Raw genomic sequence first — 71766 nt, 5'->3', positions numbered from 1 at the left:
AAGACTTCCTTTCATTCTCTGGCACTGCAGGAGTTTGCTGTTTCCACCCATATTAATCTCACGTTTATATTTTGCTATTTTGTGTGCCTCCTAACGCCATTATCTTGAAGGTCGGATCGAGTGACTTCCGGTGTGTGTTTGTGTCGCTGCGGCTGTCTTGACGCAGCCCTGCTCTCTCTCAGCACACCAGTCTGTCGCTCTCACCCCGCCCGTCTGTCAGCGCTGATAGACGGCGACCAGCCCCGCTGCCGGCCTGCCCCCTCCCGGCTCAACACCTCAGTGCTCGGTGGTTCCCAAGCTGAGGCCTGGGGACACTTTGCGGTCCTGAAAGGGTTTCCAGGGGGTTCCCAGCAAAATGAGGCATAGGTGTAATTTCCCAAGAGTTTAATTCAGCAAAAAATGGTCCTTCCAGACAGTTTATAAGATCAACTCTATTTCTACTGAGACCATATTATCCACATTATTATGTTCATACTTATGCAACTAACTCATTAGTGGCAAACATCTCTTTATATATGGGAGGTTTTGGGTAAAACTTTCTTTAAGGGGTTCCTTGTTTGTGTCTTCTGGGGCTCTATTACATGAAAACATTTATAATGAATGCCATTTTCTTTTCAAACTATTTTATTTTCTTTTAATCATAATAATTATTATTATGATGATGCAGCTCATCACCACTTTTATTTTCATTTTCACACTCTGGAAGCAAGCCTGAATATGATCAAATGTTCTGGGATAAAAATGTAAAGCTGTTTTTCCCCATCATTATAGCACAGCTCTGTGTGACTCTCACAGCAGGGGGCTTTACTGTGTGAGCTGGATCATGAATGATTTAGTGATCAGATGATCCAGGAAGACTGTAAAGACTGGCATGAAATTTAGTTTAATTAAAGACTAGATTTGCTTCAGCCAATAAAATGAAATGTTTCAACTGACAGACAATATTTTTAGCACATCAGTCCTCTTCATGTGAATTGATTCATTTAAAGGCACACCCTGCTGGTTTAAGGATGTGGATGGATCGTGGCTATATTAAAAATATACACAAGCAAAAATATGCTCCCAAAATCTGCTCAGGGGTTAACTCAGGGGTCTCAGTCTCACCTTGCACTCATGATCTTGCTAAGTCAAGTAATCAGTCATTTTAAAACTGTTGCTTTATCATCACAATCTCCATCACAGGGTTTTCCTTCAAGATGTGAAATGTAGATGCGAGGACAGGTTGAGATAGTTTAGGCATGTTGATATATTAACACATATGTGTGCTATATATTAATAATTTAAAAAATACTTTCAAGGGCACCCATTACTTTAAAAAATACTGCATAATTTTAGGATTCTCATATTCACAAACCTAAGTATTTTCCTAACTAGTGTATGGCATGCATTGATATTTCAATTCCAAAAAAAACAAACAAACAAACAAAAAACAGCTTTTCAACTATATTCTTATGGTGGGTAATGAAAGCCTTACAACAACGTTTCACCTTGAGACTTTATTGGAATCATCTCTAAGGTAAAAACTTGAGGACCAAGGCTGCAGAAAGCACTAACGGCCTCCCTGTGGAGGTTTAGTCATATACATGTTCATAGACAATCATTTCAAGTGAGTTCTCAAGCTTAATTTAAACACAAAAATAATTCCAGTGATAACACTCATTTTCTGTGGCATAATCAGTATTTGAGAGGCTTTAAGCAACAGACTTGCTTCAGAAATACATTTCAAAAGTGCTTTAGGTGAACGTTCAATGAAGATTTACTAAAGTGTGAAAAAGAAACCATGAGATCTATTTTGTAGGCAATTTTTCATTTTAGTAAAGATTAGCTGTTTTAAAAGTAGGTCCCACCTGTGGACTTGAGCTATTTAGCTAATGTTCACTATAATGGGTCAATACTGCCCTCGCTCAGTGTCGGTCAGGAGAATTGAGGCCACTGCAGCAGAACTGACCGAGTTGTAACATGGGCAAAAACTGTGCAACTGAACCATCCATTTTCTTATGGTAAATAAAAGCATGTCTGTTAACCCAAAATAGTATGCTTAAAAAGTTTAGAAAGAAAAAAAATAAAAGATGTGAACTACAGCTCTTGCCTGCAGTAAGCCAGCAAAGCAAACTAACTAACTAACTAACAAACAAACAAAACATTTGTCTCTACCTACTGTAGTGCAGAATAATGGCACTCTAATAGACAATGTGACTGCTTGGGGAGGGGGGAATACTTTTGGAAATAGTTGGAAACAAAGGAAATACTTTGCTAATAAAGGCACAGTGAGAATACAGCCTATGCAAGCACAAGAAACAGAATGTGCATATGCTGAAAGACTGAAAAAATCATTCTTGTTTACAGTTGTTGTGGAGTGAGATGTTCACGAAATGATCCTTTATATCTCTCAGTTCGTCCTCACTCAGCACTGAACTGTGGTAAACACTCCTGTGACAAACTGTGAGGGCGGTGAAAACATTTCTGAATGCTCTGACAGGCTGCACACACTTCACTGGTACATGACACAGTGGGTGCATTATGATGCAGTTCAGCCATTATTGTTTCTATAACACAGTGCACTGACAGAATATTTAGGTCATCATGATGTGACATAAAGTGGCAACACTTGCCAGTGTTTCATTAAAAAAACTTGCTTAGTTTTTTGTTGTTGTTTCTTTTTAACATCTGCAACTCACTTCACATTTTTTCCCAAATGTTGAAAATCCTCCCAAGACATTTTTGAATATAAAGCTAAGAGAAACAAGGTCAGTGCTGAGTCTTAGCTGTACACTAGACAGTGGCATAACATTACACACAGGGGTTTCCTTCTGCAGTTAGTGTCTTTAGGCAGACACACAGATTGATGACTTTATAAATCCCCAGAGGGAAATTAAAAAGTCATAGCAGCCAGATTCATTAAATTACAATGACTAAAGAAAGATAAATGGGGATATTGTGTGATAGTCCAGTTATGAAGAAGGTACAAGATGACAGCATAAAGTGCTGAATGATTATAATGATGACGACGATGATGATTGTCATCGTCATCGTCATCGTCATCATCATCATAAACTCTGACTCAAACATTCACCTTGGCATAGTGCAGATTAATATCTTAGGAACCTACTGACAACTGTGCATGTTAAGAAACTAAAAGAAAGATGAAGAAATTCATAACTTTATGTGCTACATTAATATGTTAATTTTAACTGACAGGCAGCAAATCTTTGTACTTGGAAAACCAAAAGCCTGAAAGAAAAACAAACAAAACCCATGATTTGGATAAATAAATACATTTCATAAACTGTATGTACACTCTCACACACAGACACACAATCTCACACGCACACACACACACGGACACACACACATAAATTCTTTGGTATTTGTAAGAAAGATTCCGGGTGAAAGTTCATTGTGGAATGCAAACTTCTCTGGGCGATGTTTACTTCTTGTTCCAGTGAATGTTTTCCACCTTCAGCAGCTGTAAAGGAATACAGATAGGGAAAGGGTGAAACTGAAGCCCCATTTACATTAAAACATAATCTCTGTCTCCATATATATTGTCTGGATAATAAGATCTGATGTCAGGACTTGCATTTACACCTTGCATGAGCATGTCCTTTTCCTTATTCAGATCGCATTTTAATACCAGGTGTAAATGGGTTCTACAAGTCCCTTTATTGTTACATTCTGATATGCAACTCTTGGATGTTTGCTAGAATACAATGACAAAACATACAGCAAGACACTTATACTTAATCAAACATTGTGCTTATATGTGCTTATATGGTGTGGTGATGAGGCCACAGCTTGAAAACTGCCTTGATAACAATCCTATATTCAGAAATAACCCACCACAGAAAGCCTTAACTGACCAATCAGAATAGAGCATTCAACATAGCTGGGTAATAAGTAAAGGATAATGTACAGAGAGCCGGTCATTATCATAAAATAAGCCCCGGTTTACCCAGTGTTTTCTTGGTTGTTGATGTTGCCACCTCCCTTGATGCTGACAGGCTGGTTGTTCTGGATGAGGTTGGCCCTGTTGACGCTGGGGTTCGCAGGAGTGGTGACGGGCTGCTGACCCGGTCGGATGGGCTTGGCTGGGGTTTAACACACAGACAGACAACAGGTGCTACATTCAGTGAAATGGCTGGGATGTCATAAAGGCAAATGAAAACACTCAGGGCCCATGGCACTACTATGTTTTCCAAAATTTTGTCATTGGTCATCGCTCAGAGAAGTTAAGTGATGGTCTCGTTGCCCAGCTCCTATAAGCAACCCCATGTCATTCTGCACATGAGGATTAGTCTTCATAATACCGCTATTGTCATGTGGAAACTGGAACTCCAGTTTTGGGGATTTTCATCATTGCTGTTGGTTAACTGTGCATCTTTACAGGGGAATGATATGTTACACCCCTGTGTGGGTGTGTGTGTCTCCACTGACCTATCTGAGCTGAGTTTCCCCTCCTGGCCATGTTTTTAGCTTTGACGGCCTCCTTGATGCGGTCCACCTCCTGCTGATAGCGCTTACGGTCCCGAGCTGCATTCTCTTTGGCCTCCTTCAGAGCCCCCTCGAGGGATATGACCCGCTCAGCCGTGGCCCTCAGGCGCTTCTCCAGTTTAGGAATCTCACAGCGAAGGTCGGCGTTGTCCCGCACCAGCTGAAGGAAGACACATACAGGTTAGGACAGCCCTAACTTTTTTTGTTTACATATGCATGCTTTTGTTATGCAAGCTCATGCGTGTCCTAATTTAATTCTCCTAGATTCAACTATAGCCATTTTAGCTGTGTTTACACATATTGTCACCTGTTTGTGGACTTTGGTGAGCTGCTCAAGGTTGTTCTCCAGGAAGGAGATCTTCTGTTTCTGGGCAGTGCTGTCTCCGGTTTCTACTGAGTCCATATCACCACTCTGCTCAGACACAACACAAAGCTTTATCACCAGGTAACACCTAACAACTGATATCAATCCATGTTTTACTTCTCTATTCATTTATCAGTTCTCCTACATCTCATTTGTTGCTTTTTTATCTATGAGAAGACACACCCTTGTGTCTATATTTAAAGAGAAGATTAAAGTGATGATTTAATGGATGTCTGGATCCAAAACCCCCACAAGCCATAGTATACCATTTGTGACTAAACAAGGCGATAAGCTGCAGAATTTGGATGGATATGGCACCAAGAGACATTATCTCTCCAATCCAGGAAAGCCTGGTTTGTCATAGCTTATCTCATCAAGCCTCAGCCTGAGGGCTGGAGAGGAGCATAACACCCAGGGTGTGAATCCCTTATTTACAGCTGCTACCTTTGAAGAATCAGATGGCCTACTTATTGCAGATATTTTTTGTCTTCCCCTGGATTCATTAAAATTTTAGCATTGTGCAAATTAAATGGGTTGCAGCTGGTGGATGAAACACATGCAGACATGCGTCTCATTCCAGGTAATGACTGTGGTTTTCTGCAAGAGGGGCTCATGAGATACTACACCACAGACGCACAAAAAAAAAAAAACAGTGACAATGACAAGATGAAGCAGCTGAGTGATGATGTCAATAATAATGTCCCATTAGCAAATAATAGCTAACAGTGGGATATGAAGGTAAAGACACAGCTTGATGTTAAACTACAACCTACCACTACGATGTGCGAGACGCTGCTGTGTCTTGAATTACTGAAACTCTATCTAATCAGCATGTTTTACCTTTTTGACTCGAGCAGCCAAGTCTTGGACAAACAGCCTCCTCAGGTTGTGGAGGGTCTGCAGCTCTTTGGCCTGCGTGACAGCACAGAAACAAACTCAGAAATATAGTGACACTAAGTGAACAGAGAAGTAAATGCACTTGTCAATAACTCACCACAGTCTCCTCTAGTCCCTTCAAGTCCTGTTTGGCCTGCTCCCTCCTGTCCTGTATCAGTCTGAAGGCACAGAAATTGATGTTACTTAGTAAAGAGCACATTCAGCAGGGAACAACTTGTAGTTTGCCGTACATATTTCCCATTGCTGACAGGATGAAGCCTTAATTTAAGTGAGGATGATGAAATATGAATCAGCTGTAGTTAATCATCATTCTGAAAAGCCTGTGCTGACACTCCCAAGTTGATTTAGCATCGACACTTACGTGAGCTCCTGCAGCTTGCGGCTCTTCTCCTGGTCGACAGTCTTGAGTTTCTCATGCTCCACCCTCAGCCTCTCCTGCTCCAGCATGATCTTCTGGTTCAGACTGGATACACAAAGCAGACAGTAAGGGTACTTTCACGCCTGGCTCGTATGGAGCAGTTATTTCGAATCCAGGAGTGTTTCCTCCCAAAGATCGGTTTGTTTGTGCGCATGTGAGCACAGCAATCACACTCAGATGCAGGACAAAACAAGCCGGCTGAGCTTGCCACTTCCTCATTGTTTCCCTCTGAATGTAACTGAGTTGTATCGGGCCAAGATATGTTGATAAGAAACATATTTATGATACATCAGAAATAAATGTAATCAGTGACAAAATCTGTTTCAATCTAATTGTAATTGAGAATTCACTTTAGCTGTATGTACGCACACACACAAACCAGATCACCAAATGTCAGGGCAGAGCTAAAGTATGTTGATGTATCATTTTATCTCTTTAATTGGAACAAAGGAAATGAATGTTACATGCGTGAAAGCACCCTAAGTGTTTGTGCTGATTTATAAGTGAAATCCATTTGAGGAGAGAAACTCAAAGTGAAAGATTGGTGGTGTGGTGTCTTACTCCTGCAGCTCAGTGATGAGTTTCTCCTTGTTGTCCAGATCGTCTCTCAGGCTGGTGATCTGCTTCTGATGGGTCTCCCTGTGAGACTGGATCTGCTTCTGCACAGCTTCCTGAAGAAAGGAAAGCACTGTTTTATTTGTGGCTCACCACAAACAAACAGTCTGTGATGTCACAGTTACATCCAGCTGGCACCAAGGAGAGATTAAACTCACTTAAAAACTAGCCCCTTGTTTTGCCACATGTTCAAAAGTAAAGGGACAGAGCAGTTGTTGGATGTACCTTGACTTCATTAGCAGACTGTATCTCATTCTCCTGCTCCATGGCATGGACTTTCCCTGGACGCAGAAACAAAATGAGTGTCAGTTCATTTCATCACTAGGTGGTGCTGGCATCCTAAGAATCCTGTTAGAGCTTTAAGAAATACACATAACAAATCATTTCTAACAGTCCTACTTTTCAGCTTGCATTAGCATTCCAAATTTTGGATTTGTAAAAGATTTATTGACATATAATCATGTCTGTCTTAGTGCTCTAGGCATGTGTTCTCAGAAAACCACTGGCAGCAGAGTAATGGTGAGTTGTGCTCACCTTGTGCGCTGATCTTGACCAGCTCGTCATGAAGAGAGTCCACATTTTCCTCCAGCTGTCTCTTCTTCTGCTCCACATTCTGAAGACACTCTGTCAGGGACTTGATCTTTGCTTCATGCTGAAGACCACGAGATGGCAAAAAAAGAAAAGGGTTGTGTTTGTATGTGTGTGTGTGTGGTGGCAGAGGTGGGGGGGTAACATGACACAAATGCACCTACAGCAATAACACTGTCACTTGTGATTAAAGCGCCCACAGTTCATAGCACATACTCCACAGCTTTCCTACACCCAGAGCAGGCAGTGCTAGACATGCCAACATGAATTCTCCATGGTGCAACATGGACTAATTTTTGAATGAGTGGTTGGTACTACACTGTAAAAATCAACTTTTAAAACTTTTAAAATCAAATTTTAATTAAGCACCACTGTCACTATAGTGAGATTAATCATGATGGCAAAGGCAACAGTGGGAAAAAAGCACAGTTACCTGGGAGATAAGCAACTGTCTGGCAGCCAGCTCCTTCTCGTTCTCATCTATTTTCTGGTCGCTCTCAGTCTGGGCGCTCTCCAGCTGCTTGCTGCGCTTCACCATGCTCTTCACCTCCGACTTCATCTTACTAATGTAGAGGCGGGCTACGGTGAACTCCTCGTCAATCAGACCACTGCTCTCTTGTTGCTGAATGGGAAGATTACAGAGGGGTAGTTCTGAAAGCTAGTTAGGTGCAAAAAGAACTATGTTTTCTGTGTCATTTTGCTCTGTATAGCCTTTGAGTAATAATTTGTACCATTCTCATATAAATGTCTGTTTTGCTAATCACTAACTTATATAACAGAGTTATTCAACCTATACCCAGTAAGCTTGTGAAAGCTTTGCTATTAAACACCCAGCCTCTGGTAGGTCTGTTCAGGCACAAAATCCCCTAGTGCACATGAAATGCATGTTTTTACATTCCAAGAAGCAGCAACAGCTTGCTTCAAACTAACAGAGTAAGAGCTGGGTAGTTAGCCATCACACAAAGAAAAGACTCAAAAACTTCTTCAACAGGAAATTGGAGGAAAAAGAGGTCACTGAACTGGATTAACGACTGACTAATTTCTTGGAAATGGTGTGCAAAAGGTATTACCAAAAATTAAAATAACAATAGAATAATGATAATAAAAAATGGAAAAAGGATGACCATAAATGGGAATCCTTTGGGGTTTGATTCCCAGTTGAGCCCCTGTGCATGCAACTGTGGGACTATAAGGCAGTTTGAACAAAAACAGCCACAAAATGGCATCTTACATGCATTACCTACTTTTCACAAGAGATAACTGAGCCTTCCATTTTGGTGTAAGATGAAGGGTAAAGTACACTGAACATGGATACCACTGACTTGAAACCTAAAACTCATATCAAAAAAAGAATTATTATAAGTAGGGCGAGGCTGAGATGGGTGACCTTGATGTCGTTGCTGCCCACAGCGATGCCAATCTCAGCCAGGTCTTTGAGCAGTGATGACATCATCTCAGTGACCCTCTTCTTCTGGTGGTTGGTCATCTCCTTTAGCTTCTGGAGTTCAGAGTCGATGGAGGCTAAGGAGCTCTGGCAGGGGCAGAAGATAAGATGAAGATAATATGACAGAGATGAGACAGCTGACAGACAATGCAGTAAATCTGTGTAGTGTATTGGCACTGGCATCATGATTTTCCAATGGATACAGACGACTAAAGCTGTAACCTGCTCACCGATTTCTGGTTAAGCTCCTCGCTGAGGGCTTCAAACTCTTTTGTCTTGTCCTCCACCTCCTGGCTCTTCTGGTCATAGTTAACAGCAAGCTCCTCCAGAGCCTGCAGCACCTCCTTCACCTCTTCCTTAGAGGCTTCGTTCTCTGCCAGCAGACGGTTTAGCTCCGTTTGCAGGTTGTCGTGGTCCCGGCGTGAGGAGGCGAGGAGCTACAGCAGAGGATGAGGAGCAGAGAAGATAGGAAGGTGATGTTCAGTGTAATGAGAACAAAAGGCGACATGCAGTGATGCTTTCAACCTGTAATAGGGAAAAATCTTGCTATGTGTGTGTTCTCTAACGATAGTGAACCAAATCATATTTCTGCAAAAAGAGCAAAAAATAACTGACAAGATATCCACAAAGTACATTTCTGTGTTACTACGGCCCTCGGGTGTTTAATGCATTTCCCTGAGCTTGCTGTGGGTGAGCTAACAGCCTGACCTCTCCTGCAGGGGCGCCTGTTGGTCTGCTAACTGCCATCAAACTGAGCCTGTGCTAACAGGAAGTGCTGGAGGGCTGAGGGACAGCAGGGGGGGCTCACCTCCTCTTGGTCCAACATCTGCTGCTTGAGCTTCTCCACTAGCTGAGACTGCTGGTTGATCTCATCATCCTGGAGAAGGGGTAGAGTAGTAAGAAAGAGCAAGAGAGAAATTGGCATTGATGAATGCAGTGAATGTTTCCTTGATTTGTGCTATGGCAGGGTGCCTTAAAAAAACCCATAGCACCCAAGTCTTGATTTGGAAATGCTAAAATAAATCAATAAAATACATTTGTAAAACGCAGGGTAAAATACAGTGTTTCCACAGAAACCAGTGCAATGTTGAACACAGCATCGACCATGACCTCTGCTGGCCAATAAGTGGCACTGCAAAAAATTAGAAAATCATTTTGGGAGCATCATATTCAGTGTGCTTCAGCCATATACAGCAGTTACAAGTTAAGTTAATTCTAATACCGTATGAGACGGGTAACTTGTGCAAATGCTGGTAGTAAGGTGAGTTTTAAACATCAGATAAACAACTTGTTTTTTTCATGCCACTGCAATCCATGCTTTCTTTCCTCTACATTTACTGGTTGCCCTTATTAGCCTCAAACCAAGTTGAAAGTTCAAAGGCTCTTATTTACCTTGCATTTTGAACAAAAATGTCAGACACAAAACAGCCATGGTATTTTTGGTATCAGAGCCAAACTGAGGTCCTGCAACCACTGACACTGTTTCCCACCTCTGACTTCCACCTCATGGCTCCAAGACTCAACTGAGGACAAATATGTACAGATCTGTTTGTATTGTGATTGTCTGCTGTGAATTAAAAGGGGACATAGACAAAAAATGCCGTGCACCTTTTTCAAGTTGTATCTAAGCTGCTTATATAAGCATTCTGTGAATGAGATGAAGAGAGGACGGCATGCTATTAAGTATGTGATCAGCTAATCCTAACCCTAACCCTTCGGTGTGAACCACAGTGATTTCACACTGTCCAATCACAAGCAAACTAGGTCTTGTAAACAAGCCAAAAGCATGGGTTCACAAGAGGTTCCTTTAGTGGACACACTTAAGACATTGTTGCATGATAAACGTTTCAATGCTTTTTGTTGTAATTCATCTTCACCAGTTTTCATACTGGTTACAAATTCATGAAGAAATACCTAATATGAGCATCCGTCATTTTGGGGTTGCATCCTGTAGTTAATATGTTTTCACAGAGGCTTGTGATTGTGGGCGTCTTGTGGGCAGTTATTTGTTAACACCTGAGAACAAATGACATTGTTCTCACCTTCTCAAATGAGCCAAAGTAAAGGAGCAAACACTCTAAAGTTCAAATATATACATTACAACAAAAAAATTCAGACTTTTTGGAGGATGTCAAAGGTTGACAATATAACAGTGACTAAACCACAGTGTGAACAGTTAATGTCTCTTCACCTTGTCATCCAACTCTTTGTAGAGCTTGGCTATCTCTGCCTCACACTTCTCTTTCTCAGCGTCAGTGAGTTTGACCCCAGGGAGGGTGCTGTGGGTAGGAGTGGGCGCTGCCTTGTCATTGTTGGGCGTACTGTCAAGGGCCTGGACCTCTGCTTTGGCCTTCTCCTTGTCGAACTGTTCCTCTACTGGTACATTCTCTCCTGCAGGGGGCAACAGAGATAGAGACCGGCTCAGAGACACCCACACAACCTGGAACTGAATTTTCTGAAACCCCTCCCTTTAGATAAATCAGCAAGACATTCTCTACAGATATAGATGATGTCATTCTGCCAAAATTAACATGACCGAGTGAATTTCTCCTACAAATGGTACTGTCTTGAAGGAAGGGGCAACTCCTGACCTCATATTGGCTTATCTGTATCAACCTGGGAACATTACAATACAGGCTAAATAATAGACATGCTGGAAAACTAATCACAAACCCTGAAATCTAAAATTATATCTTGATCATGCAAAACCTCTGAACTGGAGAACCATGGCAACATTCTTCATCTCATGGCCAGTATGGATCTTTAAAACAAGGGATTCTTTCTTTATTTTCCTTGCAACAAGCCAACCATATCCTGTTAAAGCCCAAAATAGGACCAGTGTGATTCAGCCCTAATGAAACATGACAAAACTTGCCAGATGCAACTTTTCAAGCGTGACAGACCAAGCAAGTTGTCTTTCCAAAGACATTTCCAAACCTGCACAGGAACCTTTCAGGGCATCAGGGTATGTTCGGCTGACAGAGATAAAATCATTGAAATGGCAAATTCAAGTGTGAGATGTTTCATCGGTGTTGCTAGTATGTGCGTTTCTCACCATTCCTCCAGCGGTTGAGCTCGTTCTCAAGCCAGGTGATTGTGTTCTTCAAAGTCTTGTTCTTCTCCTTCTCCTTCTCACATTTCTTCTTCCACTGCTCTGCTGTCAGCTCCACATTCATACTCACTTGGTTCTTGATGGTCTTTGCTCTAGTGGAAGAGCAAGGTGACAAAAACAGAGAAATATGTCTATTATGGCCATACTGACAGCAGCTGTTTTTCAAAGACAGTTAACGGAGCTTACGCTAATATTTTTCCCCCCACCACTTTCACTAAGAGGCAAGGTTAAGTCATTTAGTCTGTTCTGAGACACTTTACCCCTCACCAGTTTACAGTACTTGAAAAAAATATCTACAAATCATTATCCACAATCCATCTACTATATCTACTTAATTAAAAGGCTGTAAAGCAATTTTTCAGTTCTCAAACAATGTCTCCATGTACTTGATCTTTGTATGGATGGAAATACCAACCAAAAATTTTCACTTTCACTTTCACAGTGTTTTCTCTGATTTATATTTTTTTATTGTAGCTGGTTAGCTGTAGTTTTGCAAAAGTGCTGCTGGATTTCTAGAGAATCCAATTGTTTTTCTAAAACTCAAACTGCTGTAGTACTAGATATGTGGATACGTTTGAGTGTGTGTGTACTGCATGTGTGTCTACCTTTGTCCAAACAGGAGAGTGGACCTGGTCTCGGCTTCGTTGAACTCTGAGGGTGAGCAGCAGATGACCATGGTGGTCCGGCAGTTCCCTCCCAGGGAGTCCTGCAGGATCCTAGTCATCTTACTGTCTCGGTACGGCACGTAGGCCTGACACAGGGAGGGTGGTACAGTTAGTCCAGAATCTTATGGTATGGATTGTGTGTCTGCTGTAAAACCCGATTCAGGGTCTTTAATATTTCCAGGTTTCATTTTTACGGCTGCAGCATTAATTTGTCACAGTATTATGCAGGATTCCTACACATTTTAGATTTTGAAATGCTGTACTTCAAGATCTTATTTTAGACAAAACACATTTTTCTCTAATTATGTTGTATATCTTACTATATAATCTGATAACCTTTGATTAATAATCCTCAATCATATGCAAAGTCTCTGCAAAGGGCAAGCACTGTGCAATGTGAAGTTTTCAGGCTTTTTACAAACCAAACACATTTTGATTCTTTTAAAGCAATGGAAATTTTCTGAATCATTTAATCACATAATTCCATACCTTTCCATTATTTCCAGACCTTTCTGAAAACCCTAATTATACTCCTTTTCAATCTAGGATCTGTGCTCTCCTGTTATTTGACATGACAGTTGAACACATGAAAACAGCATGGGACCAACCACCCTTGAAACTTGTGAGAACATGAATATAGACACAATTTGGCAATATTTTGCATTGCTGGTTCCCACTCTATAAACACACTGTCCTATATCTCAGCTTGCTCTCCCTCCCTGTATTACAATTAATCTTAGGAGGTCGGTGGCATCTCACCGTCCCCTCTGCCAGAGCGGAAATGACGTTTCCAAGTGATGACAGGGACTTGTTGATCATTTTTGCTTCATCCAGCACGGTGCCTTCTGCTCCAGTTTTTCCCACCTGCACACAGACACACACACACACACACACACACACACACACAAACAAACACACAGTTTCAATAAGAATAAGCCAGAGCCGTAATTGTGATCATGATAACCCTAAAACCAGATCACAGCATTTGAAATAATGCCATTATGTAACAGGATTACACTACACAACTGATATCTGATCAGAGTGTGGTAATAGCTATCCAAAAACAGTCAAATAACAACAAAGAAAATGTAAGGAGGTAAATATTCAATTAATAACAAGGTTAGGAAAAAAGCTTAGAAAAAGAAGGTTGACAAAGCATGTTCTTGGCTTTTCTGGAGCTTAGTGCTTTCCTCGGCTTATCAACAGTCTACATTGATGGAGAGATTATTGGGGCATCCTGCAGCAGAGGTGCTAATCAAATTATGTTATCAAAACTATTAATACAGTGAAAGGCTAACTGTGCTTGTGGTGGTAAGTTTGAGTAATTATTTTTAAAAGGCTTAGATAACTACAAAAAGCTGCAGAAACAGAGAAACTAGGGGGAAGTCAGAGAGACAGATGGAGGAAGTGTGAGAGAGTTGCATACTTTTTCACTCCCAGCCAGATCAACGAGGTAGAGCTTTCCGGTGAGTTTTTGTTCAGTCTGAGCATTTTCCTGCTTGATGTTGATGAGGAAGATGCTGTGACTTCTGGAACTGTGCTCATTCATGTCTGTCATGCACATGTGCACATAACACAGATACACACACATGCATATGCACACACATACACAGACAATTAGCCATTGCGCTAATCACAAAAATAACATGACACTGAGAAGTGTGCACTAACATCAATGAAATTTCACTTCTTTCCTTAGTAAGAGCATAAAGTTAATCAATGACAACTTATTAAATTGTATTTTCCTGAACAATGGCAACATGGTTTCCTGTCTCAAACATTTTTTACAAAATGAGATACAAACAAGTGTTGTGAAAGCCAAGATACTGCTTAATGAGTACAGTTTAAAGTCCTGCCAAATTAAAAAAAAAAAAAAAAAAAAAAAAAAAAAAAAACACTAAGCAGCATCACGGGAACGTTATGGAGCCAGTGTGCAAGCAGGCAAAAAGAACTACATCTATTTTTACTTTATTACCGCAAAATTCATCCTTGGTGGGGAGGGGCCATTAGCCCCAGCAAAGGCCCGCTGCCTCGCCTGTTAAGCACAAACAGCTCCATGGCTGATGTGAACCTGGATATAGTCAGGAGACCCACTGAGGTTGAACCCGTGAGAGGCAGCAGCACTGAAGGCGCTCAGTGTAGGAACTCACTTGTGACAGCCACGATTCTGTTGTTTTTGCCCTCGTCTATGGCGTCCAAGACCTCCTCAGGACTGCACACAAAACGCTCAGTACACCCCTGAGGATACACACACATCACAAGGAACCACCATTTTCAATCGGCCCACGGCAGCCTGGATTTACAAAGGGACAATTATCTGAGGGAGAAAACCATACTGAATAAGGTCAATGCTTTCAAAGCCTGAGACATTTACAGGGAGAGTGTTTTCTTCGTATTTATATAACAGTCTTCCTTATATTCACTCTCTGTGTGGAAATTTATGGTGAAATTGGTAATGTAATATGAAAAATGTCTTATGTTCCAACAGGCATGCTGAATATCTTGTGACTGTTTTTTATCGTGCTAAACATCAAGTTTTTCACAAGATCAATATGACTTGTGACACTGTTTCAGTGTTTTAATTTATCATGCACCTCACCTTGACATAGGGCACCCTATTTTTATCCTCTTTTACTGAAAGGTTGGTCTTTGATACTGTGGGAATGAATGAATGAATGAATAAATAAACAAACAAACAAACAAACAAACAAACAAATAAATAATCGAGTTGATGAGAAATATGTCTCTTCTTATGACCAAGTCCACAAAGGTAGGTTCTCTATTACTGACATTTGATTCTGGATGAAACGTAATGTTTGAGGCTGAATTATGATCTGCTGCATTTGGAATGACCTGTGCTTGAGAAAACTGAAGGACAATAACAAGCCACATGAAAAATCAATACATACCATCCAACAGGTCCCTGATTTTGTCCAAATAGATCTCAAAGTATGAAACCTGCAAAGTGGAAGTCTCTAATTAGACTTTGCCTACATTATGATTTGTGTTCCTTGCCATTTAAAGGCAATTAATGATTTACATACTTTGATATGAAACTCCAGGTTCTCATCCATGGAAAAAATGTGGTTGAAGATGTCTTGAACAATTCTAGGAGTGATCCCCATCATATCTGGGTCATGGAGTTTCCCCTTTATAAGACAAAATATATATATATTTTAAAAAGGATTCTGTACACAAGCTAGCACAGAATGTTTGCTTCCTTATTGATTGTAATTTTATGCTTTAGAAAGTACAATATTATATATTTCTACCTCCATAGTGTGCGTTTTGCCAGATGATGTCTGCCCATAAGCAAATATTGTCCCATTATAGCCCTCCAGGACATCTGTATACAGACAAAGACAAGGCAACGTGTGAGAACATTTCCACTGGTCGCCATTAACAAAGCTGTATGTGCAGTCAGTGAGACCACATCTACAATCTGCTTACCTCTGACAATCTTCTGAGCGGCAGCATTGTAGAATTGCTCCTGAGTGGTATTGGACTGAAACACACCGTCAAAGTAGTATGGCTTACCCTGTGATGAAGAAGGACAAGAAGGGAAACACTGAACATCAAATCAAATGCTGGAAAGACATGTTAACCTTCCCAACATTAAGCCTTACAGTGGCAATTGGCCTACACAAACTGCCATGTCACAAGCCAGGCTTCATGCTCTGTTAGGAGTTTACCTGAAGGGCTGGACCATTCACAACATGGTCCAGTATGTCTATCATCATCTTACAAACGCAGGAGAAAGGACAAAAGCCAGGTCACTGAGCTCTGAACAGTACAGGATAAGGTTTTAAGGTGAGCTATCTTGCTTCAGCAGTTCAGATAGTCAGCTTGTAACAAACTGACAGTTACAAGCCTGGCCAAGAGGTCCTGTCTCTGTATTTTTCAAAGGCGAGTCATTAGAGATGCACTTCAGACAATTTATTTGCCAAAAGACAGAATCAATCAATCAAAAATGGGGTGTCAGCTGAATCAGACACCCCATTCTCATTTTATTTGGAAACCAAAATGTTGACACAGAATTATCCATTGACTGATTAGAGAACATAAAGTTAGCTATTTTACGTCTTTCTTCTTCTGTGTGCTCGAACCATAAAGACAAGTAGACATGTCTACTCCAGAAGATCAGTTATTAAAGTGAATAAACCTGCACACTTATCGACATGGAAAGCATTTCATTTGTAGACAGTGCAATTCAGGCCTTCATTAGGTTTACACTCGAGAAGATCAGACACCGGTGCAGGTTGTTTTTTCCATAAGAAGTTTTATCTCTCAGGCTCAGCTGATTCACACAACACTGTCTAGTGCAGACTCCCAAATTGCATTTGGACAGAGCAAGTGCATAAAATCCTAGCAAAAATCCACCCAAGGTGCATCAAAGATCCAGTCATCCAAACCAGTACCAGAGATACATGTGGCCACAATGACAACAGTCCACACATTGCAACTACATAAACTGAAATACACTTTCCCACCAGAATGTGCATCCAAATCAAACAAATGGCAGCTAGGCTAACATAGGCTACAATGTCTACAAATCACTGAATGCGTTTGGGCCAAAATATACAGTATCTCTGACACGCTTATATGAACCTTCAAGGATCCTTACATTTACAACAAGCTTTCTGTAAATGCACAATGAATGCACAATGAATGAAATAGGAGGGTTTCGTTTCTTAAATATGCCTCCTGTGGTAATTGTGGTGTGTGGCAGCCTATCAGCTGTTGAGGCTGAGGGCAAAAGGAAAACAAGGGCTCTGACGGAAGCGTCTTCCAATATATCTATTAAATTTGCAGCCTCCCTGTCTTCCTGTTGTATTTGCTATACTCTACTTCGGCCACAACTGCTGAAAATGAATGAATATTAATGCTGATGTGAGTGTGCTCAGTGTGAAAAAAAAAAAACCCCACAAACTCTTATCTGAGCATTCACACAGCCATCACATAACCAGAAAGCAGATACATATCTGATTTAGGACGACATATGACAGTGGCCCAAATCACAATTTTTTTTTTTTTTTTTTTTTTTTTTTGGGCTGTTCCCAATGGCATAAAAAATCAGATCTGTGTCACATTTGAGAACAAAAAAATCAGATTTAGGCCACATTTTACTGACTGTCTGAATGTAGCCTTGTTAATACCGTGTCCTACAGTGGGGATCGTTTGATAACCAGCTTAATGATGACAGTAAAGATACATATTCCTCTCTTTACATCTTATCCTTGGAATTATGAGTGTATGAAATGAGACAGACACAGGGACTTGTAATAAAAAGCCAAATCTGGGCAAAGAAAATTTCTAAAACTTACTGGCTACAACGATTAAAAGATATACCTCCTCTAGTTGACATAGTTTAAGCACCACACCTGCCTACACCAAAAATGTCCTAGCTATGAAAGAAAACTGCTTACAGCATTCAGACATGTGCATGTTAAAAACTAAATAAATGTCACCAGTCAAGAGGGAGGGCCTCTGACAGGGAGGTCTATATGACTAGGGACTGAGTTTATATTTTTTTATATTGTAAGGAAATAACAATACATCATATGATCTGTTCTAATGGTGGTGTAGACAACAGAGATGTGCTTCATTCACCCTTTTGGGTATGGAGCAACTGGCTATCAGCAGGCTTATGTCTGGAAGTCAGTATTTCTGGATAAAGCTCCCATTCATTCTTCTAATTTTCAATGGGTACAAACAACTGGGGGCATTAATAATTTTCCAAGGGGTAACATTAGCTTAAACCCTTTACTCTCTGTTATTTCCATGCAGCAGCTCTTGCCACTTATGACCATTTGTGGTCACCCGTGAACTAAGCAGGCTATAATAAAGAAGGTATTATGTGTCTTGGGAAGTGTCTGGCCATAATGAATGACCAACAACCTTTTTCTGGGTTCACACAGCTGTTCCCACAAAAAAAAAAAAAAAAAAAAAAAAGTTGTGGGAACGGCAGGCAAGCTGGGACTAAATACAACAAGCAGTAATAGTAATAAAGTAATATTGACTGATTAGCTATTTGTATGCCGAATTGAAAAGCGCCTTCAAGTTATTTAGAAAACGTTAAAAAAAAAAAAAAAAAAAGTTGAAGTTACATTATTTGTATCCTATTTGTCAATGAGCAAAGCATCATAAAACTGACAGATTTTTGCACTGAGTTTGGTGCCACTCTGTCTCGGGGCTACTGTATGGTTACACCCAGCGAATACGTCCGGTGATGTTACTCATACATTATTCAATATATATTTAAATTTTAGAAAATTAGGTATTACTAAATGTTAACTGATTAAACTGGCTGGAAAGTTATTCTTCCTCCAATGAGGATGAGTCTGAAAAAGTAGCCTACCTGGACAGAGGTTAGCGGCACAGGTTAGCCTATCAATAATTCAAACTTTAAGTAACGGTTCTGCAGTAACAGGTGTGTGTTCATGGTTATTTAAAACTACGACAAGAAGAATTAAGGACCGAAATATGCGCTTTACATCTCAGCTGAAAACAACCGGGTGACCATTTAGGTTTTTTTTTTTTTTTTTAACTGAGTGAAAGGTGCGGGTTAGTAAGTAACAAGTGGACCTCAACATACCGCGATCTGCACACAGTCTTCCCCCGAAAACCTGGGGATGTACTTGTCTCCTCGGGCCTGCTCCGAGCGGTTCAGCGGCCTGAAGCGGCACATCACCTTGATAGCAGTGGACTCCTCCGGGTCCGCCATGGTGGCCGCTGCGGATGGATGGACGAGCCGGTCCGGCCGTCCACACCTTGACAGCTACAGACACAAAGACGAGCCGCAGGGAGGCAAACGACGAGGCGCTGCTGCTGCTGCTTCAAGTGACCCGAGAAAAAAAAATGTATTGGAATAGTCCTAAAAAATATCAGCAATGTCAAAAAAAATATTTCTCATTAAAAGTTGTTAAAGTCATGTTGGTGCACCTGCGGCACTGGCCGGCTTTAAACTCCACTGTGACAGCGCCTCTGATGTCCAGCTGGGTCAAGTTGCAGATCAAACCGGAAAACAAGCGATTTGTCTTCAAAATAATGTACAAATATAGGCGTGTGCCGAGGAACAAGCCAACTAATCAAGCTCATAAATAAATTTAGCAGTGAAATAGATATGCCTGCTGAAATGAGTAAATTGCACCGTGTTGAAAGGTATTTTCTAATAGTTCCTTAGGTTGAGGCTCACTCAAAATCCGTCACAACCCCGTCTGCCTGCAATAGCCTGGTTTACTTTGAAAACTGTGACCGGACGTTTTTACTTTTTATTCTAGGAGGCTTCACACCGGTTCGTGAGGCAGGGTGGGGTGACGTCACACCGCCGACAGGCGCAAGAACCACCCGAATGATGATCAGCAAAGATATGAGGAAGATATAGTAGCCATAGACGGTGAGGATGAGGTAATTTGCAGTGCAGTGTCCCTCATGCACAGAGGACAGAAGTGAATGGATGAATGAAATGAGCCTCTCCAGGTTCAGCTGGTCAGAAATCTATGTGTATATGGTGGATATAAAGCTGAAACACTGACTCCAACTGTGGTTCACAAACCCAAATAAAACTGAATCGTTCCAAGAAAAAGAAAAAAAAAGTAAAGTCAGTGTTAAATTTCCAGTTAGTGAATCTTGAAACAAACTGATTCTCTGCTGAGCCAAAGACTCACACTCTTGTTTGATATGCTGCTAGAATCTGAGCCAGTAGACTACCTACAAAAACTATAATTTTAACTGATTTAAGGACAGCTTTCTGTACTCCACCCGAGCCTGGATTGATTGAGAGGGAAAAAAGGCAAAACTCGCTGTTTTTATTTCTTCCTTTGTTCAGCTGATTTCAGTCCATGAATCTGATTTCTGGAAAAACTGGCAGGCCTTTTTTTGTTTCTATAAGCTTTATTTGACAAAGCTCATCTTGTACCTTCAACAACATGGTACTTAACTGATAAGGTACAACTTGCTGTTTTGTAACAAAATATAAATGCCCTTCAGTTTTCTTGCCTCATCCTCGAACGATGAGAAGAAAACCAGAGCACCAAATGCCTTGAGGCAAACTCTACAACCTTAGAATTCCCCTTTCCTTCCTGATGACTGAAACTCAATAAAGCTCTGAAATGAGAGTGTGTATTGGTTGATTTGCCTTTTTAATAATGAGTTTCACCCCTTTTACAAACCACGTCTGCATTTCTTTATTAATCTTTGTCCCCTCAGGGCTGAATGACAAATAATATCTGGAATAAAAATCCTAGTTTTCACCTGGATTCACCTGGTCAGTCTAGTTCATGGAAAGTGTTTCTGATGGTTGGCTCAGTGCAGTGCTCCATTACAGTGTACTAGAGAGCAGACAGAGGGGAAGGCGAGGACTGAAATATTAATCATTTTCCACTACATCAGACCACAGTCACCTCTTTTTCCATTGTGGTTAGAATCAAAAACGCTTTATGTGCCAGCCGATAAATACACTGGAACTGTACTGTGGCATTTGTGCAAAGAGATCAGTTGCTATGTGATAGAACACAATTGTTTCTTTATTAGCATGCATGATGGATGATGTGATTTTTCTTTTCTTCTTAGTACACGATTTGCTTGCTTAGTGATGGGACATGATGGTAAAAATCTTCACATGATAATTTCTGAGGTCATGCTCTTGTTTTGTACACTTATGAAAATGCCTTGAGCATTACTTTGGCCCTTTTTGTCTGCCTTTTTTTTTTGCTGGTCAAGTTGTAAGGTCAAAGATAAACTGAAATTTCAAAAGATAAATTATTATTATTAGTTGTAGTAAATGTTAATATGGTGAGAAAATGGTGTCTGTTATTTCCGTAGGGATATGCTGGAGAGCATGGCTGAAGGCATGGCCTCCATTTCCAAAGTGAGGAGGACAGAGTGTTTAGGAGTGAGATTTTTAACATCAAAATGAATCAAAAGCTTTGTGTTGCTTTTATTGTGTGTATACACACCCTTTGAAAAATGAGCATATTCACATGATTTCTTCAAAAATATATTCATCATTAAATTATGAAAAAAATAACAATGAGTACTGTAAAATTAAATATATATTCAGAGTAATTATAATATCCTTGTATTTTTCAAAACAAATTTTTCAGGATTTTTTAAAAATATGTTTTCTTATAGTTTTGCAAACTTATTAGCTGGTATTCTGGCCATTTTCTTGGAATTTTTACTAGTTTCTTGTTAATTTTGAGGTCAATTTCTTCTAATTTGCTTATCACCTTTTCCCCCATGGTTTTAAAAGGAATTAATTGAATTTGCTCGGGTTTCATAAGAGTTAAACGCTTATGAAAGATGTCTGGAAGCAAAAAAAAAAAAAAAAAAAAAAAAGATACAGCAGGGATGGAATGGGATGGCGAACTCCTGGCATTTTATAGGAGGAGTAAAGTGTGGGGGTCAGAGGAGAGAGGTTTCAGAAGTGAGGGGGACTTGCGGCCCACATGCCCTGTGTCTGTTACGCCCCTGCAGGCCAGTGAGATGTAAGAAGCTCTATTGTGAAGAGTCTGATGAGGCTTTGCTCTTAATTCACCAGTGTGAAGGAAACCATGGGAAATCATGTCCAAGTTGTTATGTTGTAAAACATCTCTTTAATAGACTCTCTAAGGTGGAGAAACAGCATAAATATGAAATAGAAGGGGGATACATCCAATATTAATAGCATCTGCTTAATCAACATTTTTATACCCAGTGCCTATACACTTTTTGTACTGGCTTTGAGGGTTCATACTGCTTTCTGCAGCTGTGAGCTCTGCTTCCTCATGGTGACTGAGATCTGCAGCTGGGCTCTGGCTGATTACATACTCATTTATACTCATACTCATTAGCTGATAGCAAGCACTGAGGCTGTCACTCTGCACCAAGAGCAGACGTGTGATAATTGATACCTTTTGCTCTGTTAAACTATCTCTAGTGCCACCTTGTGGTCTTTTTAAATGCCTGCAGACACTCCCTCTACTGCCAAGGTGACTTTATTCCCATTGTAGATGGCATGATGACGTAGGACATGAGGATCAGCTCCAGAGTAACATCCCAGGAGCCGGCAGGGATTCAGTGTCTTGCTCAATTTCATTTCAATTTTATTGCTCCCATTTTCACTTCACCAACATGCAGCCCCAACTTTTATTGTTTTATTATGGGCTTGAGCATCATTTCAGTGACAGTGAATACTTGTAAAGGTATTTACTCAGTGGCCACTTTGTCAGGTCCACTTGTACAATCTAATGCAGTTCAGTGCAACAGCACCACTAACTATTAGCTCAATGCCAAACATACAATTGAATGAGCACCTCTATTACTGTGACGAAAAGAAAACCTGAGCATTATAGGCAACAGGGAAGGAAACTTTATGGCAGAGCGGTTGTATTGGATTGTAGGTCTACCTTATAAAGCGGCTAAGTGTATATTACAATCTGCTACAGTACACTTAGAGCTCATACACAACAGTAGACTGCATTGCGCCAAATGTTTTGAGCTCCTGTCTGTTAAAATCAGGGTTTAATGACACACAAAAAATCTCTCCAAACATCCTTATAACAAGTTTGATTAAATCCACTTTAATCAAGCCCAGGTCTGATTCTGACTAAACAAGGAGAAAAATCAGTTTTTCCTGTCTCTATGGGAATAGGGCTTGTGTTCATGTGTTCAGTGAAATGAACTTAATTTGTTTTGCTTTATTTATTATTTTATTTTTCATTTTGTTTAGTGGATACATATCACACACCATATATATTAATACAAACCTGGTGTATAAAATATCAGGCACATTTGCTCTTTTCATTAAAGTGATCACTGAAACACAGGTGAAAGCCATTATCCCTTAATTATTAAGTATAAAAGAGGAGATATGGATGAAGCGATGAATGGAAGGATTTTAAAGCTGTGAGTCAGCCGATGTGTGGATGGTGCAAAAGGCGCTGTAAGTAAAAGATGCCCCGAATACATTCAGTGTATCTAAACAACTTCCACCGATATAAAGTTTCACAACAGGCAATTTAACATTAAATAGCAGGTAAACATAGGTTTTACTATGACAACAATTAAGGTCTGGCTCCTTTACAGTGTGCCAGCAAGAACAATTACACCTACACTGAACAGCAGCCTCATTAACATAATTAGAAACACCTGTGTTTGCCCTGTGAAACCGGTCAGAATGACTGCTTTATTACTACCTCTGGTGCTTCAATTTATACACATGGCACTGACTTCACTTTAAGCTCTCATTACGCCTCCATGACGGTAATGGTAATGTGGGAACGGCATGAATTTCCTTCATAAAAATGAAGAGAGTCTGGAAAAAATGTGTAGAGTCTACAGTGGCCAGGAGGGGTCAGCAGACGCCTGCAGTGTGTTGAAGGGACATGGCACTCCTATTTATTGTACTGTGATAGAAATATGATGAGTGTAAATAGAACAAATGAATCAGAATAACAAATGTTCACCTGTATGAAATTTCTGTATTTTAACCTATTTCAATAAAGGAAAAAACACATGCGTACAGGGAGGACTGTGACCAATAAAGAAAATGGACTCAATATATATATATATATATATATATACACTTTTTTATTCCATATAAACCGCAGCATTAGACAAGCCGTAAACCATGTTGCAGGGGTGTACACACACACACACACTCATTCACTGTTTTTCCGCTTCCACACATACTCTCATCTACACACACGTGCACACATAAGCCATGGAGAGCACTGGCGCAAGACAGTAAAACACTGAGATGGGATTCAGAGAGAGAGAGATGGAGAGGGGGTTGGGGACAGAAGTGCACCATCATGCTCTACAGCAAAGAGAGAAATCAGAAGGACTGCAATTTCGGTGACAGCAACCGACCTCCTAATACAGCACACTGTCCTTGACAGATAGAAAATATAGATATACAAATTATCCCTACAGTAAGTACATTCTCTAGATTAAGAGCGATAAATATGCGTCTGCAAGGTCAAATTACAGTATGTACAGAGGTCCATGCGTCCACAATATACATACATGACATTAATAAATATCGGATATAGTCACATGTCAAACACAGCATTGAGATGGATATTTTTTTCCTTCAACAAGTGAGCAATACAGCAAGATATAGGCGTCAGCATTTACAAACCATTTCGGGAAGGCATTCAGAAGCAGAGTGTGATGTGTGTGTGTGTGTGTGTGTATGTGTGTGTGCTATATTAAAGTGGTTGCCCTGTCTCCAGAGAGTCAGTGATGTGAGGATTAAAAACCTTTTAAAATTTCCTCAAAATAGGTTTGAAATAAGACATCTCCAGCGAGCTCTATGTGGCCCTGACCACATCAAGCTGTGTGCATGCACTGTGGAGAAGAGAAGAGAAGAGAAGAGAAGAGAAGAGAAGAGAAGAGAAGAGAAGAGAAGAGAGATGAAATGCTTTGGGAAAGGTCTGCAGAAGCACCAGTGAGCTTGTCCTCCAGGCTTTAACCTGGCTCACAATACAGGGAAGGGGAGCAAGAAGGAGAGAGAGGGGGAGAGGGAAAGAGAGAGAGAAGAAAGGGAGACAGAGAGCTGCCCTGTGAAAAATGTGAAACGACACATCAGTGAAAAGCAGATCAAAAACCGTTCACCTTCCCAACACTGCTTTTTAAGACCCCTGTTGGGAGTTCATCCTTTGACCAGTCAGTCAGAGAAAAGCAGAGACAGATGGAAGGAGAACATGTGAATGTGAGAGAGGAAGAAAGAGAGCGCTTGTTGTACCATATAGAGAAGCAAGGGCAGTGTGTTACTGTGTGAGTGAAAGGAGAGAGGAAAAAAATCCAAGACAGGACCCAGTTTTGGCAACGTAGCTTGTGGTTGCTAAGTAACGGTCTTTGAGGGCAGAAGAAGCGCCTCTTTGAGGTCGTTCCTCTCAAAATGAACAACTTACACACCGTCCCACCACCTCCGACTCCACCGCTTCTCTGCTTTTTCTGCTCCTCTCCCCTGGTGGGGGCGGGGGGTGGGGCATTTCCTCAACAGTTTGTGAATGCTGGCAAAGCAAGGAAAAGCAATTCATAGTCACCATTTTTTTTTCAGTGAACAAAGCAGCCAAAAGTGCAGACACAAATTTAAAGTGAAGCACCTCCTTGGTGTTATTTTTCTGCAGTGTCTTTTTCTAAAGCACAGAGCTGGCTCTGTCCTAAACAGGCCACAAGCAGCAAGCTAAGCAATAACAAAAGAAAACAACTCCAATTCCAGACAGTTTTCATACGACAGAACAGTGTTGGTATACGGGAGACATGAGTACACCTGTGTATTTTATTTGTAAAAGGTACAGTCTTATTGGCCATCCCAGTCCTCTTTCACAGGAGCTGCAGTTCAATGGTAGTACAGCATAAGATCACTTCAGCATCAATTTGATGTCAGAACAAAACCAAGGTGTTCAACTTTTCAATTACCATAAAAAATAAAAATAAAATATTCATTGATTCAATAAAAGAGAGCAAAACATTTAGGTAAAGGATACTTAACAGAAAAAAAGGGAACATTTTATGCTGTGTGCAATTTTTCAAATGCATGAAACTGACACACTATACCAGCTGATTAAAATTCAACCCATTAAATATTCAGTGCTTTAGTACTGCCAACCCAGATATTGCCTCATCTGTTTCAGTGGCCTATCTGGGTCTTTTTTGGATAAATGACTGCTGCCCACTGCAAACGAACAGAGCCATCGAGTGAACCGATGCACAGCTGGGCTCTGTGTCCCTAATAAGCCATTAATATTGCAGATGCCTCACAAGCACTAATGAGCAACAATGAAGGGTCATGCAGCATCATAATTCACCACATCTGGCTGAGGATATTTCTCCGTCTATTGCCGTCAACAGCAGCCTCATAATGACACCAGACAAAAGAGGGAAGACGTGATAAATTAATCACCGCCATGACCATCATCGCCAGCTTTGTGTGCTCTTTTGTTTCAGTGTTTCTCATTTGAAGTGGATGCTAAATGGGGCTGTGATTTACGTGGTTCAGAGCACAGGCAGGGCATGTGTTTCTTGAGTTGAGTCTCTAGGGAGGAGGATGGTTCTGTGCCGATATGGCTGAACCCCTAGTTAGCAGATGTGCACTAACAAGTCATTTAGCGCCGTTGCAAATATTTGAAACAGTACTGATTGAGTTAATGTTATGAGTCACGGGGGATTTGTCGACATCATTTTACCTCTGGAACACTTAATATAGCAAATCCAATCTCACCTTGAGGGCCAGGCTCGTTAACCTATCTTAGTGCTCGTGTGTGCATTTTTAGACACAAACCTGGAATGCATCTTGAGTCTAAGACACTATGCAAGCAATGGATGCAGTTAAAATACTTTAAAACGCATATGGAACTGTGATTGTATTGATATTATCGAAGTAGAGTTTAATTGTGACTGCAGAGGTGGATCACTGTTTTTTTTTTTGTGAACAATAAAGGTGTTATTGTTGAGCTCAATGTAGCTACAGCAGCTCAAATATTAAATACCAGGAGGAAGCAATTTCAAAACACAGACTAATACACCATCTTGCAGTAGAATTTCCCAAATAATTCCCCATGGAGCTGAAGCAAGATTGCAGCAGCGGTGCAATAAGAATGCAAAACTTCAGTCATGCCTACATTTGCACAGAGCTGGATTTCCCAACAAGCGTTGTGACAACCTGGGTGACTAGCTGTGGAATAAAGCTGATTTTAATGATACCATAGTGCAGAGAAAGTGCTAGAGCAAAGTGCACGTCCCACACATTGTTCTGTGTAACCCTGCAACACAGACTGGCATGACCTTTCACATCTAAAAGGGAAGGTGCTCAACCAAAGGACTAAACCATTATAAAGGTTTAAAGGGGTAATTAGGCCACGGACTTTATCTCCTTGACAACACTGTGCAGCTGTTATATATTATCCTCCACTTGAGATCGGCACTGATGCCCATTCACTTCCAATTCAACCAGTTCAAAACATAAATGTAAACAATGATAGAGCATTCATTCTCAATCATTTCTCTGTAGACTGGATAAGAGTATTCTTTCCCAGCAGGACATTGTTAAACTTGAAAGAAAACTCACCTCCAGTTTTGACTGAACTGAAAGTGAACAGAGACCAAGCATGCTGACTTCAGTCTAAAGGGAACCTCTCGCAGCCAAATTAGACAACAGGACCTCAGCCGGCTCGACTGTAGCACAGAGCCATAAAACAGACAGCAATAAAATACGTTTACAGGCTTGGCAGAGGAATATGGAAATTTTCTGGGGAAAAAAAAACAACATATGACGATGATGATGATAAATCTTATAAAAGGCATCGTAGGCCCATGAATAATTTTTTTTCTCCCCTTCTGTTGACATACCTGTCTGTCCGGTGTCTTTGAATCCTCTGATAAAAGTTGGTTAGAGTGACAACCAACCAAAATGAATTAAGTTAAGTTAACCCTGACTGGTAAGACATTATGCAGCTCAAGAAACAGCAGCGGACAAAATTAGCCCTGAATTGCCCTGGCAATTCAAAACATAACATATTTATAGGTTTAAGTTAAGATATATATAAAAAGCTGTTATCAGACAAAGGGGAAAGTCTATACGCAGGTTTGATAAGGCTGTCGGCTTGTGATACAGAACCATTACGGGGCAATAGTTATTACTTGTGTTATCTTAAAGCATGATAGCTTATCAGTGTTGGACACCACTGAAAACAGCAAGGATGTTTTTTTTAAAAAGTTTGTAACAACAGTAAGTGTTACGAAGTGAAGTGTGGCTGACGGCACCACAGTATTTGTTGTAATGGGACACCACAACAAAATGTGCTCACCTCTCAGCAAAGTACAATGTGACACATTACAACATAACACTAGATAATGGGGGGACTCATAAATTACTGCTAGTACGTGAGCTGCGATGCTTACAACCACTGATTATCATTAAATAACGTGTGCCTGAGTCTGGGATGATTATGATGTTATGCCAGATCGGGGCCAAGATGATAGGAACAGGAATGGGTGCTCATAATGTACTTTTCTGTTTGTTGAATGCAGAGGGGTCACATAAAGCTTTTCAAACACATTTCTGTTGAAAAGGGGACAACTTTGTTCAAGATTTCATACGCTGGGAACAAATACACTCAGAAGCTGAATGCTCCAAGGCCTCAGTCTATTGTTATTCTTCCCCCAAATACAGTACAGATCAGTCCAAAAAACATAAACAGCAGAAACAAATAAATACCTTAACACTCAACAGTGTTTTTGATAAACATGTTCCAGTTCCTTGGATTTGTGTTGTTGTTTTTTTTTTTTACACATAAAATACATACAGTACTTATTTATTTCTTTTGACGAACACATACTGTGTTTTATAATATTTTCATATGTACATTTTCAGTAGTCTTTACATAGATAGTATTTCAGCACAGTTCAAGAACTCCAAACCACAAGAGGGAACAGAGATGCATTCAAGCAGCTAAAAGAAATGAAAAATGAAAAAAAAAAAAAAAAAAAATCAATCTTTTGGCTTGTAGGTCAGTGTGCTACAGTGTTCTTCTCTCACTTGAATTGACTGACATCAAACCTGTGTCAAACAGTACTTGCAAATGCTTAGCCACGGTGCCAGATGGGTGAGGTTGGCCCCATGGTGCGATACAGTACAATGAGAGGCAGAAACTATCTCAAGGTCAAGTTACCTTTTCTGTGACCAACAGAACATGGTTTGCAAAGATTTAGCTCCGGTCTGATTGATATGCATCGAAAATTTGCTTCTTGTCAGTACGTAGACAGCTGCACTGACAGATCAATTCAATGTTTCGCAAATGTCATTGTAAAGTATCGCACCCAAATGACACTTAAAATACAAGTCACACTTTGGTTTTCCTTTATTTACATTGTCTTACACGGTGACTGCCTTGGTGTTCATATCCTTTTGTAATCCATGCATGACTCACTTGTCTCACTTCTTTTACTCTCATGTCTCTCTACTATCAGCTCTTAAACAGCCTCCTCTTCAAGGGCGCTCTTGTCTAATATTATCCTGTCACAATTAAATCCCACTGGCTTCCAAAAGGTTGAAGTACTGCTGCAGCCATGATGCATGTAGATGATGCCTCCGGTTTTAACACCTCGCATGGAAACTGAGAGAAAGCCTGTCTAACCAATTTGATGTGCTGATCTCTACCACAATGCCTCTCAGTGTGCTGCACATTTAATTTACTGCAACTGTGAGCCACTGCTTTCCAGTCTTAGGTCAGAAACCAAACCGTAGACTCGATGCGTGCTGGCAAGCTTTCATATTACTGAGCGCTCTCCCTGTTGTTCCAGTGTATGTGTAAAGAAGATTGGTAAAGCATACTAACGCTTCCCTGCTAGATTAAAGTCAGCTTGCCACAGGGATAACCCTTCAGATTGAAATTATGAAAAGAAAAAATCCACACGGCAAAGCTTTTTACTCACAACACAGTGCAAGATTGCATTAATACCCAGATTTAAGGCTCAATACCAATATGCACTAGCACACCACACACACCTCAGTGTATTTCATGGCTATATATTGGTAGAAAAAGCATGAAATTATTAAGAACGGCATGAATGAACCGTGCATTGACCATTCTTACAGTCTATGTAACACACCAGGGCTTGCACACTGGTGCGCAGCCTAATCTAATTGCATATAGGCATACCACTATATAGACCTTTAAATGCAGAGCAGGCAAGACATTCACTCCTTTGCTCCAGGCAAGATGATAAAAAGTAGTTCTACTGGGAACTCAGGCCTGGATATATTGCATACTTAAAGCAGAGGGTAAACCCCTCTGAAAAACCCACCAGCCAAACTATTGATTTTTTTTTTTCCACTCTGGTTTCACACGTACAGAAGCATACTGAGCAGGTAGAGACAAAGACAGAAGCAATCAAGCACATTGATTTTCAACATTCACTTGGTAAACTAGCAAGTAGTCCAGATTATAGCAACAACACAGCGGCACAGTTTTATTTGAAGACTATCGTTTTTTCTCAGCTGTCCTCAATCGGACCCACAGTGTAAAGGTGTGTCATCCAGACCAAGTCATGAAGAGAGGAGAGAAGAGGAGAGCAGAGGAGAGGAGAGGAGAGAAGAGAAGACAAGAGAAGAGAAGAGAGGTGCATTATTTTTACGGCCAAGCAGGCTTTTCGACATGGACGCAGCCAGCATGGTGGCAGATCACTAGTGTCTGTAACAAATGGATTAGAAGCAAATCCCAGGAGAGAAAATTTCAGCGCTGTTCAGGTAATCCCATGGATTTTCAGATGCAGAGACCCAGGAAGAAATGGATGCTCTCAACGCCTCCTACTGATCAACTAGTCATACAACAAAATGTCAATGAGGTACCAGGAAGCGGTTTCACTCCCTGAACTGCCTCTGCCTCAAGTAAAGTAAGCAAGCTTTCCTCAGGACAGAACTTTTCATGGGATGGTTGCCAATCTCAGTGTACAAGTGCATCTCTCTGGGCAGGACACTAGTCCTCTGTCAGGGAAGAAAGCAAAGGCTTCCACATAAATAAAGGTTTACTGATAAAAAATAAAATTAAAAACCAAAAATCACATTGCTCTTCTTCTACTGAGGGTGTTGCGATGGCTCTACAAGCCCCCTCACTACCAGGGCCAGGTATCAGGAAAACCATAACTCTCTGTATCATATTGGTATAAGCTCTCTGTAACAGTATTGATGCAGATTTATTAAAAAAGAACTGGTAACGGATTTAAGCACTGGAACTGGAATCTGTATGAACAAAGCTCCAACAATGCCAAGCCCTTTTGCCACCATCCAAAGTCTATAAAGTAACACAGGCATCTTGTCGAGCAGGGAGGTCAAAGAGGCTGCTAACAGTAAAGGGACATCCTGCTCCGCCGCATAGCCTCGCTGATTAGGTAGGCCGGGCTGACCTCCGGTTCTTCTGTCATCACCACAATGTTCTGCCACTCTCCGCACTGGTTGGATTTCTTGATGGTATCCACCACGCAAAGAGCGTAAAGACAGTCCTCAAAGGTGGCGGCCATTGTCAGAGGCCTTCCGTCCCACGTCCGCCGGTCGTCCTGGTCCTGAAAGGCCTGCCGCACAGCCTGGATCATGCGGATCGTTCCTGTGAGATACGGGGACGGGATGTCACTGAAGGCCTTCTCTGGTAAGGAGGCCTTCTCAAGAGGAGTGTTGTCTTTGAGTAGGAGTTCTGGACCACCACCACTTCCTCCTCCTCCGCTGTTCTTTTGTCCGTACAGGTCCGTCCCGGTGACCGTTAACCTCCCGACAGTCCCGACAACAATCACCTCCTGCCGGAACTCGCCGGGCACGTTGAAGTTGAGTGTGACGGTGCAGCAGGCTCCTCCCTCAAGTACCATCTGAAACGTGCAGAAGTCGTCGCTGGTGATCTGACGGATGCCCCGGATGTGATCCGTCTGTTTGACGAACGTCTTGAGGAAGCCGTGGACCTTCACTGCGCGCTGGCCCGTCAGAAACGTCAGCAGGTCGATGATGTAGCTGCCCACCGAGTGCAGGCCGCCGCCGCCCATCAGGTCATCACAGCTCCAGTTGTACTTCTTCCCCAGCAGACTCCCACTGTGGACCTGTGAGGCAGAGAAGAGAGAGCTTGATTGACTTGATCATATTAAAATTCAAGTCCAATTCAAATCAAAACATTTATTTATGTGAAAGGTCCACTTTCCTTCTTGGATGCTACATAAGCCTAAGGAAAGGATTCAAGTTTTATGACAGAATCCACTTGTTGCATTTCACAGGGATGTAATCTGGACTAGATGAGGATAGCATTAGAAAGAGAAAAACTGGCAAACTGACATCAAATTGAAAGAAGAGGGCTCAAGCCGCCCCATCAGGTAGCATGAACCCTTCTGAAATTTCCTTAAGCAAGACAATGAATCCCTGCCAGCGTGTAGGGTGCTGTTCTTTAGCTGCACCTGACCTTCACCAAAAAGAGAAAATCCCTATTGTGGCTGGTACAGTATCATATTAGCAACAGATGAATCTCCATAAAAAATGCATTCTTTATTTCTGTTATACCTGGGCCTCGCAGACCAGAAGCTCTCCGATGTATCCTTCCTCTAACAGCTCCTTCATGCGAACGAAGGCCGGCAAGAAACGCAGCACATTACCCATGATGCTCAGCAACTTGGGGTAGTACTGGGCTGCTGACATCATTCGGAAGGCGTCCAGAGGTGTGGCTGTCCGATCGCAGATGACGTTCTTGCCAATACCTTTGGAGAGGAGGGAGAGAGTTCAGATTGAGCCATTGTGTTGTTTTGATGGCTCGTCTGCTGTTGTGACAGCTCTGCTCATCGTCTACATGGAAATGTTAACTCATCTTGGAGACAACAGGGAGGGAGAGTGTGTGGGTAGCGAACAGAAGAAGGAGAGGGAAAGGGAGACATAAAGTCCTGAGCATTAGCAACAGACTCAGACTCAATATCCTCTTGAGCATGAAAACATCCCCTGAAGAAACAATGCAGTGCTGCCAAATCTGGCAACTCCCAAAATAGCTGACTCAAGAATTCCTAAACTTTCTGGGCTTTCTCCTTGGAGTCAGGAGACCTTTACAACAAAGAGGATTCTTGCAATAAGACCCAATGCACATTGCATTATTTGTGCGTATTGTCCATAGGCTTTGGTAAAAGGACAGACATTCTCATTTAAAAGCCTACTTCAGTAATAGCTAATAAAGTATCATGGAGAGGATTTGTTGACACTGCTGCACGTAATGTAGACATGATAATGGATACATTAAAATCACAATTAATGGCAGGAGTGTGTACTGTTATATTTTCAGCTCATTGACACGTGTGGTACATCAAGTGCTTCCATCACACTTGACCGATCACAGCCCATAATAAATACACAACATTCAACCATGTGAACAAAACAAAGGTTATGATGGAGATGCAGGCAGGGAAACTTTACATAGAGAGTCTTTGGAAAAACATAATTATGGTCAAAGTGGAAAAGAACAGATCAACCAAGCGTTACTGAGGAATGCCATTACTGTGTTGTTATGCAGCGCATTACTTAAGATGTTAGAATTTTCATGTGCCATTTGGAGATACTTTGGTTTTCAACTAGATATAGCCATGATGCTATTGTCAACATGTGTGTTATTTATGTCCAAGATGCCTTCAGAAGCAGTGAATATAGACCCATAATACAATAACCAGAATGCTACATTCCACAAAGCGAGAAATGAATCTCTGAGTTTCATTTAAAAGGGATTTACAGCTGGCAGGCATGCAAGATGTTGCAGCCGGACTGCCTCACTCTAATTGAAGGCTGCACTGCTCAGAGATTTGGAGCCAGTCTTCACTGCTATTACCGGAGGCCTGACAGAAGGTTGCCACAAGAGAGAGGGGTGTAGGGTGTAGGGGAGAGAGAGAGAAGAAGCGGATGAGGAAGAGAGAGAGAGAGCGCCTATCGGCACTTCAAGAAACCTCATTAAAATCACTTCTTTAATTCCCACACACATCAAAAGGTCCAGTGGTGCTGCCATAACCTCATTAAGCACAGCTAAGAGAAAAGGTTGGCTAGTAATGCAGTGAGAGACAGAGCAACAGCCATTTCCTTTTTTACTGGATAATGGACACAGACAGTAAAGATGGCAAGGACAGAGTAGACGGGATGCAGCACAGATCCTGAGCTAGATCTGAACTTGACCCTTCAGTGAGCACATGGCCTCTGTTTTAGGAAGCAACGAAAGAGAATGAAGCCACAAAAAAAAAGAAAAAGAACAAAAAAGTCGTCAAAGGGAAGCAGTGCAGTGGCGGCAATATCCAAACGTGTCAGTTAAAGTCAAAGCGCTGCATGGAGACAGAGAGCCGGGCCGACCCATTAACTCCAAGTTACCATGACACCATTTTGCTCAAGGACAAATACAGCAGCTTGTAACCCCAAGCCATTTCATTACTGCTTCCACAACTGCAGGGCAACAGTTCACACTGAATCATAGCACATAATGGATTGGACTGGTGGAGACAAGCTTTCATACATCTGAGCTGATCAGCCTGATGCTCCAAGTTAAAGGTGGACACTGTGACCGACTATCTTAGTGCCGTGTGCTCCTGAAAAAGGAAGAAACTAGGGTCAGACCGATATCTTGGGCTGACATCTACCTTTTCTTTTCTGAATATCAGACATTCGTATGTCTGTGTACTCTAGCTCTTTTTAAAGAATTTTAGTATTTTTTTTTTAAAGTATCTGTCCCATCTTTTTATTTTCCAATTTCCAGTTTCCCTTTGTACATTTTGTTTACTGAAATATTTCATTAAAATGAGATTTACTCTAATTATAGTTTCCTTGTTTAATTTGACCATAGTCAATTTCAAATTTAAAAGATACTGACTGCTGGCAATAAATATTGGTTATTGGCAGCCTCAGTTAAAAAATAATCAGTATCAGTCTTAAAAAACAAACAAACAAAAAAAAAAAACACACTGGTTCTCAACATGAGACTGACCCTTAAGGCAAAAAACTTGAAACTAGAAGAGTGTAACTGGCATTTTGGGCAAAATGAGATTTATATGTCACATTAAAGTGTGGTGTATCTCTCTATTTTGTGTATTTATGTGCTTGTGCAGCAACATTATCATTACGCAAAGATAGTCATGACAGTCAATCAAAGTTAGTTCCACCAGTTTTTTTTTTAGCTCACGTGCCAAGTTTCACCTGCAACATATCTCAATAAAGGGGTAGTGCCCCGGGTTGGAGGTGTTCACTATCAACTTGTGATGGCCCTTGGTATAGGCTAAAAGACACCAGGTAGCACATAAGGGAGTAAAACACATCCTGCGTGCTGGACCTGAGTCCCGGCCTCTGGTCACCCCAAAAACACAAACTAAGTACATGCCCACATATCAGGGGCACCCCTCTGCATACACACTCCGGCAGCTCCCGGAGTGTGAAAAGCAAAATGCCGCCTTACTTGCAGTTCCAGGAGAATTTTGGATGGGGGGGGGGGGGGTGATTTTTTTTTGGAACTGAAACTTCCCATGCTAATCTGCCATTAGCTCAAATCGGCTAGGCCCGGCAAGGCTAGGAAATTAATCCCTCTGACCCAGTTCTGAGGAACGCCACAGGAGCCCCCACCCGCCACCCAACCCCTGCAGACAAAACCAAGCCACAACAGTGCACCCCCCTCCACTTCCTTTTGGCTGGGCCACACACACACACACACACACACACACACACACACACACACACACCCATTGGAAAGATGCATAGCCCCAGGTCTGGCCCTTCTGGGTAAATGCTAAATGCTCTTGACTGATTTAACAACTTGGCACTCACTGACTTTTATGGCTTAACAGAACAATAGCTCGGCTACTGGAATGCTTAACAGCTGATTATACTCATCTGCAGCCATTTCCTACATAACATGACATGACATAACATAATATAACATACAAATTTACATTATACATCTACTGATAATATGTGCTTTGCTCAACACTGCGCCTCTTCCAGGTCTTATATAAAAATAGTTGTAAAAGGTTGAATAAACACTAAAGCCAACAGAGATAATATAACAGTGCAATTCCAAGCCAGACTGTTAATGCCATGTCATTTCAGCGCGGCCTTCCCTTCACCTGTCAGGCTCTCGCTGTGACCTTTACAGAGATAAAAGCAGCTCGTCTTCAGATCAACAATGACCTTTCACCCCCCTCACTCTGACAGCTCGAAGCTGGCTTAGACAGGTCGTCTTGTTGAGTCATCAAAGCTACTCATCAATAGCCAACGCGAGAGAGATTAAGAGGATATATTCTGTGTGTCTGTGTGTGTGTCTGTGTGTCCAATAGATGATGGAAGACGCTACCTTACCCAAGAAGTAAGGTAAACCACAATAGCTGAAACCAGCAGCTTAAGCTTAAGTGATACTTGATCCTGCAGTAAACCTAGTAACGGTAGGACAACAGTGGTAGCGGGGACAGAAATACAGAAATGTATGAAGGGGTGCATGAGGACTGGACAGGAATAAAAACAAGTTGAGAGATCATGAAAGGAAAAGAAAAATGTGTGGACTGCGAGCAAGTGACGACGTCGCAATAGCTGGAGGATGAAGCATGCAAGGCGTATTGTGGTCCATGCAGAGAATGCTGGGAGTGATAGACTGACATAAAGAGAGAAAGTGTGTGTGTTTGGCCAGAAAAGCTCCCATAACCCCTCCCACTCCCTCCGTCACCCACATCACTCTCACACACACAGTGCAGATCAGTTGGCCCTTAAACTCTAAGGGGCGAAAACACACTCAGATATATTCGTTTACAGCAAATACATAAATGATGTGCAAAATGTATTCACATTAACAATCAAACAGAAGATTTTGATGTAACTTGAGGGAATAATGGCACTGTGTTTTGGTACATTCAAAACTGACTGGCCAAAAGGAGGCGCTACAATTATATGTCACACTGTATTTGATACTGGCAGGCGCACCGGGCATCCACATCGTGTGTAAGTGAGTTAATTGTTTGTTTGTTGTGGCTCAACAATAAAATGAGAGCATGTTTTTATTGTTTTGGGAAGGTTTGGGTTAGTCATGTGCTGCTAAATGAATCATACAAACTACACTAACAGTGTGGTCTGTGCTATCTAGAGACCAGAGTTAGGTTATATAAGTAGCCATAGATCACACTGGGAGCTGGTGTTAGTGAAATAACCTCAGTAACTCGGTGATAGCTGGGGTGAAGTGGAGCTCAATTCACAGGTAACGCTCATGGCCCAGTGGGAGACCAGTAATGGAGCAGAAAAGCCTCCAGCATAGCAGCTCAGTCCCTCACTATCAATAATGCATATATAAATCTAACCAAGAGACTTCAAAGAGCCCACTGAGAGAGAGAGGGAGAGAGAGAGAGAGAGAGAGAGAGAGAGAACCGTGGTAACCCCAAAGAACACTTTTCAAAAAGATAGTATACAACTATCAAAACAAAACTATACATGTAAGTTCCTACGGGCATATTACAGTGATACCATAAAAGATAATATAAATATTTTAGGGCAGTGGGTCACAATAAACTCACTGTGAACACAGGCACTCTATCCCTCAAGTGATACCATTATGACACCAATAGGAGATAAAAACAACTATTATGATCATATCAGCATGAGCTTAGAATTGAGTGGTGCAGAAACACATTAAATCTTACAGAAATATTATAATGATAACATAGGAGATAGAAACACCATTAAGCACTATAAGGTCACTGAAAACTCACTACTGAGCGCCACAGACATACTACCATTCCCGAAAGGAACGTTAAAGAAAAAAGACAAAATACATTTCCTGGAAGTGGAACAAAATCTCACATTTAAATGGCTGCAAAGATGTTACTAGTTGGTTGCTAGGTGATTACAAGTGGTTGCTATGGTATTAGTAGATGTTTCTAAGGATTACTAAGGGGATGCTATGATTTTTTTAGCTGGTTGGTAGGGTAAATTATGTGGTTACAAGGGCATACTAGATGGTTGCTAGGGTGTACAAAGTGGTTGATAAGGTGTACAAGGTGGCTGCTAGTGTGTATTAGGTGGTTGCTATGGTGTGCTAGATGGTGGCTAGGGTGTATTTGGTGGCTTATAGTGTGTAGTAGGTGGTTGCTACAGTGTGCTAGATGGTGGCTATAGGGTGTAGTAGGTGGTTGCTAGTGTGTATTAGGTGGTTGCTAGGGTGTACTAGATGGTGGCTAGGGCAAGTGGTTGCTAGATGATTACAACTAGTTGCTTTGGCATCAATAGATGAGTAAAAAGGATTTGTAAGTGGTTGACAGGGTGCTTTTTAGGTGGTTGCTAGGGTGTACTAGGTGGTTGAAGTTGTAGTTGTGGTAGTAGCAGAAATAAAAGCAGAAAATGGTAGGTAGTATTGTTAGAAATACAGTATTAGCAGTAGTAGTAATGGTGTGTGATATGTGTGTGTGAACATCTGACCCGGTAATTTTATTAGGAAGGCAGCTATTTTGAGGGAAGGTAAGGGAAAAAAAAGAGAAAAATAGCAGCATGACGTATCTGATCCATGTACAACATGATGAGGGCTACAAGGCAGACATTTTGCACAGCAGGTGGTATCCTAGAATGGTTCCTATACATCACTCTTTGATTTCTGTGTCGATGGGGAAAAACGCTTCCATCAGCAGCAGAGAGTGGTGCAAGACTGCTCTCCATGCCTTCGGGTGCTTTTGATGTACAGAGAGCTCTGACATCCTGTCAAAAAGAATCAGCTAACCTCCCTGACTGAAATCCCATCCTGACATTTCACAGACGTCAGCTCCCAAACGTTTTGAATAACTCCAGAGCCAACATTTTTACCATGGTTAAGCATGTTCTCTGCCCAGGGTATCGCCTTTACCTTTTATCAGACAGAAAAAGAGACACAGACATAGACACAAAGAGAGAGAGAGTTTGACAGTGAATACAATCCCACCTGATGACATCACATTATATTATATATTTTACAGAAGAAAAAGGAACTGTGGGCAAGGTTTGACACGGTTGGAGCTCTAAATGACTCAGACAGGTACTTTGCCACACAATAAACTCAAATTATTACATGTACTAGACACTAGAAATGCTCATTTCTCTTACAGAACATGCAGCGACCTCATTTCTGCATCACTCTCCAGTGAAAAATAAGAAATCAATTACTCTGTTAATTGAGCTGAACAGATGGGGAGACAGGCATTATAATTAGATGAATGGAACAGTTTAATTGAACTGAAGTGAATGACTGAATGTTTATTAAAGGTGCTATACGTACAATTTTAACATCAGTAAATCACTGCCACATTACATTCGAGACACTGGTAAGATTACCTTAAACAAATAATAGCACTGAGAACACTGGCAGCATCTACACAGCAATGTGCTACGCTTTAGTGATGCATGTGGCTAAATCTTATTTGAAATTAACCTAAATGAATTAAATTGAACGGCAAATTGGACACTCAAGGCCTTCAATCGAAACATGGGCAGTGTTCCCTCCTTTTAAAATACAAGCAGGAAAAACTGGTTGCACCTCCTTGCGGGAAAACGGAGAGATAAACATGAAGATACAGTGATAAATGAAGAGAGAGAGACGGAGAGAGAGAAACAGCGACGGGGGCAAAAGACAGCAGCTGCATCATTATGACTGAAGGCCAAGTCTGTCCCCGGCTCGGCGCTCCTCCCTGCTCATCACAGCCGTCCTGCATGGCTACACCATATTGTAATGCACACCCATTTCCACTGTGCCAGACACACACGGCATGGCCTTGAAAGGAGAGAGATAAGGCTCGGGAGAGGGGATTTAATGGTGACGATATACACACATACACGCCATCAGACGTCTGAGGGTTTGTGCACACACACACACACACCTCCAGTGACTGTGCACAGATGTGGTAATGCTCAGGAAGGAAGGGCAGCATGTCAGGCTGGGGTGAAGTGAGGGTGGAGCCGACAGCCAAGCAGTAGCATGTACCGTAGCGTGTTATTACTCATTGTTTATTGTTGAGCATTTTATCATTACTGAGTGCAAATATGCCACAGCGACAGTGATCTTTCTTCCAGTCACTTCCCACTTGAATTTATTTGACTTGACTCACAGATTGGAAGGAAGCTCTTGTCTCTATAAAAAGCGGTGAGCCTCACCTCCTGTGTGGATGGTGAAAAACTCCTCTGTAATACCAGCCTGTGGCAACAGCTGGACTGAGGAAAAAAAACAAAACAAAAAAACAGGTGGATTAACAAGGATGATAAATGCATCAGTGTGACAGCTCACACAATAGGCTCTCCACTTGAGGATGCCATAAATAGACAAAGTCAGGGAAAACTGCTCGGTGGCAATCCTGGCGATAGCGATCTGCGATGCTGTCACATGGCCGCGCCTCTGCAAGACGGCGGTCAAGAGGAACAGACAGACCGAGTGATTAGGGAGGCGCCTCTTACATTCCTGAGACGTATCTCAGCAGTGTGTAGGGTAGTGTGGTTTGGGGAGACGATTTGTGTTAGGCTTCGACGTGTCCTTTTGTGCGACCGACTCAAATAAAAGGCATTGTTAACGTACAGTATGTTATCTCGGAGAGTATCACGAGGCACGTGTTATGCCAAAACACGCTCATATGTGTGTTGAGAATGACACCTCCTGTTAAAGAGTGAACAGATTCACACTTGCAGGGATACACCAGTGGTTTTATTCCTCAACATGATATTAATTCAGCTTTCCAGGGCAGATTTTCAACTGTGAAACAAAATGAAGTGATGATTCTCAACACAGAGACATCCTGTATTAAAGTTAAAGGAATACTCCACCACAATAGATGGAAGGATACATGTGTTCAGCGGTTATAGTTCCACTTCTCCTAACATGTCTCTTTTTTAAGTTTCAAGATGTGTATTTCAAATACACATGATCACTTTTCACTTTGACTGAGCCGGGCTAACGACTCCCATAGACTTCAAGTGTTTATGCTAAGCTAAAACAAAATGCTCCCCACAGGAACTGAATTACTGGATGTACAGAGGTGAAAATGGTATTAAACATCTTGTCTCAGGCTGGGTAAGTCGATAAAAAGGGTTTGAACAACCTGTGCCATTTTCGATTCACCATCACCCAGGGATACAACATAGTGATTCAGCCCACATTCGGTTCATGACAGTTTTTACACTTGCTGTTCCACCCAGTGTCTTGTTCCTCTAGCCTACAGGAAGTGATGTGTTTCATGTTTCCAACAGCAGCCGCAATTTGTTTCGAAGAAATAGAATAAGAACTGGGTATTGGCATCAATGATCAATCAATCAAAGGGTCAAAGTGACAAGGAAAAGAACACAGGTGTCAACAGACAAGCCAAAGAGAAAGACGTCAGTGTCCCGCCCACACTCTGACTAACAGGTCATCTCTGGGAATGGCAGTGCTCAAACACCACAGCAATGACACTTAGCACTGAAGATGCTATGCGAATAAAAACAAAACCAAAAAAAACGATGATCTGTAAATTCTAGGAAATGAAAAATACCACAAATCTTGAGATGATTACACTCTGGCGCAGGCATCATGATAATATTGCACTGGGAGCTCTCTGATGGCTCCGACAGTGAATCATGACCTCAATACATCACAGTGCAAGCAAAGCATGAAGTGAAGTCCCAGTTGATTTCCACCCTTCTCACAGTCAGCTCGTGTATACACAGCAAAACGTAGATTCCCACACATATTCCTACAGTGGATGCTCATTTTACGAAGACCCTGGCACCAAGGAAAGCAAGTCCAAGCTGCAGCGAGCAGCATGGAAATATTCACTCACAGACTCCCCGACAGGTTCAGAGCTGAGTGATGCAGGGGAAGAGCAGAACACTGGACGCATTCACCAGCTGAACTGCATGTCTGTCTGCTTTGGAAAACAGTCTCTGAGTGTGTGTGTGTGATTATCCACATGCATGATGTGTGTATGGCGGTGCTGACACCAGACAAAGGGGAGTGAGTGGGCCTGAAAGATCACAGAGTGTCACCCACTGCTAAACCCCTGGAAAAATAATTAGTTTTGTCTATTCAGACAGGGGAGGTGGAAATCTTCTGAGAAACACACACACACACACACACATGCGCGATAAGAGTGTAATCAACCAAGGCATTCCCAAATATTCAAAGAAACACTATCGCCTAATTCTTGCAGATAAGAGAGAATGGGCTGCTTTGTGGTTTGGCTGATAACAAAAATTAGCACTGAAGCCAAAATATTCTCAAGATTGACTGACAGAGGGTCTGATATGAAAAAAAAAAATAAGAAGAAGAAACATGAGCAACAAATGGCCTTGGAAGGGAATGTGTTATTACACACAGAGGGATGTTGGCTCTCTAATGGAGGGAAAAACACAAAAAATGTAATGTCTGACTCTGTTGGGAAATTTTGATCTGGACTAATGCTGTGATTCGCTGTCATAGCAGGCAGAGGTGGGACTCATTCATTTGTCACTTCATTTTTTTCCCCAAAATTCAACAATTGTGACATTTTCATGAAACCCTGCCTAAATGTGAAAGTGAGGTGAACGTTGCACTGAGAGCAATCTCACATTCATATCAACCGGTGAATCAAATCTTCAGTGTGTTACAGTGGATCGCCTGCTGCATTTCTCAATGAAATGAAAAGGACCTGAAATGAAAAGACATGGGGTTCGTGCACATCACCTGACTTGGGAGGCAACGAGGAAAATAAACCAGACGTCCAGAGACCCGGGGAAACAGGCCGGGCTCATATTTCTGCTGATTATCCCAAATGAAATTTAGCTTAAAGCAATTACACAGCAAGGAAGAGGAGGGAGGTAGAGGCAGACACAGGGAGCTGGGCATTTCTTGTGAGGGTGGCGTTCCTGTCAGATGTGAATCAAACCGAACAAGCTTCCTGCTGACTAATTTGCCTTTATTGTGCGACTGGCGTGCACGTTCCGTCTGGAATTAGCATGTAAATAGCGACCTTGATAGCAGCGATGAATGAACACAACTCGACGGGCACGGCGAGGCTTGCCTTTCCTGTTGCTGAAACAAAAGAGCTGAAAAGTCGCCTCTCTGGAGTAGCAGAGGGAATGGTTACATCACGAATCAACCGCTTTTACTTCCGCCTTCATTTTACCATCATTTCATTTCATTTCATAATCTCAATATACAAAGATTGGTTTTTAGAGATGCAAGTCCAGAGACTCAGCACACAAAAATCCTGCCTTCTCCCCTTCGTATGAACCTCACCTTCATGGTTTAGGTTTATGTGAATTTATCGGTCTGGTTTTTAAAGTTAATGGGGTCAATGGATGGATTTAGTGGGTAAAATCTGCATGCTTACAGCTTTCATCCAGATTTGCTCCACAGAAAGACAATTAGGTGTAGTGTGGAAAGACCATGGTCTGAATATGAAAAAAATACTCATGTGTGCTGTGCGATGGGATTCAGAGTTTGGCCTTGAGGCATTTCAGATTGGACAAAGAGGCTTTCCTGAAAATCGACCGTGTCCAGCTGCAGTATGGGTCATATAAAGCAGGTTTTACTGATTGGACAAGTAAAAATGCTTTTTGTGGTTTTGCTTTATTTTTTAAAAAGACACTCTGCACTGATTGGAGTGCTAAAAAAAAAAAAAAAAAAAATCAGCATTTTGCATTTAGATGAGTGTGTCTGCATTGTGGCTCCAAGTCCATTAGCACACAGTGGATCCTGCAAAAATGAATGATGCAGAGCATTAGTCTCACTTAGCCGGCTTTCCCCCCTCCAGCTAATGCCCTCGAGCGGCAAGGAGTTTAGCATTCCTAAATGTGTTTAAGTGCTACCATTAACCCCTGCACCAGACCGGCTGGCTGTCTACCACACGGGCGGAGAGGAACCAGAGGAGCGGCTTCAGCATCGCCCGGGCCACGTGCTTCCTGATGCAGGCACCAAAAGCACATGGGGAAAGCAAGGAGTGGCTTTGACGATGGGTGTGTGTGTGTGTGTGTGTGTGTGTATGTGTGTGTGTGCACAGCAGGCGACCATGTCAGCACATGAAAATAAACCACTACACAATGGAAAGGCCAAACCACAGTCACACTTTAATGCTTATAATTTGTAGTATTCTTTATGGAATGTAATGTCGTGCATGAAAATGGGGCATTTCTGAGAAAGTGCATGCATTTTATATAAAGTTCAAATTTAATGGTGATCAAAGAGTTGAGGTATAGTTCACATACCTTTTTATCCATCACCTGTAACAACTGCAGGAACCGCTGAAGCAAAGGCTCCTGTGATAACATGCTAAACGCTGCATGTGGTAACCTACAGCTCACCGTTTATGTGCTTTGACAGTTAGCGGTGATATCACGCTGCTGTTTAAACACACCATATGCAAAGGCCATTATAGGTGTCAGTGTGTGATCGGGCCTCCACCTGCACCCCTATTTGTCCTCCAGGGTCCAATTAACTGAGCTGAACCTCTAGCCCCCGCGCACACACACAGCATCCTAATCAGCACACTTCCCCTCACGGCCCTGATGATAACACGCACACACACAACTGAGACAAATAAAACATGGCTGCCAGACACAGCCGCTCTCTCTCTCTCTCTCTCTCTCTCCCTCTCTCTCTCTCTCTCCACACAAAGAAGCCATTTAAAACGTCTTTCAAGCCATTTGCATTTTACAGTCAAAACACCGTTTACAGGCCTCGGTCAGGTGCAGGTCGAGTGGAAAAGCCTTCCTCGGCATACTTGTTTTTGCAAGTGGCAAATTAAAGCGATTCAAGCCGCAGTTCAGCTCATTTTCATGCTAATGAATGTGTGGGACGGTAACTTATTGGATTGTGTAAATTACCCATGCTTATTCCTGTGAATTCTCTCCAATTAATTAGTGTGACAGAATAAATGTCAGGCCATTGGAAGCTGCTTTCAGGCGCTGGCAAAAAATATTGTTCAGGCCCAGCAATGTGTGAGTAACTGGTCACAACACAACTCACATGTAGTAAAACCTGCAATGCACAACAGCGACTGAGGCAGCCAGCGGTCATCAATAATATATAGGTAATTGAGTCTTTGTCCCTTAGAAATGCTGCTGTGACTGCTCTCATTTTCTGGTGACAGCCTTTGGTCACCCCTATTTATACATCAAAATCAAAGGGGTGGGAAGCTCATAAATTATGTCAATATAACCCTTGCATGTCGCTTGTATATTGTATTTTAATTTGTCATTCCCTGTGATCAGAGAAGCAACCACAACCAACAGCAATATTCCATTTGAGAGGGAACGGGAAGCTTTCCGTTGCTGCAGTCTCACATTTTGATCACAGCTGGTAAGACAGGTGTGTTGCAAAAGGTTTCCAATCAAAAAACAGACTTGAGAGCAAACCTATCGACACGTCAATCAATAAATGTTTTATTGTAAGTAAAATACTTGTGATTGACTTGTGATTGAAATCCAAGTCTAAGACTTTTGTTTGAATCCCAAATTTGTGCTCGCTGTTGAGCTGCATCTTGTGGGCGGGACCTACGCTGAAACATGTCTCATTGGCCAGTCTCGATTGGAGTGACAGTTACTCACAACTTTACTTTGCTTGCAATAAAAGCTTTTTTTGACTGCAGTGTTGATAGTTTTGCTTTCAGATCTAATTTTTGACTGCAAACCTATTCTGTTTGATTCCATAATAAAGAGACTAAAAAACACTTCATACAATATTATCATTTCTCATCTTTCAGTAGAATCATATAGTGATGATAAGGTGGTTTTGCGATATCGTGACACACTCATGCTCCATTAAGTATTCTAAGGAATATTATTTGACATTGCTCAATAGGAGGGTATTATTGCTCAACGGGATGAACATTAATGTGGTGACTGAACATGATCTGCATACACAAGTCGCGTTGTGATAAATTAATATCAAGAAGAAAAATCCTTGTAACTATCATGGCAATGAGTTCAACCCTAATTTTCATATAAAAATTGTGCAAAGTTCAAGTTCAGCTTCAAGTTTCTTGAGAGCACTTAATCACTGTTGCAGTCTCTGAAGCATTTACAGTCCCACAGCTTATAGAAAACAAAATGACACCCCTGACCTGAAAAATCATGACGGCCGAGAAAAAACTCCAGCACAACCCCAGAAGCCAAAAAAGGAAAAATGGAAGAAATCGTGTGAAGCATCACAAAGAAAGCGAAGCCCCTTCCAGGCATAGTGCAGCTTTAATTTAAACCATCCTTCTTTAGATCCTAGTGCATCAGTCCACCCACCTACCCCTCCTTTCATTCTCTATCTAGCTCTCAGTATTTCTCAGTGGATCTGAGCAAAGATTAATGCAGAGACAATAAAGAAAAAGGAGGCCGGTCTTCTAGCCACAGTCAGTCTCAATCAGAGGTGAGGGGCGTGGAGAGGATTTGGCCGTTTGGGACAACTCAGGCTTTGAGGAACATGTAGTCGTCTTTTCTGGTGGCTTTTGTCGGGGCCATGAAGGGCATCTTTCACACGCGGCGGCTGAGGAGTGAACGAAGGAGGCGGCAGGGAGACGCTCTGCATGCTGATGCTGGACGAGCCGCAGAGCCCGCACTTACTGGACACTATGGACGAGTTCAGAGACATAGCTCACACTGCTCATCCACCGCTCAGTCTCCACCTTTAACTCACATGCAGCCACACGTGCACACACACACACACACACACTCACATTCAAACTACCTCAAGAGCACATGACTAGTTACACATGACTGTTATTCAGTTTATTGCTAATATTGCAGGCATGAGATGTTGGAGAAAAGACAAAGAAGTGGAAGAGAAACAAGGTCTTCCACTTTAAAATAATCAACTTCATTTGCCGATCTGTTGTCAGCATTTCATGAACTTATTCTTTCTAAGGTCATACAATCAATACATTTACATATTAACACAACAATAGGCCCTAATGGATATTTCTTGCTAGTAAAATATGATTGTCCAAAGATACAAACACTTAAAGTTCCAATCAAGGGAAGAAAATGAAAGAAAAACTTACTGTCATGGCTTCTAAACTACAAAATATTTTTTTTTCCATATTGCACAGCAACAAAACTCATCTGTGCAGTGTGCAATTGTAATGATAAACCCACTAATGTGACCAGCATGACTGCACAAGTTAAAGGACAGCCTCTTTGCCTTCAAATGACAAAGAAATGGGAAAATAGAAGAAAAGCAAAAGGCTAATAAATCAAGAATTTGATACAAAACCCTTGGTATAAAAGAAACAATAAAGAAATCTACACAATACAAGGATCTCAACAATAACAATAAATCTAACCCACAATAAGAAAATCAATTAGGGGCGGTGGTGTGGAACAATACCTTCAAAGTATTTACAGAAGAGGGAAAAAAAATCAATGTTGTAAGCAACATATTGTGCTTTATTTAATTGTCAAATCATCTAATCTGCACCCTGCACCACATCAGGGCTCGTATGCCTGACTGTGGTTTTACAGTAAGGAGCGGTGACAAGTGGAGTGAACCAGAGTGCACCAGGCACCATTTCACGTGATGAGAAGCTCCTAAACGAGCCGCGCCACAGTCTGCGTACGGCCCTGATGGGAGAGGAAACACTTGTACAATGAATCGACACTATAATAAAGGACAGCGAGGCCTCGTTAACAGGCATTAATGTCCTGAGGCGCACAGGCAGCCCAGTGACTTCAGGCACAACCTAACTGATGCAGACGTCTTCATTGAGTCCCGTTGGCCACGGGGCAAAGACGCTCCCTTTGAACAGCTGTGTGCCGCCGCGGCCTCGCCATTATACGCCTCACTGTCAGGGCTATTCTGGAGAGGACGGCTATAGATGAACTTCCCTCTTTTATTCAGAGAAAAAGAGGGGAGGAGGGAAGGGCAAACAAAAAACAAAAAAAAAAAAACACGGATGCTTGGTTGAGGCAGGGTTGTTGGCATGGCGATGACCTCCCCCTCCTTTTTTTGCCACCAGGGTCAAGAAAGGAAAGGAGGAGAAAGGAGAGAGGAGGGAGGTGGGAGGAGATCATGGAGAGACACGGATGGGGGAGGCAACAAATTGAATTTGGAGACAGAAAAGCAAGAACAGAGACTGGCAATAAATATTTGTGGGGTGGAGGGAGGCACACATAGTGATAACTTACAAATAAAAGCCGTACATTTTTCACACTAGGCATAGAACAATTACCAGTTTTACTGTAAATTGGATAAAATGAGCTACAATTTTACAAACTATGACAATAACGTCATCATCAAACAGTCATTTCTTGTTATTATCATTATCATATTGTCTAACTTGCTACAAGCTTAAAGTGAATGGAGGCTTTGAGTTAGTACTGCCTGCTCATGTAAGGCTGGGCGATACGAACACAATCAATATTATATCGATATTGCATCATGAGACTAGATATTGTCTGGGATTTTGGATGCCATAATATTAAGATATGGCATAAGTGATGCCTTTTTCTGGTTTTAAATGCTGCATTACAATGAGTGGATGTAACTTTGTGAACTTACTTGACTGTTCCGGCTGGTGGCTGGCTGGATTATTCACCTTTAGCCATTGGCATGTCTATTTATCAAAAATCTCATTCATCCAAAATTCCAATAAATATTTGGTGAGATTCATCCTTACAATATTGTCACAATTTCGATATCTAGGTATTTGGTCAAAAATATCATGACACTTGATTTTGTCCATTTTGCCCAGCCCCACGTCATGATACCCATGATTTTGAATTTTCTCAACGTCTCATCTCTAATTCTGTGCTACACCTCATCCAACAGCAGGGTGAACACAGTATTCTTTAAAAGCTGTCAGGGATTACAAATTACAAGTCAGAAACATATTTTCACTGAGGTCACTGGTATCACAGCTGAGGGGAAGCAGTGTTTCCTGACTTTCCTGCTAATGCCATCCGTTTACCATCCCTGGTGCCAGCTGAGAACTGGTCTCATGTGCCTCCAGTCTGAGGCTCTGAATCAGTAACATGAGACTGAGATCAACACTGATGTTACATAAATCACCCACGACGACCTCCAACAACTGTCAGCACATCGCTCCCTCCTGACAAGTTGAAATACTCGCCCTCATATCTTTTTGTGACCATTTGGTGCTGCTGAAATCTAATTTGGCTGTGAGTCCACAGATTGGTTTGGAGGGTTTTACTCACTGGACCAACTTTAGCCTGGGCACAGCAGATAGAGGGGCAATACAATGATTCACTTATGAGTGGCGCCGGTGGGGTTTGAGATAAACAGCAAGGCGCTGTGAACAATCTGACACGCACAAACAAAAAGTTTAGCACTCAAAGTGTCCTTGAGACAAACACTGAATGCCAAGTTAGCAGTTAGTTAGTTGTGAAAGACCGTTTGCAACCGTTTTTTGGAGTGGACTGTTTCAAGCCTTATTTGACTGAGCTGGTTTCTGAGGCTCCGTGTGTCCTGCTGGACCGCGTTGAAGCGAGCTGCAGTAGAGCAGAGAGTTTTTTTTATTTACATGCAGAAATGACAGGTGTCAACATTTTAATACAACCTGGGCTGAAAAACACTGAACCTTTCCTGTAATGCCCACATGCTTTGACACAAGTGAAGTCATGCACATATGTAAAAACTGGTGCTGTAGCTCTAAAAGATGTGACAAAGAAGATAGGTGTGTGTTGGATTTTTTCAGCTCAGCATAAATACCCAGAAAAAAAAAAAAAAATCTCATGAAAAAAGTATTTAGTATAGAAAAATAGTGTAGATATTGTACAGGAAAATAACATTTATAGAAAAATAGATTAAAGTTCATTCTGAATACAAAGAAGATAGGTGTGTGTTGGATTTTTTCAGCTCAGCATAAATACCAAAAAAAAAAAAAAAAAAAAAAAAAAATCTCATGAAAAAAGCATTTAGTATAGAAAAATAGTGTAGATATTGTACAGGAAAATAACATTTATAGAAAAATAGATTAAAGTTCATTCTGAATACATAACTGGTCTTTTATATAGAAAATTTATAACATCTGAACTTGAATTCATTTTATGCCCTCAATGCTTTATGGTTTAATGAAGACTTTATTGGTTATAGTTACTGCATGTGGCTGATTATTGTTTTTATTGTATGTTTCCTTGGATCGCTCACCTTTTTCTGATACTCATCTTAGTGCGGCAGCGCTCCTCGGACAGCTCACTGGCATTGTTTGTTTCTGACAATAAGCAGCTGCAAATGACAGCGAGCTGGCAGAGACGATGCCACGGCACGGAGCGCACAGAGACGAGCAGATGTCCTGTGGTGGCTCTCTGCCGCCGAGGTGCAGCAGACATCTCTCATTTCGGAGAAAATCTCTGAGGCTGCCAGGAGACGCAGCTGTGGCTTGCATGACTTTGAATAGCTAAGGAGATAAACCTTGCCCTTTACTGCATGCAAAACAGTCCATGTTCCCATCAGGCATCTGATCTGATGTCGCCGCGCGTTACCGTGCCACAGTGGATCTGCCATCTGAACTGATTTCACATGTATTTCAATTTCTATCACACACCGATTTCTGCGTGTTCACTTGTACTGCCTACGCATCTGATCAGCCATTTTAGATTTTCACTAATGGCCTAAGGTTCATATGGAAAACACGTCTTGACTTCCTTTAACCTTTTGAAACCTGAGCAGATTCATGTGATGTCATTTGAAAAACATGGGGAAAAAAAAGGCAATGAGCAACTTTACAAGGAATGACCCCAAATCAACAAGAAATTAGTAAAAAGTTACAATAAAATGATCCAAAAACCAGCAAAAAAAGCAACAAAAAAGTCCTGATTAAAAAAATAGCCAAAAATTTACTGTGATATAATTTTAAATGCATAATTATAGTGCTTATGAATTGTTTCTCTAGATTTTTGATCATTTTCTAATGATAACTTTGAGAGAAATCAAGCCATGTTGTTCAGGTTTCACAGCGTTAAATGCTTGTGAAAAGCGTCCACTGCGTTCACACGCCTTTCACAAGCATTTCAACACAAGAAATGTGATTAGGGTCCAGGTCTCAGTGAAACATGCTCGTGGTGTCACTTTGTTGTTTTTGTCACTGCAGGCGAGTTTGATTTGGGTGATATGGACAAAATGAAAGATCATGATATGTTTGATGGAATTCATCGATACTAATACTGTAACATATGTTAATATTAACACTGTTGAAACGATTACTGGAGCTTTCATAAGATGTGTACATACAAGACATTTTACATTATCAATGTGGATATGAAGACCAGGCAGGTAGACAGTCTGGTAAGTTTAGAAAATTGTATTTCTTCATCTTGTGTCCTGTTGCAATATTTTTATAATATTGATGTATCACCCAACCCCAACACAAGCCTGGGCAGATACAGGATTGTGGCTGGCTGATGAGCCTGGGAGGCTGCAGAGAATGTGATTTCTCCTCTCTTTCAGGAAAAGCGTCTCTCCTATCTGAAGGGAGACACTACCTGCTTCCTTGCGTGTTCCTGTCACATCCCTGCTGCTGACTAACTGACAGGCGGGCTGAGTCACGGCAAGAGAGCCGAGTGTTTATGTCTGTGCTCGGCCCCTTGTGCTGTGACTAAGCTGTGCATGAAAACAAGCTGGACTGCTCTTTCTGACGACAGCGAGAGGGATGGGAGAGACATGAGCACCAGCCCAACGGGAAATTTAAACAGATGGCAAACCCAGTTAAAAATCTATCCTCATCATCCATCAAGATTTGAGAATTTAAAAATCAGTCAGTCAGTCCAGTGGAGAACAGCAGGTGCAGTTGCCGCCTGGCAGTCAAACAGGGCTGGGAATAAAACCTGAGGTCATGCTCTGATTACATGCAATATGTTTATACCCGTAGGACTTTACAATAACTCATTCTGATGCACATATTTTTATATTTCTTATTTCGTATAATTTTAATCAGCTGACAGACCTCTCCAGCATAGAAAGGGTTTACAGGTTCTTGTGTCATGTTTTCTCACACTGAATGATGACGACAAAAAAAGTGAGAAGTCATAGATTTTCATTTCTCATCCCTAGAAGAAATGAACAGACTGCAGAGAGGTGGTTGTGGTGGGAGGGTCTTTGTTTGTCAGGTATTCCCTCTGTCCGTCCGTCCATGCCTTCAGCAGTCAGATGCAAACTCAGCAGAGCAGATTCCCTTCCACTTCTCATGCACGGGAGCACAGAGAGAGACAGTAGCTAGTAAAAAGTTCCTGCATGTCATAATCTTTTTTTTCCCTGCGACCTGTATGCTGTTTGACATGTCTTTACGGATATATTCACGTCTGGGTGCATTAACACACATTCTGGCTGCCTATCTGCACGTGTCAAAACAGCGACCTGAACGCCCTCCAGATACCAACAACTGGAGTCTGGCTGCTTCCCTCGCTGAGCCATTTTCACTTTTTCAAGCTCCTAAAGCTTTTGAAGCCGTGCAGCGGTTCCTGAGCACGCTGCATGAGCAGATGAGCCGATAGACACAAACGCACACCATCTCCACCTGCCATCCACTCAACAGGAAGTGAGATACACTTAACCGCGGCAGACCAGAGCAACACTTCCTGTTACAGTCTGGCTTGTCAGTGAGCCTCTTCTCGTAAACAGCAGCGAGCCACTGCACCTCAGCACAGTCGCAGAACAACAAGACATGCTGGATGATGTGTTAGGCCCCCATGTAAAGGTCTTCCACCACCTAGTGCTGAGAAAATTAGTCCATTAAACAATTAGTCAATGGACAAAAAACAAACTAATCATAATTTAGACGATCCATGATTTGTTTTAGCCACTGATCAAGTTCATATTTGCTGATTCCAGGTTCCCTAAGGCCACTAAGATGCTAAGATATTCTTATGTTTCTCAGTTCATATCATCATACAATTATTATTCAGGTTGTTTGGCTGTTAGGAAGCAATTTGACTATACCACTTTAAACCTCCAATTAACATTTCTTACTGTTTTTGACACAAAAAGCAATTAAATGAAAAAAATAAATGATTTATAAACAAGAAAATATTACCACTACTCATACTACTAATAGTGGAATAGTAATTATAATGTAATTTATTGTGAATTGTTTTTTGTTGTCCCTCTGTAGGGACGGCAAGACTACAATTTCCCCTCCAATGCTGTGTCTTCCTCTCTGTGTCTCCACTACGTCCTACCTTACTACAATGCAATAATAACCTAAAAATAACACCGAACACACAGCGGGAAAGATGGCAGGTCCAGAGGGAGCACAAGGCTAACCGTCACTTGACCAGAAACCGCTCACTGACGGTGACTTGGTCTCCCTGCTCTCCTATTTGCAGCTGCCTCTTGTCTCCTGTCCCCGATGGCCAATTAGGAAACACAGACGGGCCTATTCCTGAGCGCTGGCACATAAAGGACATCTGACCAGCCCCATTATGGAGAGGGTTCACCTTGGGAATGCACAGGATAAATATCAGGGCAAAAAAAAAGATGAGCCAGATCAAGTTCATGACGCAAACACCCAGCCATGTAGATTGGCAAGCTGCTACATCACCACGGCTGACAGAAAATACATGTGGCATTAGAATATTAAAAACAACATTATTAAAAGCATCTATCTGCTGGCTCCAGTTGTACGTCGACGTGAGAGGGGAATATTTTTCTTGTGATTTCCCAATAACCTGACTGATCACGCAGGTACTGTTGTTTTAGCATGCCAGTGTTACATCACCAATGTTCACACGCACGGAAATGATCGCACACACACCGCCAGTGGTGTCTGGATGTGTTTAACAACTATCTCACCCTGTCAAATATTTATGAAGCATGCGGGGTGAAAAATGAGCAGGCATGAAGGTTTGGTTAAGTTGCAGAGCATAACATGAATAATAACCGCTGATGATCAACCTGAACACACGCGTTAAAGAAACATTTGACATGACAGAGGAGCATTATGAGGAAAACAGAAGCCGTACTATAATCAACTGCCTGTATAATCGCTGCCTCCATAGCAACCAGAAATAAAAAAAAATTCAAACATCACTTTCACTTTAAGTCTTTCGGTTATAGCGAAATTAAAAATGGAGTCTAACAGTGAACTCTAGCATCTAAAAATGAGTAAAAGCTACTAAAATAGGATTGACACATACCACAACTCCTGAAACACGTTTTCTCTTTCAACACACTGACACGAGGATTAATAACCAGCTTAAACTGAAACAAAATAAACTGTCCCGTCTTAAAGGGAACACTATGACTAGGCAGTGGGCCCACTAAGTGTCAGATTGTCGTCAAGCCATCCAAAAATTTTGCAAAAAAAAAAAAAAAAAACTCATACAGACTGACCTCATGACAGAAGGCCTGCCCTCCACCCCTGCTTGAAAAACTGACAACAGAAAACAGCTTTAATAATACAAAATAGTTCCTCAAATGCGTGCCCCCCTTTCTCGCCTCCTGACTTAATAATACAATGCAATTCCTTATGCAAAGAGGCCCCACACCCCACCCCAAGTTCAATACCACAAAACAGGTCCTCCATATAGAAGAAAGGCGGGACTTTGGTGGAGGGTGAGTGCGGGGTGTCTTCTACTTCCCCCTCTTCTTCAGGAATGCTCACTTCTCCGCGCAGTGCGGCGGGAGACTGAAAGAGTCCGCTCCTTCTGCCATTCACCGGACAGACAAAGGCAATTTCACAGGAAGACGAGGTCTTTATCCCCCCCGCCTTATTTTTTTTACCCAGTGTTTCTCGCTGTCTCTCATTCCCTTGCTCTCTCTCTCACACACACACACACACTCATTCATACACACACTCCCAGGCTGTCATTAGCATGTTAATGGGGAACCAAGAGAACATGAACATGAACCAGTGGGAAACTTGAAAAGACAAGCACCGACACTGGGAAAGAAGGCCTGGGAATGGCACCGCTCCCCCTGATCTGTGTCATTCTCCCATAGGCGACGATTAGTTTGACTCTCTCTCTCTCTCCAGGGGTCGCCTTGTTGACTTGCCTGAACTGAAACCGCTGTGAACGCTGAAACCGCTGTGAAAGCCCTAATCCATCAGGCTGATGAATACAAAGGAAATCATGCTAAAGAAATTACAGCAGCCAGGGCCATTCATTCAGGTTAAGAAAGCCAGTTTTATGAACCTGGGCAAAATACAGCCTCGTGGTTCAAGCTTTTATCCATCAGACTGTCAGAATCGCTTGGAAATTTCCTTTAACATTTATTTACCTAGAGAGCTGACCGAGCAACCTCATTCTTTTGGCAATGGCCCACTTCTGTTGTATTCATCTTTTTAGAGCTGCAACAAACCATCATTTTCATCATCAGTTAAACTGTTGATTATTTTCTCGATGAATTGATTAGGCCTAGTTGTTTTATCCATAAAATGTCAGAAATGCTGAAAAATGTTGATCACAATTTACTGCCACCCAAGTGATGTCCTCATATGTCCTGTCACAGAGGACTGAAGAAACTAGAGAATATTCACATTTCAGAGGTTGAAATCAGAGAATTTCTAAATGTTCTTCTTAAAAATGATGCAGTTCTTTTAGTCCTATGTAAAATTGTACAAATCCCAGTCCTTTAAGTCCAATTGCCAGACCAAAGCCCCAACTGGGCCTGGGATTATAGATGAATAAAAAAGGACACTTTTTAAAATTTGTGATTACGATATGATGTCAAATGTTAGATGGTGTTAAATGTCACACTCAGCCAGTTTGTCGAGTTGATGTCCAGTTTCACATGCAAAACAGCTGACTACACCAACAGGCGCTATTCTTTTCCCAAACTGGGTGAACTAGCCCTTTAAGTTGAAACAGTTCAGCGTGCCACCGAGGCGCTTCATCACCGGTCGGAAGTGCAGTTGCATAACTGCGTCAGTGATGGGAACATGCATTTATGATGACGCCTGCTTGCCCTTTGCAGTGAGGTTATAAATAGCGCTGAGCCTTTGGGTGGCCTTCCAGAGCGGGTGTCTGGGAGCTCATCAGAGCGCTAACGAACACTCGGCGCAATTCAATGGATATCAACGTAAACAAATATTCTCTTTATGAGCTCAGGCATGCAAACGTCACACACTGTTGCTCACTGTTTACTGTTGCTCAAATTAACTCCTATCCAGATTCTGAGGAACCTGGAAAAATAAAGACACCTGGCATACACACATACCTAGTTATATAGTTAATCATGGCAGACACTACTGTTTACTGCTGTGATTCACAGTGTGCACAGGGTCAGTCTCCATTGTCAGAATCTTTGTTTTATCTATACGCTGACAAATGGTGGTGAATGGCATGTAAAGCATCCTAATAAAAGTATAACTAGGACAGAGGCTGCTACCCAGAGCTCTGTGCTGGTAAACACATTCATTTATAATGACAGCTCACTGGCCTTTGCAGAGCAGTATGAATAGCAATGTACCATGGGATGCCACCGCCCAGTGTGGGCATCTGACAGCTCATCACAGGGGGTTTCCGTCAGGGTGGAAGTAAACTGCAGGATTTCACAAACTAATTCAAAATCTCCTTGGCAGCCAAGGTGTCACGATAAAAATCACGCCACGGAAGGAAGACACTCAAAAGGGAATTATCAGCGTCTTAGCCTTTGGGGTCTTAATCCAATTTTTCGCCTTCATCCAATTCATCTTGCCACTGCGTTCTCTCATATCATCTTTTGTGCAAAATAACCAAATTAAAACTGAGCAAATCTGTAGTGTGGAAGTCAAACTTAATGAAATTTGGAGACTTTATGAAGTGATGGAAATGTGTGATGTGTAATGTTGCCAATGCGATTTAAACAAAAAAAAGCTGCTAGGAGAGTTTGTGGGCACCAGGAAACATTTACAGTTACCAATCATAAATACCCAAACTGGTCATTTACTTCATCATAACACACAAAATATCATGTGTGTGATGATGACTATTAGATGCTATTCTTAGATGGTGTTGTCTGGTCCAGCCCGCAGGGATGAGGAAGCGTCTGGCTGTGCAGCTCAGTGCACACTGACCTGATACCTGATAGCTCCTACCACTGATATGAGAGAGAGAGAGAGAGAGAGAGAGAGAGAGAGAGAGAGAGAGAGAGAGATCAGATTAATTCATTGGGAGGCTTTTCAGCAGTTTGAAGTAGGATGCATTTCTATTTTGATTTTTCTGTATGCGCATGTAAATCTATCTGATCTATTTATCCAATTTATCAATCCAGTGAAGATGAATGAGAACGATGACTTAATCCTTATAAAGCAACTAATAAGTTGATTCTCCGAAATCAGAATTTGGAAGCACTTGAGAGGCATTTCTAAGCAGAGATGTTTTTAAACTGCAGTGGGTTTTTTTTTATTAGATCATCATGTTGAGTAAGCTGCTGAGCTGCGTCATTGATGATCTTTTGACCTCCCATATGATTTATTCCATTTTGTAATAATACGGCTTCCTATTTAATTGCACAATCAAATAAACTGTGGGATGAGTTGCTTGGCAAAGGGGATTTTACACAAACTTCAAAGTAGCGGGAGCAGTACTGTACCGTCTGCTCATCAATGAAAAGCAACGCTGCATCTCAGTCCTGTGTTACAGATAAGCAGAAGTGTTAATGTGTGTCTTTGTGTGTGTGTGTGTGTGTGTGTTAACCCGCACAGAGATGATCTTAAATGTTCTCTCGCCCACGACTTCCTCCGCCCTTGTTCAAAAAAGCAAAACTGCAAAAAGGAGATACAGCGCACCTGCAGCTCTTGCTCGTGTTATCCTACATTTTAGCCGAGTTCTCAGATTGCGTCTCATCATTTGACCCAAATTCTCACAACCTGCTGCCTCGACAAACATGCAACAGGGACAACAGTGCGGTGGCAAGCCTGTCGTCTTAAAATAAGAACTCCTTTATTTTGTGTGATATTCAGATGATTCTTTGGTTAGAGATATATCAGAGCATTGGTTTTAGACATACTTTTCCAAACATCAACACACACACACACACTAGCCTCCTCATGTGATGAAAAGCTGTGTGTTCTCATGAGCCATGATACTGGGGAGAAAGACCATCATTCTCACTCAGCTAACAAACTGAAGACATTAAAGAGCTTGAAGCTCCAGCAAAATACAGGCCTAGATCATAAATAATTTGTCAGCAGTGCTTTATTACCGTGAAAAATTGTCACTTTTTTCAATATCATGTACTTAGATTTATCATATATACTGTAAGGCTCTGGCACACACCAGCCAGTGTGAATTCCTCAGGCCTATTGAGTGCATTGGAAATGCTAATGCATTCCAGTGGATCCAGAGAAAAAAGACCAAAGGAGCTTCAAATCTTCTCTGGCTTAAGAAATAGCACTTCCACAAGCTGTGGGCCAAGAAATGCTTGGGGCTCACACGAGCCTGTCTTTGAAAGCAGAACGGTGTGTGTGTGTGTGTGTGTGTGTGTGTGTGTGTGTGCACGTGTGCGTGTGTGTGTGAGCGCGCACAGGAGCAGCCAGTATGACAGTTTCCCCGTGGCATTTGCTTCCCAACACAGCAAATTCTCTGAGAAAGCCCGTTGACATCAGATGCCTCAGGAATGTCATAGTAGTGAAAGAGAAAGAAAGAAGAAAAAAGCAGCAGAGAGAAATCCCTATTGAAGGAGAGAGGTGGCTGAGCAAGAATGACTGGTTTGCTGTAATGGGAACAAGTTTGCTGGATTCAGGGGGCAAACCTACTCGGGTAAAACCTGAACAACACGTGGAACGTCTCTGATCTGTGTCAGTGTTTTTCCTTTTTGTCCTCCACACTCTGAGTACCTTCCAGCATGGTCGACTAGGCCTTAATATATGGGTATTATGAAAATGTATTACAGCCACTGTACCTGTACAGAGTATCAGCATTCAGTTTTGCCTTTTAGGCCTACACACAGTCTGATAGTTCAAGTGAAAGCCAACCTGATATAGTGAATATTCTTAACCCACATATTCCTATTCAGGGTCATGGAGCTGGAGCTTATCCCAGACTGCACTGGACAACAGGGATTAGTGAATATACCTGTTTTAAGACTTTGACTAACATCATGATGGCTTAAGCTCCTGCAAATACAGGATATAGGAGAATATAGCACATAGTTGGTCCAAGTGTTGCTGAATGCCTCCGATGCCTAAGTCCACATTCCTATGGTGAAGGAGGCTGATTAGACTTATCAACTGGGTCTCGGAGGTACACAAGAAGCCAGTGATAAGCAGATGACTATCACGTCACACACCCAGCTGAAAGAGGAAGTTGGTTTTGCATTTGCTCACAACGGGCCTTTCTAGTCATTGCGGCGGTGGGGTAAGATTTTCCTGGAGGTGTCATGCGTTTTTTCAAAGTGTGAAGCCTTGAACGTGTTTCCGACTCTGTCCACTCGCTGAGGTGAAATAGTACACGGATTTGTTTTTGTTTGTTATCCGACTAGAAACTACTTGAAATTCAGATGCATAGTCCTGACGTAGTAAATTCCCCCCATCGGAGGGTCCATGCAGGTTAAAACAAAGGCTTACAATTATTTGCAAATCCAATTTGGCCCAGACTTGGCTGTCAGCGGCGGAGGTAGAGGCGGAGAGATGGGTGGGAAGGAACAGGCGGCCGTGGAACAATGAAGCCATGAGGAAATGGGCTGAGAGGAAAGAGAGAGAGAGAATGGCCATTGACAAGTTGCCATGGCTGTTGTGCAGGTTGAGTCAAGTTCACTGGGACATGATTAGCGATTCTGGCTCACACTCAGCCGGCTTGTGCAACCTTCATGCAGAGCTAAATTTGGACTTACAGCTGTCAGAGGCACTGACACGTGCACCGATGTGGAAGGGAAATTAAGGAAGGTCCATCAATTGGGATTTATTTGTTAACCGCCGGGAGAGGAAGTGGGAGCTGACAAGTGTGTAGTCAGTGAGTTGCAACAGAACAGTTGCACATTGAGTCTGTGCCTGCATGTGTGTATTGACATTAGTGTGGTCATGGTATAAACAAACACCGGCTACTGTACATGACGCCGGCCCCTTTTATTTGATCAGGCTGCCACCCTACAGAATTCACCACAGCAAACAAGGCAGTGCTGTGAAACTGAATTGTCCCACAGCGGCCTTATCTTCACGCTGAGATGCCAAGGCAGAACTTATATGTTTACACTGAGTGCCACAGGCTACTTTCCCAACCACACCAAAGTGAAGTTCCTCATAATACACACTGAGTACGGGTGAATAATTTAAAACGAGCAGGCAAATATAACGCTCATCCAAAGTTAACTTGTTTTCACACCATGAGGCTCAGTTTTTCCCAGTTTTCCCGAGGGGATCATTAAAGACTCATTCTATCATATAATGACATACAGACTGAATAGCTGTCGCCCACTTGTCACATTAATAAACAGTCATTATCCAATCATGACAGATCAGCTGTCACCCATTCACCTTAGACCCTTCATCTTCCATGTCAACAACTTTAGGGGCCCCTGCCTCACATCTAACACGACTTCAATTTGTATTCAAGCACAGTCAAAAGCAAAAAGTGCAGATGCATGTGTGTAACTGCTGACATGTGACTAACACCTTGCATTCAAATCAGCTATCTTATCACAAGACACTTTCTGTGCAAAAGTGAGAATCTGTGAACATACACACACCCACACGGCCCCTCTTCCCCACCTTTCCCGCTCTCTCACACACACACTTTCATGGCTGATGCTAATGCCGTCTCTCCTGCTGCTGTCATGTCAAGCTGCCCGGCAGACGTGCGACGAGTGACGCGAGGTCACTGACAAGCGAAGCGGCATGTACACAGTCCACAGCTACAGCGACCCTGATCATTAGTGCCGCTGACATTTCACCTTCATTTACCTCGCTGCTGATTGCACGGTGCACCGAGATCACCGGTCCCATGTCCAGAATGGAACGGGACAGGAAACCCAGATCTAATGAGATTTCCAGGACATAGCAAAGAATAAATTCTGTGTTTTCAATTCTTTGTAGAAAGCACAAGGATACACATTGAACCATGTCTTACATAAAGTGCATTATTATACCACAGCACCTAATCACACTTGAGACACTATCTGTGAAATGTCAAATGCCATGCTTACACTGGAGAGTATTTAGTATTAGGAGTAGCTTACACCATTTGAAGTGAAATGCCAGTAAACTAGCACCACCAACAACAGATGTTGCCATTACAATCTGAGCCAACATTTATGTGTTACTTTTGTTGCAGGCTTTCTTATGTTCCTGCTGCTTATTGTTTTGTAGGTGGGATGTGGTTTGTGTTTTCAGACAATAACCAATTCCTGCATTCAAGCTTGGGCCCAATGACTTGGTCACCACCCTGACACGGACAAGCTTACTAGTCAACTGATGGGCTGCAGAGCGAGTACAGCCTCTGTAGCAGAGTAAAGGCTACAGCTGGCTGGCTGTGTTACTGCTCTTTCAAGAACGCAGCTCCCAAATGTGACAGTCAAAATAAGACACGATGCTCCAGATTTAAATTAGAACAGCCCTCCTCTCTGTATTCCTCGTTTCTCACATTTAGGCCTCCTCTCTTGGGCTTCTACATTTGTCAGGTTCATCACCATAGGTTAAACTGCGCCTTTATCTGAGACATTTCTTTCAGTGGTAGTCCCCAACAAAAATAACTGTTGTCTGTCCCTCGGGGTTACAGATGCCGCCAACACTGAGGACAAATCAGGCTCCTAGCAGGCAGGAAGGGTTGTGTTATAAGAAGACAACACTGAGAGTACATTGAGCCTAAACATGAGCTAGGCTTTATGCCTGCCATACTGCTTTACACATGGAGCAGCAGGGGTCCTGCAACTTGCTCAAAAGCACCTAAGCAGCAATGGCGTGCATCACACAGATAACGCCTGTCAGCAGCCTCACATACATAAATCAGATATGAGGACAGTTTCAGGACTCAAGGGACAACATGAGAAACTCGTTTCATGAATCATCTCTAATTCTCATGCACACCTGCGATTATTCAAAGCACACTCCACCTCTACATGCCTGTATTGGAATAAACCCACAAGTTGATTGCAAGACCACCCCGGCTGCTGCAGGCCTGTGTGTGTGTGTCAGCTTGCCACACACACACACGCCAGGGCCGCAGCATCATCCCTTCCTCCCGCCCGGCAGGACTCACCCAGTGTTTTGACAGCGATCTGCCGCGTCAAAGGCGGAGGCAGGTTGATGCAGACCAAATCCACGTCCTGGTGCAGCAGCACGTCGTCGATCCGGTTGGTGTAAAACGGCACGTTCATCTCCTTGGCCAGCTCCTCCGCCTCCTCCTGGGTCCGGCCCCACAGCGCCTTGACAGCGAAGCCCTCATTCTTCAGCAGCGGGATGATCACCCTGGCGGTCAGGCTGGTGCCAAACACGCCGACCCCGGGCAGCATGGCTCAGCGTTATTTGTTTTATTTATTTAATTATTTGTGTTTGTTTTCACAGCGCGGAGCGGAGCCCGAGCCGCTGCGGCAGCGGCGGCGGCAGCTGAACGGCGGCGGGAGGGAAGCGGCGGCTGGGTCCGTCAGGTTGGCCATCCACCTGCACCCAAACACCCGCTGTGCTGCATTTTCGCGTCGCTTCGGCTCGGCGATCTTTCATGTAGTGTGGTTATTCCGCCAAAATATCAAACAAAAAACATGTGGGAAACCGAGCCGGGCCTCCTTAGGTGGAAAATTAGAAATGCAAACGTACCATTCCGGTATTTACCTCGTCCGCGTCTGGCAGCGATCGGCGCACTGACTGCGCCAAGGCAATGAAGGGCATGTCACCTTCTTCCAGGGTGTTTTTCCCCCGCAGCGCCCCGATTTCACATCAAACCGAGCAGGGAAACTCAGTCAGAAATGTATTTTCGGTGACGGAAGGCTGTCAGAAACGCAGCCGTCGCCCTCTGTCCGCTCCCTGGAGGATCTCACAGCAGCAGCAGCGGTATTATGCTGAAGGCTGTTATTGATGTTGCAGCCCAGTTCTGAGCTGTGACCGCTGACAAGCCTCACAGAGTGATACACTGCACTTCCGCTGCTGGTTTTCAAAATAAATTTACCTGGGGGAGGAGCAAATAAATATAAGTGGCAAAGTAAATCAGTAAATAAATGAAACTGGTGAAAAACGCGTAGTGCCACACACACTGAATGAATGAAAGCTACAAACTGCAGGTTTTAGAGTCTTTTTTAGGATAACAGACATTCCTTTAACCATCCTGCCATCCTGTAAAGGTGATAATGCACTAAATCCCGGTCATTTACCAGCAAAACACCAAAACAAGCCACTCAATTCTGACAGGAAATGTCAAGCTATTATTTTCACAGTATGTTTTTCTTCATAAATCTGTGCTAATTTTTGCCTGATACCTATTACATCCCACTACAACAATAATAATAATAAAAAAAACAACTTCATGTTTGAACTGATTCATTGCACACATAACTGCAGAGTGATTTGTATCTGTAACTATCTAAGAAAGAAAATATTTGGCTAAATGACCTGTAAACATATCGGCCGCACAAATAAATGGATTTATATTCGCATTATTATCTGCACAGTGTACAGAGAGCTTTGTGTCTGTGAACAGGTAGAAGGAATATGGGCTTAGATTTTATACAAACAGACAAAGCATGACCCAGTGCAAAAACAAAACAAAACAAAACAAAACAAAAGGACACTATGATAAAGCAGCTGACATGTCATACTCACATTTCGTTCTGCACAGCCTACTGTTAGCATTCATTCATTCATTCATTCATTCATTCTTTGTATCGGTAGTTTACACCTTTACTTTGATTGCAAAATCTCTTATTTCCGCTGTGTGTGTGTATCACCAGGTAACTTGACGTATCTCTCAGCCGCTCAGTGCGCTCACCTCGCAAGTTTAACCCTTCGGCTACCGGGCAGGATTAGCAGCCGAGCAAACAGAGGAAGGTGCGTTGTAAAATGTAATCTAGGCCTGGCAACAGTAATTAGTCATTAATGATTAAAAACTCAAGGTGAAAACAGGTAGTTATCATCCTGTAACAGTGCTGTTGGGATTTATGGTGTGCCTGTGTCACTCAGCTGTGTTTATGGTGACCTCACTGTAATTTATATCTATATCTCTTAGCATCACTGTAATATACCAAACTACGGGGAAATAGATTTGCCCTTGAATAAGTGTTTCCCTTAAAAATGTATTATACAATTTATTTTCCTTGAGATGAAACTACACAATTTATGTATGTCTGAGTGAAAATGTGTAATTTTGGTTGGTCTGCACATGCTTATATACGCTTCTTTATAGTTTATCATTCTCCTTAATGCATGCTGTTCTCTCTGCATAAGAGAGGATGTCCCATCAGAGTCCTGATGGGACATGACTGAGGACATTTTCTGAATCTCAGAGTCCACTTTCAATTCTGCATAAATGCAATCCATCAATCTGTTCTGCTCTACCCATTCAGCTTCTCGGGAGATCAAACCTCTAACTATGGCAGTGCTGGTGCCATGCTCTGCCTCTGGAGCTCAATACAGTCTAATAGAGTCACTGGCTGCAATAGGATAAAATGCATCCACAGTTAAAATATCATTTTTTTTTAAAGGTCTGACATATAGAGTTGAGGCACTCTGAAACCCGCAGCAGGGATCAGCAGCCTTTGAAGTGAGGAGAGGATTTGAATTTCATCATGTGTGAGTCCAGCGTGTGTGTGTGCCACACTGCTCCAGGCGTCTTCCGCTTGGACTAATAGAGCAGACACCTCACACTGTGTGGCCTTGCTGCAGATTTTGACAGTTCAGTCCATTTGATGGGTGCCAACCTAGAAACCATTATACAGAAATTGAATTTTAACATATAGTGTACATATGCAATGATAAACACACAATTCCTGCACATGGACATCACGTGGCAAATACAATGCTTCTCCTTATTCTGCATTCATTTTCATCAAGATTGGTACTGTTTGGGTTTTGTATATCTGTCTCTTGCTACTGTGCCACATCTTCCAGGATAAAGGATCTGCAAGGCCACAGGATAGAGAAGATTCAAAACGCTGAATGAGCTGCAGTCTGAATGTACAAAATATGAGGGACACTTACTGTTCACGTAGTGTAGTGATGAAGTGAATCCATACAAACGCCATTATCCTTCATTAGCTTCCCTCATTAAATCTGTATCGATCACAAAGGAGGAGATGTCGATGAAGAAGGGCAGATGAGTCACTACATAGAAGGATTTTTGAATTGATCAAGTTAGATGTGGATTATACAAAAGAGGCTGCAGCCCAGTAAAACGTCCCTGATACTTGGTACACTCTGTATATTTCACGGCTCAAAGGCTGGATGAGCTGAGCTTGAGCCACTTCACCCTCCACTATATTTCCAATCACAAGAGTAAATAAGTGAACATGGACAGACTACCTTCCTATCAATAAATAAATAAAGAATTCACCGTCAGCAGCAGAATGATTTCCTAATTCCTCCTCCTGGGAGTGCAGTGGCACTGTGTCCAGCAGGTACTTTGGGTTTGCTGTACAATAATCAAGCATCAATCATATTTCACACTGGGCCTGCCTTGATCAGTGTCAGCATGTCCCATCTCTGCTGAACTACCACTGACGAGGCTAACACTCAACATTTCAATAGATGGAAAAAGCTGAACGTCATAGTTTGAATCAATATGGGTCCGACCATAGCAGCCTGCAGCAGCGAGCGCACATAACAGCGTTATTTTATCCAGCTGGTGGTGAGAAGTCAGTTCAACGATATCAGAAAGACACACATATTTGTGCGATTTCCACACAGATATCAGTGTACGCTGTCAACATCCGGTCTCTGTGAGCCTCTGCAATCGATTTGGTAAACAGTGTGTAGAGCAAGTGCACAGAGAAACAGCACTTTGGACTGTTGGATTGTGCTGAGAGAACGGTGAAAGGTAACCATGAGCTATAAAAGGTCAAAGGTCAGTCAAGGCCAAAACTCAACTGTATCTCTGTCAGAGGCTGTTTTTTTGTTTTTTTGATAGAATGTGTACTTATAGGATAGGTGCTTTAAAATTCCTCTTTCTTTCCAAATGGATGTGGACTCTTTTCCACTTTACAGGTGAGCAGAGGGTGAAATAAAAAGAAATCATTTTAGACGTTTTACCTTAACAACACTACAACTTTACATGCAGAATAATACTAACCCAAAATACTGTGCTACTGTCATGCTAAAGCCACATTCACTCCCTTTATCACGCTCACGTTTGACAAAGAAATCCTAATAGGAAGAACATGAACAAAGCAAATAATACTAATTCTGTAAACATGGAAAGCGTAAGGCTCGCTGTGGTATGCCATGTTTCTCTCGCTGGTGTGGTCACGCTCTAATTGAATCAGATGCTGGTATGATTTGTTTGTGTGAGACAGAAGCCATGTGACCAGTGCGGGTCAGGCCTGTCAGTGCTGGGCGGCTGATTGTCCTGTTAAAAGGGGAGGGAGGAGGCACAGACGGGGCACAATGGAAGTGAAACCCACCCGGACCAAAGGCCATGGAATGATAACCTGCATGCAATGGGAGAGAGGAGAAAAAGGACTAGTATTAACTGGCCTCACTTTACTTGAGGACAGTTTTTTAATCAGTAAGTTTTACTATCTTTTTCAGATTAGCACTGAGATTAGTATCCTTGGCTGTCGTAAAATTCAATTTATCTACAATGCAGGAAAATGTGTAAGAAAGTCAGGCGTTAAACTTTGACAATTCTTTACCTAGAACCCGTTGTTAAGTTTAGGGAATCCTCCTTCTCACCCTTAGAACAGCTGATTTTATGTCATTCACTTTGACAGTTTAATAAAGTATTTTGAACGGCTGGCATGACAGTCTTTTTCAATCAGAATAAGATGCTGAATTTCATTTCACAGTAAACTATGCCCATTTTCAATCCCCATATTCTGTTGTTCAATCAAGCCATAGCTGCATTATGTAATACACTACGTTCTAAAAAAAAAATCATTTTAGGTGAAGGCAGCCCTCTAGAGGGCAAAAGAAATGGTGTAGGTGTATTTGGTCCGTTCATCCTCCACTGTTGAGATTTGTTTTAACAAGATTAGTGAGCTGCACATTTACCACTTTCCTGAATACAGTCTTTTCACTGTATTCTGTTCCATTTGTGGTTCGGTGTTTTGAGGAAACACTGTTGACAAAATGTGTTTTATTTAGTGACAAGCTCTCCAGCCACCTGAAGCCACATTACAGCAGCTGTCATAGGTTTGGGCAGAGCTGTGTCTACAGTCTGGCAGTAAACAACACTGGTAGGCTGCAAGTTGTAAAAATTGCTAAAATAGCTTTAGGAACATCAGTGACCACCTTCGACTGTATCATTTGCTTTTTAATGTTCATCAATTAAAATTAGCTGCATATAAAGCTCTTACATAAACCTTATTCATGAGGTCTTCACCACAGATTGCCGTTTGCTTCTGGTCAAATTTGTCTGGGATAATATACAAAATGTTGAGCCCTTTCTCAGACTAATGTTGCCTGTCAACATGGAAACTTGTATTAGTCTCATTTTCAATAGTTCATGTAATGTAGCGCAGTCATGCATTGCTGTGACAGACCTCTAATCCATCTGGTACGGCAACGGTCAAGATCAAGCATCAGTAAACCAAACAAACAAACAAACAAAAAAAAAACAGTTACACCTCCATGCTTGCCACAATATTCCCACTGAGATGCAGAAAATGACTGATGCCACAATGCTGAATTTTTTTTTAGGAAAGAAAGACACAATTTATTGCAGTAGACGCCACTGAAGCAGAAGAACTTGGGACAATTCCCATGAGATGACTGGAGGCTTCAAGGGATCAAAGTTGGAAGGCTTTGGTGAGAAGAAAAGGTAGATGTACAACAGAATGCATGTGAAGGAACAAGGTCTATAAAGCTCCATTGTAATCCAAAGTGGTCAAGCCGGCAGGATTTACTGTCTTATATTACAATGAATCTTCACCGAGCTATATCCAGCATGTCACTTTTCACCATGCTTTATATGACTTCTTACATGACATTCGTGGTGTGAGATATAATTTTGGCTTTTGTTTCAGTTGCTCCTGTACATGTGCTTTTGTTAATGATTCCATTTGTTGTAGTAACCAGTCTCCAAACACTTTATCACAGAGGATCTTAGAGCATCAGTGTGTGAAAACCACCCATCTTTGTTGGCAGGATTAGACCCCAATGGATTTCTGGTGCATCGCCTTAACCACTTAGCCACGACATCACACAGAGGAGAGAGACCTGTTATAGCCCAATTAAGCCTTATTCACTGACAGTTCAACTTCTACACTGCCAGAGGAGGTAAAGCACTAAAACCAGAAATTCCACTCTTAATGAACACCTTTAATTTGGATGTGGGGGCTGGTATCTAGGTTGTGAGCACTGCCCCCTGCAGGTAGAGTTAGGGAGAGCTCCCTGCCTTTTAAGCCTATGTGTGGCCAATTATTGCCTCCTTTTGTGTCAAGTCTAGCAAGACAACCTTGTTTGTGCACATAAAGGTGATTTGAGGAGAAAAGCCTTGGTGTGTTGGGAGTCTAACTCTTTCTCTTGAATATAGCATTGTGGTGTGTCTGTCTCCTGATTCGATCCAGATTGATGTCTGCTCTGGAGGCCCATTCTGAGGAGATTTTTTGTGATATGTTTGTCAACCACCAGCACAGAGCCTGTTATCTCTACCAGCACTGCTTTTTAAAGGTCCCCTCTGAGGGATTTTTCCATATGATATAGGTCACTTTTGCCATGTTTCTCATTTGCAGATTTAATGCCACACTGCTGCTTTGCCTAAGCACATTCACCAACGCTGTCTGGCCAACGTGTCAAGAGGTTTTCAAGTTGGACTTAATCTTAGACTTTTGCAAGCTTTTGCAAACTGAATCTTTCTGCACTGTTCTATGTGGTGTTGACTCTTTCCCACAGGCATGGTAAGAGTGAATGGAGTACTCCTGGTATACACATGCAGCATGGCAGGTCACCTCAATCATTTTGTGGATGTTTCTTTTTTTCCGTGTAGTGAAAGGTACAGTGTGGCAGAGATCATAGTGTGCACATGTGGTACTTCCTGTCGGGGTCTGCGATACAATCTCCACACAGTGAGGATCCTGCCTGCGTATTTGCCACAGTGCTATAATACATACTTTCCTGTGTTCTTTTTCATGGTGCAGTCTGTGTTTTAGCCAATTACGGTATTGTAAAAAAGCTTTTTGGCTTATAATTGTTTCTTCCTCCTCCAGGTCTTCCACTGCAACAATCATCCCATTTTCATGATGTTTAATTGTGAACTGAATGCACAAATCTGTGGAGTCACATGAACCGTACCTTATGCAGTTGTAACCCCACAAACCTCTTACCTTAAAGAATGAACAGGAACAGGGGTCTGGTATCTAAATCTAGATTCGATGAGGAGGTTGGTTATCATTAATATTGCCTGACTGCAAAAAATAGACATGGAACATCCACCCCAGTAATTCACACCACAACAAAGTTCTTTGCTTAAGGTAAGTATTTATGTAGAAAGAGGAAAAAAAAGTGCAAAAAAAAAATATGTCTTTTTTTCTTTTTTTTTTCCAGGATACTTGTCAACAGTTCAATAATAATGGAATGAATCCTGTCCAACAAAAGCATCAATATTATTCACTATATACATATATATTTCAACCTTGTTTCACATTTAAAATGTCCTCTCTTTTTTCTTTTTTTTTCTTGACCCACAACAGGTAAGTACAACAAAAAAAAACCTCTGAGATCTCAGGAATTTCAAAGTTCAAATTAACAAAAGAAAATGTAAAAGGAAATGAAACTAAATTGATTTGAGTGCACTCAATGTCCTACCACCCTCTTTCACACCAAGTGTCCCACACAGTCCCAGATGTCGGCTGCAGTGTTGGTTGGATGGAGGTAGTGATATCCCCTTGGATGAAGGTGTGGATGAATGGAGACCGATGAGGGGGGCAGACGGGCGACGAGTGCTCCACTGAAGAATGTCCACAGGAAAAAAAAAACAGCCTACACACATGTGCAGGGCAATTATTCAAGTCATAAGTCACCATAAATGTCAAATGAAATTCACTTTCAAACAATTCCTGCCCTAAGGTGTCTTTTTTTTTCATTTACATTAACCCACATAAACTGTAAATATTAAGGCAAAAAAAACACAACATAACCACCTTAAACATTAGGCACACTTCAAATATACATCTTATAAACACAATTCACAACTATGGTAGCGAAGCTACAAAATGGCTTCCACTAACCCTTGCTTTGACCGCGATTTTTCCACCGACCCCACACCGCGTGCAGTGTTAGCTAGCTTTGGCACAGAATTTAGCAAGCAACATAAAATACAATTTGACAGTACCATATGGCTCATAGGGCACACAATACTATTCATACACATACACAACATCACTTTATCCCTCTCTGAGGTGATCCCGACTGGTTTTGTTAAAAAAAAAAATATATCGGCCTACCGGCCTCTAATTTTCCGTGTGCCGTGCTCTCTATGGGAGTTAGCATGCTAATTCAACAGGTAGTAAATTATGGCTGTTAACTCACCGGGATATCGATTGCAAACCGTGCTAATTGTTTCCAGGCTTCTTGGCCACTTCTGGTGGTCCAGCATCAAATTCAACTCTAATTTACAGTTTTCTATTTCCAAATACAGTTTTTCAACTCATACGGGGTGGCGTCGTGAACAGAGGGAAACAAACACTGCGCACTGCAAAAAGGGAAAAAAAGTCACACCCACAGCGCTTTCTGCTGTGCGTGAGCGGCACATGTCAATCAATGTCAGCATCTCTTAAAGGAACAGTAACATGGCATTAATCTAGGGTGAATTTACCCAGATTACATCCTCCCCCTCTAAACTGCATCAGTCTCTGCATGCAAGTTAAACATTACAGGACACTTGATGGGTGCTGTGAGGTACTGGGGAGAGCATTTCTTGCAGGCTTTCAAAAAACATGCTAAGGGCAAGGATCAAAGGTTTTCCCAGCTCATCATAGGTCAACTTATGTGGTGGATGCCTGTCCCTGTTGGAACGTCTGAGCTCAATTGGTCTGCTGTCAGAAACAGTGTTTACATCCTCTTCATGGTCCTGCGAGACAGGCTCAACCGCGTGGTTAGGCAAAGGTGCTCCACTTCCGGGGCAAGGTGACAGGGCGCCTCTGTTTCCTCCTTCTCCAAATGGTATGTCAGGCATGTCATTGTCTGAAATGTCTATGATGACATGATCACTGGATCCAGCATTATTGCTTGTTTCAACCACCAACTCAGGAGGTTTAGCTGACAGATCACAACTTTTGTGCTCTGACCTTGCCAGGTTCTGTGTGTCAAACTCAGACATCTGGGGACTCAGTGGAACTGGAGGCCGTCTCGGCCGTGTAGTTTCTATTTCCTGCACATAAGGGCCCCACATAGTGAGCTTTGAGGGTCCATCCAAGTAGTAACCTTCCTCTTCTTCATCTCTCAGATCTCCCTCCGCATCATCCCACTCCACCTGCTGATTTCCGGCACTGCTACTTCTCAGCTCCATTTTCTTTTGTTTGCTTAGCCCTGATCTCTGAGCTGGAGTTTCCTCAACAGGTAGAAACCCGCAGGGCAAAAGCAGGTCTCTGTGAAGGGTCCGATGTGAGCCACTGCCTCTCTCTGGCTTGACTACATACACCGGCCCACCGTCAATTCTTTTCACAACAACGTGAATAGAATGCTCCCACCTGTCTGCCAACTTGTGTTTTCCCCGTATGCTGACATTTCTTATCAGGACTCGGTCTCCTTCTACTAACTCAGCAG

At 42.0% G+C, this 71766-nt stretch overlaps 2 protein-coding genes and 1 long non-coding RNA gene across 3 annotated transcripts; 1 reads left to right on the top strand and 2 right to left on the bottom strand.

The window, feature by feature from the left end:
- Positions 1–1584: 1584 nt before the first annotated feature.
- On the bottom strand, positions 1585–19318 carry LOC115378775 (kinesin-1 heavy chain). Its single transcript, XM_030079266.1, has 26 exons — positions 19190–19318; positions 16045–16132; positions 15867–15940; positions 15639–15743; positions 15504–15552; positions 15194–15249; positions 14745–14832; positions 14021–14145; positions 13354–13458; positions 12535–12680; positions 11873–12021; positions 11009–11208; positions 9626–9694; positions 9048–9254; positions 8761–8904; positions 7807–7995; positions 7320–7437; positions 7011–7066; positions 6732–6841; positions 6114–6215; positions 5850–5910; positions 5696–5767; positions 4799–4903; positions 4435–4651; positions 3953–4088; positions 1585–3466 (listed from the first exon to the last, which is right to left on the bottom strand). Exons 1-26 carry the CDS (start codon positions 19316–19318, stop codon positions 3460–3462), a joined length of 2907 nt encoding a protein of 968 aa, XP_029935126.1. The 3' UTR covers positions 1585–3459.
- Positions 19319–25895: 6577 nt separating this feature from the next.
- LOC115378680 (uncharacterized) lies at positions 25896–50737 on the top strand. The gene is made up of 4 exons (XR_003930154.1): positions 25896–25986; positions 32844–32850; positions 38339–38347; positions 50727–50737. It is a non-coding gene; the product is annotated as an uncharacterized LOC115378680 (long non-coding RNA).
- Positions 26923–62946, bottom strand: gfod1 (glucose-fructose oxidoreductase domain containing 1). The gene is made up of 3 exons (XM_030079095.1): positions 62120–62946; positions 32618–32811; positions 26923–32166 (listed from the first exon to the last, which is right to left on the bottom strand). The coding sequence occupies exons 1-3, from the start codon at positions 62370–62372 to the stop codon at positions 31426–31428; spliced, it is 1188 nt and encodes a 395-aa protein (XP_029934955.1). The 5' UTR covers positions 62373–62946; the 3' UTR covers positions 26923–31425.
- Positions 62947–71766: the final 8820 nt, after the last annotated feature.

This window comes from Myripristis murdjan, chromosome 20, assembly GCF_902150065.1.
Source record: "Myripristis murdjan chromosome 20, fMyrMur1.1, whole genome shotgun sequence".
Classification (NCBI taxonomy): Eukaryota; Metazoa; Chordata; class Actinopteri; order Holocentriformes; family Holocentridae; genus Myripristis; species Myripristis murdjan.
This window is presented reverse-complemented; position numbering and strand designations above follow the sequence as displayed.

What these genes read in the sequence shown, in the direction of transcription:
- gfod1 (XM_030079095.1), bottom strand. Translation starts at nt 62,372, where the DNA reads ATGCTGCCCGGGGTCGGCGTGTTTGGCACCAGCCTGACCGCCAGGGTG. An exon ending in GATCGCTGTCAAAACACTGG is followed by an intron (nt 32,812 to 62,119) that starts GTGAGTCCTGCC and finishes TCCTCTCCAAAG; the next exon opens with GTATTGGCAAGAACGTCATC. An exon ending in TTCTGGTCTGCGAGGCCCAG is followed by an intron (nt 32,167 to 32,617) that starts GTATAACAGAAA and finishes TCTGCCTCACAG; the next exon opens with GTCCACAGTGGGAGTCTGCT.
- LOC115378775 (XM_030079266.1), bottom strand. Translation starts at nt 19,318, where the DNA reads ATGGCGGACCCGGAGGAGTCCACTGCTATCAAGGTGATGTGCCGCTTC. An exon ending in CAGAATCGTGGCTGTCACAA is followed by an intron (nt 14,146 to 14,744) that starts GTGAGTTCCTAC and finishes TGTGCATGACAG; the next exon opens with ACATGAATGAGCACAGTTCC. An exon ending in ACAAAGAGTTGGATGACAAG is followed by an intron (nt 9,695 to 11,008) that starts GTGAAGAGACAT and finishes CCCCTTCTCCAG; the next exon opens with GATGATGAGATCAACCAGCA.